This window comes from Falco rusticolus, chromosome 3, assembly GCF_015220075.1.
Source record: "Falco rusticolus isolate bFalRus1 chromosome 3, bFalRus1.pri, whole genome shotgun sequence".
In the NCBI taxonomy this organism is placed as follows: domain Eukaryota; kingdom Metazoa; phylum Chordata; class Aves; order Falconiformes; family Falconidae; genus Falco; species Falco rusticolus.
The window spans coordinates 111,720,751-111,790,586 of NC_051189.1; the positions used below are offsets into that span (position 1 = coordinate 111,720,751).

The 69,836-nt window shown below is 44.3% G+C and overlaps 3 protein-coding genes and 2 long non-coding RNA genes across 15 annotated transcripts; 4 read left to right on the forward strand and 1 right to left on the reverse strand.

Moving 5' to 3' along the window:
* The first annotated feature begins 393 nt into the window (after positions 1–393).
* On the forward strand, positions 394–4,113 carry LOC119145568 (somatostatin-2-like). 2 transcript variants are annotated; one of them, XM_037382171.1, is made up of 2 exons: positions 394–582; positions 3,772–4,113. In XM_037382171.1, the coding sequence occupies exons 1-2, from the start codon at positions 481–483 to the stop codon at positions 3,985–3,987; spliced, it is 318 nt and encodes a 105-aa protein (XP_037238068.1). In that variant the 5' UTR covers positions 394–480; the 3' UTR covers positions 3,988–4,113. The 2 variants fall into 2 exon arrangements, with proteins under 2 accessions (XP_037238068.1, XP_037238069.1); XM_037382172.1 differs by lacking the exon at positions 394–582 and adding an exon at positions 2,208–2,551.
* Positions 4,114–5,508: 1,395 nt separating this feature from the next.
* LOC119144962 lies at positions 5,509–14,341 on the forward strand. The gene is made up of 3 exons (XR_005103259.1): positions 5,509–5,798; positions 6,264–6,427; positions 14,113–14,341. It is a non-coding gene; the product is annotated as an uncharacterized LOC119144962 (long non-coding RNA).
* A 6,603-nt stretch (positions 14,342–20,944) lies between these two features.
* On the forward strand, positions 20,945–27,261 carry MASP2 (mannan binding lectin serine peptidase 2). Of its 8 annotated transcripts, XM_037381158.1 has the most exons (7): positions 20,945–21,054; positions 21,347–21,566; positions 22,921–23,028; positions 23,329–23,460; positions 26,213–26,293; positions 26,770–26,936; positions 27,168–27,258. In XM_037381158.1, the coding sequence occupies exons 1-6, from the start codon at positions 21,050–21,052 to the stop codon at positions 26,893–26,895; spliced, it is 672 nt and encodes a 223-aa protein (XP_037237055.1). In that variant the 5' UTR covers positions 20,945–21,049; the 3' UTR covers positions 26,896–26,936; positions 27,168–27,258. The 8 variants fall into 8 exon arrangements, with proteins under 8 accessions (XP_037237055.1, XP_037237054.1, XP_037237059.1 ...); XM_037381157.1 differs by having other exon boundaries at positions 26,770–27,261; XM_037381162.1 differs by lacking the exon at positions 26,770–26,936 and having other exon boundaries at positions 22,921–23,098; positions 27,168–27,251.
* An 8,888-nt stretch (positions 27,262–36,149) lies between these two features.
* Positions 36,150–43,329, reverse strand: LOC119145073 (TAR DNA binding protein). Its single transcript, XM_037381155.1, has 6 exons — positions 43,107–43,329; positions 42,470–42,722; positions 41,551–41,714; positions 40,785–40,925; positions 39,915–40,085; positions 36,150–39,538 (listed from the first exon to the last, which is right to left on the reverse strand). Exons 2-6 carry the CDS (start codon positions 42,705–42,707, stop codon positions 39,008–39,010), a joined length of 1,245 nt encoding a protein of 414 aa, XP_037237052.1. The 5' UTR covers positions 42,708–42,722; positions 43,107–43,329; the 3' UTR covers positions 36,150–39,007.
* A 122-nt stretch (positions 43,330–43,451) lies between these two features.
* LOC119145076 lies at positions 43,452–53,797 on the forward strand. 3 transcript variants are annotated; one of them, XR_005103287.1, is made up of 4 exons: positions 43,452–43,698; positions 48,566–48,705; positions 49,602–49,770; positions 52,852–53,797. It is a non-coding gene; the product is annotated as an uncharacterized LOC119145076 (long non-coding RNA). The 3 variants fall into 3 exon arrangements; XR_005103286.1 differs by lacking the exon at positions 49,602–49,770 and having other exon boundaries at positions 43,471–43,698; XR_005103288.1 differs by lacking the exons at positions 43,452–43,698; positions 49,602–49,770 and adding an exon at positions 43,712–43,876.
* The last annotated feature ends 16,039 nt before the right edge of the window (positions 53,798–69,836 follow it).

Here is a 69,836-nt window from a genome sequence, read left to right on the forward strand (position 1 = left end):
ACACACAGGCTGAGAGTCCAAGCCCATACCTAACTACTGATGGCCAGAAGTTTTACCTCTTCCCTCTGAATCATCCAGCGTTGGCCAGAGGTTTGTGCAAGCTGGTGGCCTATTCTGTCCAACATTATATTCCCAAACAGAATTCAGCTAACTAGGAGAGACGCAAATAGTGCCTACAATTTCTCCGAGTGAAGAAACAGCATGTTACTGGAGAGTCCCAAACCTTTGCTTCCTTAGTCTCTATAGGTCTGGCACATGGAAAGCCCAGAGGCACTGAAGTATCCCACTCAAGCAGCCAAGTGTTAACAACCTCTCCAAAGTCTAATTTGCCTTTGATATAGACTTAATTGTTTGCGTCACCCACTGGGCTAGGGGGAGGGCTATAAAAGGGGCTGCAGCCATTGTCTGAGGCAGAAGAGAGCCCAGGAACAGCTCTCTCTCCCAGTCTTCCTCATTCAGCATAGTCACAGCCTGTACATCATGCAGCTGGTGGCCAGCCTGGCGTCTGTTCTGCTGCTGGTGTGGAGCGTGAGAGCCACTGCACTGCCTGGAGAAGAGAGACTCGCAATACAGAACACTAGGGTGAGTATAATGCACCCTGTGCAGGAGCTGGGTGAGGTGGGAGCATGCAGAAGCAGGCTGGAGCCAGGGGAGGGGGTAATAGGGGCAATTCGGTGTTACCTGATGCAAACGACTCTGTCACCCCCCTATATTCCAAGGCTTCACACACTGCTGAAGCACAGGATATTACTACATCTTACTAGCCAGTTTATTTCGGAAAGGTACCAGGGCAGATGCCAGAGACCTGCAAAAGTGGAGTCTGTGCTAAGCAAAAACTGCTAAAAAGAACAGAGCAGAGGGAAAAGGAGAAAAAAATACTGCTGAAAGGGTACAGCATGAGAGAATAAAGCAGAGTACTAGGGAGGGAAAGAAAAGATACGTAATTGGTAAAATGATCAAGGGAGATGATATTTTAAATAGGACTCATGGGAAGGACAACTGTTTAAAAGATGGGTTCAGTAGGAAAGTAACAGAGGAATAATAAATGAAGTAATTATATCAGAATAAAATTGCTTTTTCCAGAGTAGTATTCACAAGGGGAGTTATACTGACATAGTTCTGCTAGAATAATTACACTCCGAACCAGCACAGCTCTGTGCAGTGGCAGAACTTATTATAGCAATATAATTATCCTACCAACTGGCAAAACTCTAGTATTATAATGGCTATAGCACTATAATAACTTTGTTTTGCTGGAATGTTTCCCTAAGAGGCCAAAGGGGTAGGAAGCAATAGCATAACATAATCACAAGCAAGCGTTCTGTTCTGCTTGTTCTCACCGTGCAGTTTTCTCACCTTCATGTTCCTTGCCATCCCTGATGTTCCTCTGAGCCGTGGTTAGTCGCCCCACACTACCAGTCCGGGTCACACTGTATCTGTACGGCTGCTGTTGTTTCAGTCCTGCAGAGGAGCTACCCAGAGAAGTGAAGGATCCCAGTGTTGGTTTCAAAGGCACTAACTTCTCCTTTGTGCGTATTCGCATTATTTTTTCTGTCTGAGCATTGGCTCCAGCTCATCCATCAGTGTCTTGCTGCTTCAGTAGTGGGCTCACATCCCATTAACAACTGGCTGCAAGAAAGAAGCATACACAGTGTGAGGTGCTAGGGCTGGCATTCTGTTAGAGATCAGGGCTTCTGCAGCTGGCTGGGGTTAACCCTTCTGGGGATAACTAAACTTTCAGCTGTACATTCTTACGGTAACAAATCCAGTACCTAAAAAGTAAACTCTTTCTGGTGCAATTCCTAGCTGCTGGGGAAAAAAAGAAACAAGTTGTAGGGAATAAATTGGTAAACAAAGCCTTGGTAAACATTAATTCAAGTGTAATGACTCTTAGTCTTCTACATGCTGTTGCTTACTAAATAATGGTATAATTATAGTAGATAGGATTCTCTTTAGACCATTCTACAAACTGAAAAATTCTTAGATACTGATGAACCAATCGCTGTAGTCACCACTGCTATAACTCAGACAAATGTTTTAAGTACAAAGAATATAAGGATTTTAGAGATAAACCACCATAAAATGCATAACAATGCCAAGGAAAGCTGTGCGCATTCTGACGCACTGGTGGATGTAGCACAGGGAATTGAGCAGCTCCGGAGAGGTGTGCCGCAGCCCACCCCTGCTAAGATCTCTAGCTGCTGCCAAAGAGTCTGGATCTCTTGCAGCTCAGGAACAGCTAAGAGCAGAGGGGATGTTAGCAATGGATTAGTGCAGGGGAAGAGCTGCCTGGTTTCACTAACAGCCACAGCTGATGATGCATAAGGAATATCCTCTAACAGCAGGCTGAATTTTGCCTTTCCCACCCCTGGGTCTGAAGCTGCCGGTTCTGCTTGGAGCAGGTTATTTCAAAGCATAGCACTTACAGCCAGGAAAGAAGCTTACGAGGAAGACGTGACCCAGAGACATGCTTAGCTGGGTTCCCCAGTCCCAGTCCGTCTCCCAGAGGCTTAAGACACTTCTGTACTTGCAGCACAGGAGCAGGAATCAGGTCAGGCACAAACTGGCTTTTATCTTCTGCTACAAACACAGCATGTAATTTTTCTATGCCCGAGTTTCTCTTGTGTGGAAGCAGGGTTAGTTACTACTAACTAGAGCTTAGTAGAGCTAAGAAAGTGATTTAAAAATATCCATAAACATTCTGTAACTTAAACTCAAGGTACTTGCTGCTGCCTGGATTTATCCATTTTTTGAGATGCTTACCAAGTGGTCCTTAGCAAATGCTGGTGCTGACAGGGCCATTGGTCAAGCGCAGCAGTCCCAGCAGTTAACAGGGCATTTGTGAGAAGTGACATGCAAATGCACTTCCAAGATTCCCATCCGCGTGGGAAACGGGATCTGTCCCTGTCAAACCATCTATCCCAGCTTGCCCAGTACCAGCTGCCTCTGTTAGCACCAGTCACAGAGACCAGGAATTCTCGGGCAAGAGGTAATTCCTCAGATTTACTGCATGTTAAGTTAAGAGAAACAAGGTCATTCACAGCTTGTAACTGACGGAACCCCCCAAACCACAGGCTGTGCTCCTTTGTGGGCTGCCGTGGCAGAGGGACGGAGCTCAGCAACTCCTCTTCCATTCTACCTCCCCCCAAGGTCAAGCTGCTGAAATACAGGTTCTTGTGCTTGAAATACAATCTGCCTGTCTCCGTCAATTAAATATTTTGCTCCAGACACTTCGTGCATCCCTCTCACCTCCCACCCAGCCCTCTCCTTTGTTAGATTTCATTCTCTGCATATTATGGTGGGTTGCAGCCGCCAGTGTGCTGAATCTGACATCGCCCAGGACTCCGTGCCTCCTCCTGGCCTTCATGTGGCGGGCGCTGGGCAGGCAGAGCCGAGGAGGGAGCACTAGGAGGGAAGGCAGCTTGGCATTCATGGAAATTTAATTAGTGCAGGCAGCAAGGGATTTTACAGCCAATTCATGCCTATTTGTTAGCAGCTCTTTTGCAGTTAGCACATGGCATGCATGCCTGTCCGCCGCTGGCCGGCTGCGCTGGGCAGGGTGCGAGAAGGGAGGAGGGGTCCCTTGCAGCCCAGACCCCTCAGCCCTGGCACAGCTCTGCTGCAGGCAGGCACCGGCCCTGGGGAGGGGGTACGGGGGAGGCAGGGACACGGGAAGGGGCTGCATGGGGGGGTTGCACCATGCAGCATCCGCTGCCTTGACCGTGGGGGCCAGGCCTCTGTCCGTCACCTTCCCCTGCTGTGTGCCCGCAGGAACAGAGCACAGCCCGGCGAGACGCCATCCTGAAGATGCTGGCGGGCCTGCTGGACAGCGTGGATGTGGGGCGCGAGGCGGCGTCCCCTGACGTTGAAGAGGAGGGCAAGCTGGAGGAGGAGCGGGCGGTGCTGGGGAGGCTCACCCAGCTATCACAGCGGGACCGCAAGGCCCCCTGCAAGAACTTCTTCTGGAAAACCTTCACCTCCTGCTAGTGCCACCCGGCCTGACCCCGCCGGGCCGCCTGCCCACCAACACCCTCCCCTTCCCTCAGCTGCCCGGCCCGTGAGCTCCCTCCCTTTTTTTCCTCACCCCTGACAATAAAGCATGGCGCCTCGGGACTGGTCTCCGCCTCTCTGTGCCCCGCTGGGCTGGTGCAGGCCGAGTGTGGCCACACTGGGGATGGTGGGTGGGCTGAGCCGCTGGCTACTGGCGGCAGCCATTTTGTGGGGCTGCCATCTGGTGGGGCGCCCATGGTGGGCAGTGGCCATTTTGGAAAGGGCTTCGCGTCGGCGAGGCGTGCCTGTGGGTCTAAGGCTCTCTCCCCTGTCGGGAAGAGCTCCCTGGGGGCTGTCAGGGGCGCAGCCATCCTTAAGGCAGCTGCAGTTGCCCCCTCGGCCTCTGAGGAACCAGGTGGGTGTGCACATCCCCGCTGGGGGTGAGGCGAGGCCCAGGCCCTGGGCAGCAGGCGTGGTGCCGGGTGAGGAGGGCCCTCGGCGCCAGCCCCTGGCCAGGGTAAGGTAACGTGGCCACAGTTTGGAGAGGGCGGTTTGGTCCTGGGCATGTGGGAGAGCAGCTCCCTCTGCTCCTTTCCACACTGGCTGTGGCTTGGGGGTGGCTGAGCGAAGCACCCAGACAGTGCTCCGTGGGTGGGGGTGCAGGGGCATTGCTGGGGGGAGGGGAGGGGACATGTGCCCACAGCCCGGCCTTGGCCACTTCTGGTTTACCAGCAGGTATCTCCAGAGCAGGTACTGGGGTGCTCGGGCGCTGCAGGAACTGGCTGAAATAAGCTGGCTGTGATCCCGGGCCAACAGCTCAGACTCTGCTCTGGTTCTCTCATGGTTTCTCGGTGTCTTCTCATCTTGTTTAAGAAACAAAGAAAAATTAAACACCTCATATCTGTTACTTACCTTATTGTGTGCCATTTGCTGGAGTCATAGGGCCTGTTGGATTTCTTATTTTGTTTTCTTTTTGTTGCTGAAGGGCTTTTTGAACCTTATTTTTAGAGGTGACAGGGCTTTTTTGAACCTTATTTTTAGAGGTGGCAGGGCTTTTTGAACCTTATTTTTAGAGGTGACAGGTAATGTAGAGATAGGAATGGTAGACATGCTTGAGTTCACCATGGGTATTTCTAAAGGAGACTGCTGAGGCTTTGGTCTCTCATGCTGGCAAGAAAAAAAAAGGTATGAAATTCAGTTGCTCTATTTGCTTTAATTCTTAGTATTAACAGGTTGAGTTTTGGAGCTGTATTACATTGCTGGGAATGACCACACAAAATAGCAACTTCAGCTGTGTGTTGCTGAGCCTGTCTCAAAGGCCTGGCTGGCCACTGGTGAGAAGGTAGTTATTTGCAGTGGCTTACTTTTGAACCTTTACATTCTGTTTTTGGAGGTCAGTGACCATGAGGTTGCTCATCTCAACAGCAGCGTTTTGGATTAATCATCAGCCAGCCTGTTTTCTTACAGTTGAAGTAGCACTTCCAACTCCCCCGCTCTCCCTGAATAATGAGTGATACAACCTCTCCGGCACCTAGACGGGCTGGCTTGCCACTGCCACTTAGCTCTGTGTCAGGCTGTGTTTTCGCTGTGTCGTTTGCCATGGAAATTTCTGGCTGTGTGTCTCTGGCTTGCTGGAGGAGTTAGAGCCCTGTGGCTTGTTTTATTTTTCACTCCATAATGAAAAAAGATCCTTGCTGGGGGAACTCAGCGATTCAGTATATGGGTAATGTGATGTGGAGCTTTCCAACTGTGTTGCCTGGAGTACCCAGCTAGGACGCAGGAGACCTGGTTTTATGCCTCATTTTGCTGTTGGTATTCACATTTTATCATTACCTCCCTTTCAATACCTCAGTTTCCCTGTCTATGAATTGTGGTAATAACTCTTGTCTCTTTTTATCATTTTTTGTAAGATACGTGGGTGACAAGTGCTGTATAAGAGCTAACTATAGCCATTATTGTTACTAAGACCTGTGTAGCAGTATGAGACCAACCAGGATGCTAGTACCTGAAGTGTTCTCATAAGAGTTGCCTTATTATCCACCATTAGAACTTGTCTGTGATAATGACGTTCAAGACAATGTGTAGTGAAAATGAGAAACCCATTGTGAGAAATCCTTGTCCACACGGATATAGAGATTGCCCCTAACAGAGACTGCTTGTTCAGCAGACTGTGTATGCTGTATTATTTAGTGGTTCCTGGAGGAGAGAGTAGTCTGTCTGCTTTCAAGGTTGGAAGTAAATTTGGAAGTTGAACTCTTCTTTCATCCCTACAGATGGTTCCTGCTAATGTAGGCTGAGGCACACTGGCTGAGCACCAAGCGGGAAGTCTGCATCGCCAGTGCACATGCTGTGGATAGGGGCCAACACAGTTGAAGCAGCTTCTTTCATCAGTGCTGAAATCGGTGTTTGAGTTGGATTTAATTTTGCAGTTTCCTTGGTAAGCCAATGTGCTGATGCTGAAGCAATGTGAGATCTTGCCTAATGATGGCATTTAATATTAGGGAGTGTAGCGTGATAGATCAGATTCAATGGGAGGGGCTTAACGAAGGGTTATAAATAACATCATATATGGGCATTTTCTATTCAAATTTTCACAGAAAAATTGTAAGTCATATATGTCAAGCAAAAAGGAGTAAGGTTATATTATTTGTTAGATGTAATAGCCAATTAATTTTAAAATCATGTCACAGCTCAAAATAATTGTGTGTTGTGTATGAGCAAGTGAATAATACCTATGAGCTATCTCCAGATTTTTAAACAAGTGAAGAAGACACATTAAAAAGTAAAAATTATGCCAGAAAGCAAACTTTTAAAGTCAGCTAGCACACACAGTGCTGACCTCACCTCAATGTATGGTCCACTGATATTCACTGTATTATTTTTTTTATTTTATTTTTTTAACCTCAAGCTAGCTCATGCTTATGCATCAAGTTGCAGGCAAGTTGAAGAAATTATCATGGGGACAAGTTCAGCTGTGAGCCTATAGCGTGTTCAGTACCCAGGGGTAACTCCATGTGTGCATATCCTATCCCATGATAAAAGTGAAGTAGTCCAAAGTAGCTTATTCCTTGGTGAAAACAGCGTAAATCTCATTTATTCTGAGATCAAAGCATCCGCATATGTGGACAGATACAGCAGAGGAACTGGGGAGGTATTAATTTGGAATTTAGTACCCTCTGTGGTGACTTGTTTGTATGTTCTTTTAGTAGTGAAGATCTTGTTTTAATATATACTGTCAGGCAAGCTAGCAGGGAATCAATACTTCACTGTGTGCGTTTTCAGCCTCGGACAAAGGAGAGTTGCAATCTGACCAGACTTCACAAAGATCCTGTCTGTCTGCAGGTAGCTGGTGAAGGGAGTTATATTTAGTGGGAGCACAACAGTACTGCCTAGTTTGGTGGTCCTATGCCTGTCATCCTCAAACAATGCATGGCATGTGAGGCACCTTTAGCGCTGCTTACAGCTACAGAAAATCAAGGTTAAACCTTGTATCACAGGGAGAATGAAACCTAATGTTGCACAGGGTGTCTTTTGTCTTATGTTGTTACCATATTTGGCTCTGCTCGGAAACAAGAAACCTGTGTTTGAAAAGCAGTGAGTCCATTTATTTATAAAAATCCTGGTTTGAGCTTGATGGCCTATAAGCAATCAGATACAAACTGGGAAAAGAGTAGCTGGGTTTGCAGTAAAGGGGAATCTCTTCTCCACTGAGTTGAGTGAAATAAAAGTGCTGCTTTTATTTATTTACCTATCTATCTTGGCAGTATGGGCTACGAGATTTGCCTTATGCCTTAGGCTTGGTGGTGGGACATACCGACCCAAGAGACATTGCTCTTGTGTCTTGTTCTAACTATGATGCCACACGTACCTCTGCCTGTGGCTCTGCTGACTTTCTTGCCACACTAGGTTTTTTTGCATGGAAGAATAACAGGTCAAACATGGCATTTGTTCACTCAATGTAAATGGTTTGTTTGGCGACCTTGTTCTCTGAGCTCTGAAAGCATCTCTTAACTTGTGAAGTGGGCTTTGAATATTTAACTTCAGTTACCTCTCTGAGCTCCTGTATTCACAAAACCCTCAGCAACAGCAGACTGTAAATGCATTTTATATTCCATAAAGACTGCTTGGTGAAAGAAGCTATTACCTTGCCCATTCAGAATGTACAGTAGCTTCATGTAGGACATGTGCAACATAGCAAATCCTGAGTACAAATGACCTCTTGGTGAATTGGGAGGATGTTTTATGCAGAGGATTTTTCCTGTCTTTGCTGAACCTTGATAGAACTTACAGGGATTTGAGAGGAGGATGCCAGGAGCGAGAGGGAGTTACCAGCGCAGTGTAGGTTTTGTAGACTAGGTCAGAAGGACGGAGAGTGTTAACGTGTTACGCTTTTGGGTGAAACTGTAATGTGAAGTCTGTATGCTGTAAATGCCTGAGAGATGGGAAATCAGAAGGTGCTCTCTACTGTTCCGGTAATGATTTAAGAGGTGGAGCTTTTCTTCAGAGGTTCATAAGGAGTACAGTCAGAGTTACTACTAAGGCAGTAGATGATGAAGTGCAGGTAGGTAAAAATCAGTTATCCAGAGACACACAGCAATCTGGGACTTCTCAGCACAGGGGAAACTTTTAGAATGAAGATTCTGACGGTGTGTTACTGCAGAATATCTACTGTGGTTAAAGTTGCTTTTTATTTCATAATAATCACGGAGCCCTTAAAGCAGGAAATATTTGAGTCAGGGCCTGTGTCATGTGAGCAAGGCAGGAGCTAATGGAGAACAGCACGCAGTTAAGCAGCTTCTGTGAATAAGCCCTTTGCAGAAGCCTGGGAATACAAGCAGAGACTCTAGAAGCTACCAGCCTGTAACCCAGGCTCCTGAGGAGCAGCTGTACCCCCTGCAAAGGGAAATCAGCTCAACTACCTGTGCTGAGCCAGTGAGCCTTCTTGTAACAAGCTTGTCTGATCTGCGTATTCCTCTGCTAACTCCAGCACCTTTGGAGCTGACTGAGCTCTCACTCATTAGATTTGTGTCTTGTTTTGCAGCCTTGGGAGGGAGGTACCAGATGAAAAAAAGCCAGCATTTCAATCCCTTAAGATAGGAGCTTTGGAGAGAGAAAAGGCAGCATTTCAGTCCCTTAAGATACAAGCTTCAGAGAGAGCTGTTTCAATCTAGATTCAAACTTTCCAGCATGTCTGCTTCCAACTTGTTAAAATTATGTAGGGCTCACAGAAAGTCTCAGAGGAGGCATTTGGGAGGTGTAGGAAATCTAAAAATTCAAATCCATGTCTTCCACCTCCCCAGAGAATGACCACAGTGCACAAGGGAGTAAGTAGCTGCGCCGGAGGAGAGAGCATAGTGTTTCCCTGGGCTCAGGGCATTCAGCTGGGAACGAGGAATTTATGTCGTAGCAGTACCTTGGGGACCTGGAGGACTCTTGTTTTAAACCAATTAATGTTTAGTGTAAAAAAAAGAAAAAAAGAAAAAAAGCAATCTTTACAGCTGAGACCTTGTTGAATTTGGCTTGAGGTAGGGCCTATTTCCTATTGTAAGATTGTTTGCTGCTTAGGTAAGTCTGCTGCTAAAAATTGTCGATTTCACTGGCCTGCACTTGGATGGTGTATCTTAGTCTCTTGACAGAGAGGAAGAAGCCAAGGATTTATGGTTGTGGAAAGCTGCCCACTCCTGGCTTGTACATTCCAGAAATTGTCCAGGACACTTTCGGTCCCTTCGGTGATGGTTTTAGAGTCCATAGTTTTAGACACATTGTGTGTGTATATATATGTGTGTCATTGTTGCATAGAAGGAGGAGTCTTCAAATCTGCTTGATTTTGCTGTGACTATGTATTTGAACAAGAGCAGATTGTCTAGATTGCACTGGATGTATTGATCTGCATTAGCTAGTGAACCCAGCACAGGCAGCAGCTTAACAGAGAAAAGGAAAAGAGAATATTTCTGTGACAATGTAAGAGCTTTTAACTCTTCCAGTTGGGACAGGAGTCTGTGCAGCGAGTCTCCTGCTCAGAGTGATTCCCAGAGGTCAGGACACATCTACACACAAGCCTTTTTTGCTTCGAGAGCTCTGCCTCTGTTCTTGGCCTTGTGCTGCTAATCTAGTCAGAGGCAAATCAGTCCCATGGTGTGAGGTGCCTTGACAGAAGTTTGGGTGCAGGTGTACAGGCAGGGAACTGCAGCTGCCTAAAAATCCATGGATTTACACTTCAGGAGTCCAGAACCATGGGGAGCAAACAGCAGTCTTTGTGCTCTAAAATATTGGCTTGCAAGCAATGCTCATCTTCACCTGTGAACTGATGAATTTACCCACTGCTGGGAGCCAGCGGGCTGGAAAGTGCCTTATGATTGCTCTTCCAAAAAGGATAACTGAACCCTGTTCAGTGCTGGAAGGCAGCTTGTCATGCCGTGGGACAGAGTGGGCTAGAAGCAGAACGACTGAGAAAAAATGCCACTGCTGGCCTTTTGCTCTGTTCCAGAATAAAAATGGGAACGTCTCCATATTGCAAAGCTGTCTAAATAGTGTGTGACTCAGAAGCTGCATGAGAGGGTACGTAAATGCAGTAGAGTGAGGTAAGGGGATGTCCTCCCACCCTTTAACCATTTAGTCACAGGCAGGCTTGCATTTTTTCAATCTTCTCATGTTGTTGCTGTGGTATAAAATATGAAATTAGTGTTGCTGCTGTGAGGAGAAAGTGGCTGTGCATGTCTGTATTTGCATGTTCTTTTCAGATAAGTAGTTGCTTCCATTTTCATTTAACTAGCAGTTTTCATGAAGGAGTCTCTGTGAGATGATCCATCTTTGCCAACATTCTCGTGCATCAACCAAGAATAACCATTCCTATTTAACAGGAGACAAAGCGAAGTACCAGTTAATGTACCAGAGATCTTGCAGGAAGCAAGCAGGAAAGTGGGGACCACAACCCGGGAAGCCTCTGTCTTGGGCACAAGAGACAGCTATGTCCAAATTACTGCCCCTGGGCAATCTTCACTTGGTTCTGGGTGGCTCCACCTTCAGTCACAGCCCCAGGCAATGCTCTCGGTGGAAGTAACATGCCAAGAACTAACTCTGTCAGCTCCTCTATCAGTTGCGGGATCTAGACAGGGGGGATAGACAGGTTAATATGTTTCCTGTTTCTGTAAGCCCTGTTCTGACAGCTGGTCAGTTGTAGCTGCAGGCCTTCAGAGCCTTTGAACGGCAGATCATAAATTAGAGCTGGCACTTAAAAGAAGAATTGTAATGAAGGCTGAGAGATTCGAGAAGAACTGTTATCCTGAGTCCCATCCCGTTTTCACACGTACACATGCAGACACCTGGCCTGTCCCTCAGAAACACTTAACTAGACTTCCCCTCTCCGGGAAGATAGACTGCTTGGTAAATGAGATGTCATGGGCAGACACTGCCCTAGCATTAAGACTGTTATTTCCAGATTATTTGAAAAGACTTAGCATGAGGGCAGAAACCACAAATAACAAGGAGCACTGTGGGAAGCTGGAGACTAGTGAGCTGTTGGGAACTTCCCAGTGCAGAGTACAGATGCAGAACATGAGGGAACTCCATCTCCTAGAGCGTGTACCACAGTGCAAGTGGCTCACCAAAGCAGTCAGCAAGGGGCAGTTTGTTCTGTGTGGCTTCCCAGATCACTGTGGCAATGCAGGCTGCAGCTGCATCCTGTCTAGTCTGCATGGAACTAAGTATGAGATGCCCCAGGCTGGCCACCAAGAGCAAGTTAGCGTAAGAAGTGTGTGAAATGCTGTTTGCAGAACACCACTGGGTTATAGGCCTGCAGTGGCGACTTATGGCACAGGACAGTTGGCCCAAGATACAGGTGGCTCCCTGTATTTTTACAGCATTTTACATTTTACAGCAGGTGTTTGCCTACTGCATACCTCAGCTCTGCACTTCCGTTGGCGGGTGTATGGTACCACACTGGTGTCATCTGAAAGATGAGCTTTGTTTTCCCACAAATTGTGTGGAAGTGTTGGACTCTTCTCTGGCATTTGGACTCTGCTTGTGTCTGTTTGTTCTTGGAATACCGTTATTAACAAGAAGAGTAACTTTAACTTTAAGAATGAGGAGTCCTACTGGGAAATGACCCTTGATTGCCATGCCCATTACACAGTCCCCTCAGTCATGTGTTCTCATGTGTAGCTGTGGAGGCCTCTTTTGCTGTGTCTACACAAAGCTTTCATAATAATACAACAGCTGTTTAATTTATCATTACTATCTTTATTGAAGGAGGCAGTACAGTTCCTCAGCTGAAGCTGATTCAACAGCCTGTCAGGCCTTCTTTTAACAGATCTGCCAAAAAAAAGTGCTGCTTCTCATGCTGAAGATCTTTCAGTATGAGCAGAAGAGGTGAGGTAGGAGAGGAGGAAAGTGAGAGAACATGTAAGTGACTGCCGAGGGCATCAACAGAACAGCAGTTCTAGAACAGGACATTGGTCTGTAGACTTCTAGATCCAGTTAAACTGAAAGTTTGCAACTTTGAATTCCTCACCTGTCTGAAGATTGCAGTGTATTAGGGGGGAATATTACAGTGATACAAGAATAAAAACCTCACAGTCTTTGGAGACTTGCTTAAATGAAAATATGTTTCAAAGCAAAAAATCATTTGGTCCATCTGTGTCCCATTACTAAGCTGGGGCCATCATCCATTTTCATTAGACAGGGCCTGAGCATGTGGGTGGGGACAGAGGCCCAGGCAGCTGCCCTGGACACCAGGCTAAGAAACACCATATGGAAAAGCCTAATGTATGTTAACAGGCATCAGAGACCAAAATTGGAAGAATAATGGCCCATCCACATGCAGTAGCCTCAATGAGACAAACTCTCAGCACCAATCTGTCAGCTGCAATTTTGGGTCATTACAGTGCTGCTAAGCAGAAGCTAATGGACAAGTTAGAGTAATCTGACTTCAGCAAGAATAATTCTTCCAGCCGTTGCTAGTGCTCTGGCTTAGTTTCTTCCTTGCTAATATACATCAAACAAAATATCTTCCTTTCCTCAGAGATTCTTCCCACTGGGCCTCAGGGGATCCCAGCTGAACATTTAAATTACATGCAATGATCTTTTAATTTGCTGGCTGCTCGGTGGCTCTATATTGCTCTTGCCACTTTAGATAAACACAAGCTATAACAAGACTGTTTCCCCTTTGCCTGCCCCACAGACATGTACCTGAAGTATTTTCATGTTGACCATCCAGAATTTCTTCTTTTAGGCTTACATTGTTAGCTAAGGAGGCTCAGAGCTTGACTAAAACCGTTAAGTACTCTGTGCAGTGAGTGCCTTGGCATTCAGGTGAGAAGCTGGGTTAGATCCAAAATCCTTGTATGAAATTTACTCTGCTTATAGCCAAATGATTTTGTTTGGCTTTCCAGTGAAGCTGAGCATTGCTAGAGCAAAGTAAGCGCTGGCTAGCAGAAGGTGGCCCTGGAACCGGGCTCCTGTGGGCATCTCAGCCACGTTCATACCCAAGGACTTGACCACTTCTATGCTAAGATCCTGCTCAGCTGCAAATTTGCTTCTCAAGTCTAGAGGTGTAAATATGGGCTAATTTAACAGACCTATTTCCCTAGCAAGTCTTCAGGTCTTTGTTAATGGCGTTATGCCTTAGGAAGTCACTGGCAGATACTATGGCTGTGGCAATTTAGGATGTACTTTCATAGACTCTGTGCCTGATTTTAAATTAGAGGCTATAGCATCCGTCAAGCCTCCCTCTGCTTGCCAGCAGGCCCAGTGCCTCCAGGGTACGTCAACACTTTCTAGTGGACTTTTTCTGCATATAGCTTTGAGGTTCCAGAAGTGGTAGGCCTGCTGTTAGTAGGTAAAAACAGGTGGCAATATGTCCAGCAGCTGTGAAGAAGTCACATATGTAATCACTTACACTCAGCAGTCAGGTAACCTCTTAATCCAGGGAGTATTTGAGTACCAACACCTGAGCATTTGGTTTTGTGCAGTCAGGTTATAGCTCTCCCTATCTCTGAAATGCAGATGTTTCTGAGACAGAATATGGTGCTGTGTTGGCACAAGCTCACTCCTCCTTTGTAATGCTTCTATTTAATTGTGTTTTGTTGAAAACTGTATTTAAAAGCTGTTGTTTTCTTTTTGCAGATTCCCTCTGTTATTCAAGCTTTGTTCAGGATTCCTGCTGGAACTTCGCTGTTACGGATTTCACTAACTGTGTTGAAAAGTGAGGAGAAGGAAGCCCAGGTAAGTGTCCCACTCATTTAAAAGACAAAGTTAAATTTCTCTATGAAACAATAGTAATCTCACCTCAAATCCAAATGTTTGACATTGCCCAAAGCAAAAGCACACAGGAGCAAAGGATGTTTTGCTGGTCATGCTTTGTGAAGATTTCTGCGAGAGAAGCAAAAATGAGCAAAGCAGCTGAGCGTCCATGCAGCACAGAACTCCTGCCTGGCATTTTGGTGGGCTTCTTGTTCTGGTTTTTTTTTTTTTGGTTTTTTTTCCCTAGGGCAAGAAACAAGAACTTCAGGGTGGAATTCTGGAAAAAAATGAGTTTATATCTAGACTGGTGGACACTGTCCAGTTAGAACACTTACAGTTCTTTTGGGCAGAAAGATTTGACATTAAAGATGAGATAGATGAGGCCAGCCTTTGTAAAAGGCAGTGCATCTAGACATTACTTTATTTTCTTCTCCAAAGAGAGGAGAACAATCAGGGATCTCAGACTTCTTTGAAGGGGGGTTGATTTGAAATAGTTGGGAAAAGCATATTATTCCACTGAGATGGTAAGCAAAAGTTTAGCACAGGTGGCTGCTTGGTGGATTGGTTTCTTTTTCCCTGGAGTGCTACAGGCATTTTAATGTACAGGTTCTGACTGATGCAACTGTTGACTCTTGACAGGGCCTTCAATCTGTTTTCTCTAAGGCAGGAATGAGGTTGTCTGTATTCAGTGAGAATTTAGCCAGAGCGAATATTTGTCTGTTTCCATGTATTGTACTAACTCTTTAATGTCTGAGCAGTAGCTCTTCCTGTGGGCTGACTTTACTGTTTATCTAGATTAGTGGGGTAATAGCCTCTTTGTTAGAAAAAAACCTGAGGTTGTGGACAATTGCAGAGGAAGAGAAATGATGAAAAATGTTTTTGAGTTGAACAGGGGTGAATAGAAAATGCATTTGGATGTATATATGGACAAGGAGCCTGTTGCAAGTGAGTTTAATGAATTTGCCAGTCCTAATGCTGTTGAAACCTGTTCTTTAGCATGTTTCCCAGCTTCTCCCTCTTCCTGAGCAGAGACAGAGCCTCAGGAATTTATTGTCTCCTCCAGTCTCAGCAAGTCATACATTTGGGAGGTGAATACAGTTCTTCACAGTGTTAATCATTTCATGTAGAGGAAGAGCAGTCATGAAAGGAGGAAGAAATGAAAGGGGGATGGAAATAGAGACAAGCAGCCAAGCTCTGACTTCCAAAGGCAGACCTTGTGCTCTCAGCTGAGAGCAACTTGCCTGCTGTAGTTTTGTTGTGGAAGATGAGGTCTGGGTTCCCCTTCTCTGAAAAACTGGGACTTCATCCCAAACTTGTTGGTGGTCGCTGTACTCTGCAGAGTCTGGTTCTGCAGACGGGGAAGGGTTTGAGCTTTGTTTAAGAAAGGGTGTAACAGTGGGGGATTATATGGAAGCTCCAGCAGGAGATGGATATAGTTCTTCTGCCAAGCTTGCTTTTCAGTTCTCCCTTGACAGAGAATGATTTTGGAGACAGGCTACTGCTCAAGTGGATCCTCTTGTTGGAGCCTGTGCACTGGAGGAAATGGCACATGCTAATAGCCTTTTCTAAGCTGGCAAGTGACTTTCCAGGCCTTCCAGTCATTGTGACACGTGTGTAAACCACAAGCAACTCTCTCTAAATGAGATTGTCATACCTGGGTACTGTTCTGGGAGCTGAAAAGTCTCTTACTTGCTTTGCAGGGCCAAGCTGCTTGCTGAATGAGGCTGCGATAGGTGCAGGGGAGGATTTTGGTTAGCCTCACTCTATTCACAATAGGGAGCTCTTGATGGGCTCATTCTTGGTTGGTCTTTGGGTCACCTAGTACAGAGATTTGATGCATTTTTCTTGCTTTTCTTTGTTGTTGCCCCCAGTCTGCCTTCCCTGCGTGAGACTTAATGTTGGACAAGAGATACATGTTAGACATGTGTTATACACCCATCCCCTTTGTTCCTCTTAGTAGTTCGGAGGCAGGCTTACTGAAGGAAAGTATGTTGGCTGTGCCTGTAATGTGCATAGCATCTTTGCTTGGAGAGAAGACAGCGGTGGATTTCATAGCTTTGGCTCTAGCTCTATCTGAATTGTAACCAAATTCACATCCCAGCACAAACAGCTGCTCCGGTGAAGTCACAGACTTGGAGCCAGCCCAGCAGACATGCTGCAGCTACCAAGGATGTGGGCGGGAGCAAGACGGTAGCTTTGAGACTCAGGTTAATGGCACTGGGGAGATGGGGAGGGGAAGAGAACCTGACCTGTGCAGTTCTTACGCTGCCTTCCCCATGGTAGAGTTGGAGCTCTTCCAGGAGAAGGCAGAGCAATGTGACCAGCATCTCTTACTTGCGTGCTGTCATATTCCCTTCCCAAGGGGATGAGTGTGTAGAGTGCAGGGGTTTGCCCTGGAATTTGCATAGTCAGGTGCGTGAATACATACACATCCATCCATGCGGTGGCTGAAGTGGGCTGGCATACATGAAAATTACCTGCCTTTGGATTCTGCAGCTGTGTAGTTGAACAGAAGTTGTACAGGTATTTAAACATTACCATTTTGAGTGTGTATACATACATAATGTATAAATTGTGTATGCATAGTTTCTAATACATGCATGTGCACACACAGAGACACATTCACAGACATGTACTTTGCACTCTGAGCTTTGTGGTGCTCCTGGAGAGGTCGTGTTTCACAGTCTGAGACCAGCCCCATGCAGATGATAGTTACCCTTGGTTTTGAGAGCTCTGTTCATGCCAAAGAAGCAAAACTGTCAACCAGTATCTTTACCCCAGATTTTTTGTTGATCTTTCTAGACAATCTGAGCTCAGATCAGAGTGCTTTCAGATGAGGACGACACTATAGAATTGCGTTGGCTGTCCTTTGGAAGTCAGTTAGTGCAAGAGAGGACAAGTCCAGTAATTTTTTTTGCTCCTGGAGAAATCTGCTTTAGCACTCTGTAGCAGCTGGACTCCATCTTTGCAAACAATATAAAACAATGAGGTAGCAGTAGACAGCATGGGAAGGAGGGAAGCATGCCCCAGAAGAAAGTGTCTTGCCCCGTTGCATGAGCCTTCTCTGTCTGCTTTTTTTCTCCTAGAAAGATTTTTTTTTCCTGTTTCACAGCAGCCAGGCTCTTCCCCATGCCCCACTCCATGCTCTGCTTGTTCCGTCTGTGTGCTTGTCTTTTGATGTCAGTCATGCTATTTGATTTGTAATAGGGAAACAGAACGCCTTTTCTGCTGTTGCATTTACTCCCCCCAGTCCTCTGAACCCCTCAATGCAGGAGGACTGGATTTAGCCATGGAACAACAAGCATCCAAGAAATCTCTTAGGGCTCTGCAGAGGCAGCTGGCATTTGAGAAATAAGGGGCAGTGGGGAGCAATGTCTTCAGGGATCACAGCAAGCAACTATTATGCTCATTTGCTCTCCTGGTTTGTGACACAAGGATACCCACTGCTATGTAAGGTGACTGCACTGTCTCAGAAGCCAGGAAAGCCTGTCCGTGCTTTTCCTCCATTCATTAATCAGCCTCTTGCTTTGGCACTGAACCTGTGTTTTGGATCTGGAGGCACACTCAGATGCTTGCTGTCCTGTTCATTGCACCTGAAACATCTGGTCCTGACTGTGATCAGTCATTGCAGTGCTTTTCATGGAATTGCTGTCAGAATGCAGGAGCTGCCTTTCAAAGACCCAGGATGGTTTTCTCCCCTGGCACAAGACGATTTTCTGAGGCAGTGTGTGGTTTTGCATGGTCCATTTGAGAATAGAGCTGTCCAGAATTTTTTTGATTAAGTGGATATGGGGCTGGGTTGACTTCATTTTTACAAGTCTGTCACAGCTGAAGCTCTTTCTGTAGGAGCGTAGTTTTAACAGAATTTACCTCAGGTGACTTTTTTGCAATTTCAAAACTTGGGGTCAGAGGGAAATCTGAACTGAAGAGCTACCCTGGGACCTAGCCTGGATCTCACACAAGTTTGATGAAGGCCCTAGCTGCACAGCTGGTTTCCAGCCTTCTCATCTTTTCAGCTGGTTCCTGCTGCTGTCTGGTTTTGCAGGGAAAGTGGAGATCAGGTCTCTAGATCTTAGCGGTACCAGCCTGAGGGGCACTGTGTTGGCTGAGCAGCTCTACTCTTGCTGTTTTATTCATGTGCCTGGCTTAGCTGTCTGCACTTGCTGTTGCTACAGGAGGGATTTGAAACCTTTCCTTGAGAGACCTCAGTGTCGAGTAGTAAAAGCATATTTTGAGAGACTACACAGTCTGAGGAAGAACATGAGGGCTCTCTAGTATCTCTGCGTCATTCCATATTCCTCCATTCCACAAAAGATTTTTTAAATTTCTTTTCAAGGGGAAATACTTTCTCTGAACTTGGCTTTAACACATGTTGGTGTTTCTCTTGAAAATGAGGGTTTGCCTTTATGCTACCCCAGCCCTCAAGCATGGAAAGAGACAGGGGCACAAGAAGACAGCTGGGCAGACTTCTCAAGAGGCATCTGTCATTTCAGATAACACCCAAGCTTCCTAAACTGGGTCAGTAACTTGGCAATTTAAAGAGCACTGGAAACTGCAGTGACATGGATGAAGTCCACTCAGTCTTCAGGCTGACTTAGTGCTGTGCAGAGGGAAGGGAAACTGTGGGCAAGAGGAGCATCTGTGGGGCCTGAGCTGAGCTGTCACACTGTTCTCAAGATACTGCTGCACCTGGCTAGCTGATGCCCAGCAGCCTTTTTGGATGTGGAAGGTTTCTGGGCAAAGAAACAGGGACAATGTTTTTGGTCTTCGTATCAGGTTGCTAAGGACTAAAATCACAGCAGTTTTTACTCTCCACAGACCATGCCAGAGGAAAGCCAATATGTGCGCCTAGCATTCAGTTTCTCAGTCTCCAGGATTACAATTTATTAAGCCAGCTTTTGTACTTCAGTGCTAAGCAGGAACCATCAGCTTCAGGGGACTCATCAAATTCTGGAGCTGTGAGAAACTTTTCAGACCTAGGATTAGAATTGACTCTCCATGCCTTTGCTACTAAACTGAGCAGGAAGCCTGATGTGGGATGCTTCTGGAAGTATTTGTGTCTGTGGGAACCAGGCACCAGCTCAGTTAGGCACAGGTTGATTTTAATTATTTTTTTTGCAAAATTTTCTTTCTCTTTTCTCTTTTCTAACCAGTGTAAAGTCCACATCTTGCATGTGTTGATAGGATCTTTTTAGCAGCTAGTGGGCCATGGGAAAAGCTAGTCCCCTCTGGGTTCTTCTCCATTAACAATGCTTGTAGGTGCTGCTGCTATGCAAGTAATTATTACTGCTGCTGGTTTCTCCTTCACTTTTATTAAATGGTGTTTTCTGTTTGCAGCCTGCTGCTGGATGGTTTATTGGCTTTAGTTTTGTTCATATAATAACTCCTGCTTTCCTGCCAGCACCAGCTTTACTGCCTGGGGTAATGATTTTTTGGCTGTTCAAAAATGAGTATCAAAAGGTGTCCATTTAATTACAGGATATCTCGGTATAGATTTCCTGTATGTGCAGTGCAGTAGTCTGTTCCCTGCTGCAAATCAGGTTCCCTGCCCTCTGTCCATTTTTGTCAGGGAAAAGGTGGGACCTAGGTTCAGCGTTAAGATAGCTGGCTTTTCGCTCTCTGTAAATTTAGGCCTGTCTCTGTATGCACTGGAATAGGAGTTTTGTGGGAAACCTAAAGGCTGACTTGGAAAGAAGCAGTCTGCAAGCAGTGGAATTAATAAAGCTTTATGTCCTGTAGCATTGGCTTTCTCAGGTGGATTCCCTGGGGTCTGACAGCAGAGTGAAACCCCTGTGTGGATCCACGAATGTTTAAAAGAAATTTGAGTTAATTTTTCCGGCTTTTCCTCAAGAGAATCCCTGGTAATAGGAGTTCATTTTCATTCAACTGTCTGTCTCCGTTGCACTGATACCCTTGGAACTGCTTCTTTTCTGCCAGATTTGGTAGAAATTGACTGTTGGGCTTTTAAAGTTAGTAAGCTAGGTTACACAGGCAGATGTGAGCACAGAGGATTTTTGTCTTGTTTCTGTAGCAAGCCAGGTTCAAAAGACAGAAATTTATTAAGTATCGTTTCACCTTGTGGGTGTTCCAGGATGGACAGAATAAAAAGCAATCTATACGTATGAACAAGGTATGGAGCAGGTTTTGGTCAACACAAGCTTGTACTGGATTAAACTATGCAGCTGGGAACTGGGAGACTTTGCATCTCTGGAACTTCTGTGCTGTGGTGTTGTGTTGCCTGAGTATTCCTGCCCCATTACACAGAACCATCTAGCCAGACTCACTTGCTGCTCTGAAATCCTGTAATGTGCCCCATTATTTTGTTTTCATCACCTTCCTGCTCTGACAATGGAAAAAACTGTACTTCCAGTAATATGTCATTTGCATTAATAGCAATTGTAGATCAGTTGGTTAGAGAGAAAGAGCATTGCCCAGCCTCCCTCACTCCCCCATGCAGACACTGTCTGGAGCCACTCTGTACCTCCTCCCACTGCCTGCCTTCCTGCAGAGCTATGATACTACGGCTCCCTCCAAGAGCCTGCAGCATTCCTAATCCATCCACTCCATCTCTGTCTGCCTCTCCTTGTCATTGACTGAGGCCTCATGGGCTGAAAACAAGCCTGGTTTCTAGTGATTGCTGTTCCCAGAACTCGGGAGGCTGAAGGGGGTGGAAGGGAGATAAACATCAGAGTTCAACATCCAGACAAACACAGCAGAGCGCACACAATAAATACATCCACCCCCAAATGCAAATACATCAGAAGAGATTCCTTCCCCAGGGCTCAGAGCTGAGCAGGCTCAGACAGGAGAGCAAGACGATATGAGGTGAGTGCAGTCGCAGGGACCTCCCCAGCTCCTCTGGCCACTTGGTTTTCTGCAGGCCTGAGAAGGCACGAGGGTGATCCTCATCTTGTTTAGCTGTTACTACAGTATGACTCCACTGATACCTCCCGATTTCTTCTGGTTTTGAATGAGAAGGGTGTTGGACATGAGGATTTCCTCTAGCGCTGAGATAACTGATTTGTGTCGAGAATAGCAACTGGGACGTGTGGGTTTTGGGATATGATCTGAGTTGGTGCTCACTCTTTCTCCATTAATCTCTGTTCCTTTGACACAGGCTGTTTGTCTTGCTATCTGTGCTTTACAGTGGAGTAAGCAGTAGCATTGTGCTGCAGAAAATGTATGGGAGGATCACATCCCCCAACTTCCCAAATGTCTACCCAAATCACAAGGAGAGGATCTGGAATATTACTGTCCCCAAGGGATATTCTGTCCGTATCTACTTCACCCATTTCAATCTGGAGCTGTCCTACCTGTGTGAATACGATTATGTGAAGGTATGTGTAGGGCAGGGCAATGTGTAGCAGGCTAGGTTGTTAAAAACTGTGTATATGTGATTCTGGACACACGCAGGGCCCAACGTAACTGTGATTGCACTTGATTCTAGTCTGCTAGTAAAGTTCAGGCTCAGCTGATTTCTAAATTATGTGTTTATTGAGGCCCACGGGACCAGGAAATAGAACTGGTTGTTGGGTTGGAACATCTGAAACTGGAGTTGTTTCTGCTCAGAAAATTCTGATTCCCCTCTTGTGAAGCAAAAGGCTTGAAATTTTGCCCAAAACATTTGAGCTTCGTTTTGCTGAAGTTACAGTATGTGTTTTAAATTGACAAGTACTGCTTTACACAGAGTATGAGAGACCTTAAAGTGTAACCGATAGTCTAAACAAGATACTGTCAGCTTGTCTAAACATGCACTTGCAACACTTGCAATGGTGTGTTTGCTGGCTAATGTGAGAAGCAACCTCAGGAAAAGAAACAAAGATACTGGAAGCCTTTGAGTGATAAGTGGTGTCCCTGAAAGATTTGTACTCCATGTGCTGCTGGCATGTGCTCTAATCCGGGCAGCCCTGTCACGGTTTGAGGCCATGCTGCCTCTGCCCTCTTTCTGTCGTTTGCATGGACCTGACACACGTTAAAGAGGAAGCTGTGTTACAGGGAGTATGCAGAACCAGTGCATCAGCAGTACTTAGATCGGGCAGCCTCGTTGCCATTTAGGAAGATCTCATTTCCATTCTTTTATAGGGCAAGTTGCTCCCATTCCCCAAATCCATGTTGTTCCTCATGTAATTTCCCTTTGGGCAGGACAGAGTACTCATTTCTGGTAGGTCTGTAGTACACGGTACTATCACTACCATGTACAACATGAACCTCATGTATGAGAACATTTCTCTTGTATTAAAAACATGAGATAAATGAGGAGCCAGAAGTGGAATAAATTAATCACAGAGCGAGTCACTAGTTTAAAGAGATCTCTTACTATACCTTTGGATTTGTCAGTGTATGAAACGTTTTTACCCCAGTTGTCTCTGGTTTTACCAAGATCTGACTGTCGCTGAAAGCACCAAGTTAACAAGAGCATTATAAAGAAAGCATTGTGCTGGTAGCCCAGGCTGGTATCACAGCTTTATATGGGCCTCTGAAAGGAAAAAGGGAGACAAAATTATGGGCTTAAGTCACACAAAATAAGGGAAATCTTATCTGGATCTGGATTTGGACTGACCTCCAGAAGCACCTTTTGAGAGCATGCAAGCCTCCTTTCTCACACCGTTAAACACATGCTTTCCAAGCTGTGGCAGCAGGTTGGGAAGAGCAAAGCCCTGTGCTCATCTGGTACATTTGCCCATTTCACAGCTGAGCTCTGGTGGGAGGACCTTGGCTACGCTGTGTGGAAAGGATAGTACGGACACGGAGGAGGCTCCGGGCAACAAGACATACGTCTCCGTTGACAACAACCTCATGGTAGTGTTTCGGTCTGATTACTCCAATGAGAAACTATTCACAGGCTTTGAGGCCTTTTATGCTGCTGAAGGTAAGAGACCAGTCCTTCTTGTAGGTAGAAGAGATGCAGCCGTGGTGGCGTTGGTGCTTCCCTCCGCTCTCATACGCTGTGGCTGCTGGCGTTAGGTGGGAGAAGGCAGTCTCATCGTACGGAGGCAGATGCCAAAGGGCACAGCAGGCAAAGGCAAACATAGAGTGGCTCAGACTGAGACAATGTTGTTGAAGGGTGTTGGTTGCCTAATTCTGTGCTTCACCCATTAGATATTGATGAGTGCAAACAGCTGTTTGACGGTGAACCCCTCTGCAATCATCACTGTCACAACTATGTGGGGGGCTACTATTGCAGCTGTCGGACTGACTACACACTGCATGAAAACAAGAGGACATGCACAGGTGAGTTCTTGCTAGACCAGGAGATACTTCCCTACCTACAACATCTGCTTAAACCCAGTCTTGATACTAGCATTGAGGTGAAAGCTGTGGGTTTTCCATCGTTGTTTTCAGTATTCCCTACGTGCCTGGTACAGCTGGAAGAAGGTACCGGGGGTTAGTCAGGGCTGTGAGCAGACTGTGCTCTACACAAACCAGGGTTTGCAGAGGGGCTGTGGGCTAATTGCTGCTGTTAGGGACAGCAGTACTGTGTGCAGTAAAGTGGTACGTTGCCAGTTGGTTTTGGTTACTTCTTAGGCACAGCACGCACCTGGGTTCAGCTTTAGACGGGCTGCACAGAGAAGCAAGAAACTGGGCTTGAACTTCCACAGACACTTCCAGTCTTCATGGCTGCCAGTGCAGCCAGCCTTGCAAAACTGTATCTTGCTTCCAGGGTACTGAGATACAGGGTATTCCGGACCCAAGTTAGTAGATACATTGGAAAAACTAACAATAGAGTGTGAAGTCTCACGGAGAAACAGTTTGCTTACCGTCCCTAGAAGGACACAGGCCAAGAAGCAGCATGGTCCACATATTGCTGACACCAGATACAGTGATCCACTCGTTACATGGGAGACAAGGCCAGGCACAGATCTTTTGTTCAGAAGGGCATACAGCGTGAGGTTTACCTAGTTGGCTTCTGCTCAGCTCTGCTTCTCACTTCACAGCTAGGGAAAGCTTATTTCAGGCAGCAAAGCGTCTGTCTGAATCAGCACACTGATCAGCACCTCAGGATTCGCTTTGGAGTGAAACATGTGCCCACACGTGGTGTCAGATTCATCCTTGGTGGGTGCAACTTTGCCCACCTGGAGCTGAATCCTGTCTGAAAAAAAACAGCACACACACTGCTCACTAAGTGTTTTGTCATAGGTGGGAAGATAGTTGGTTTGATCTCCCTGGTGCTGAAATGCAGGATTGGATCTAACTTACCGTGCTTAAGGCTGCCTTGGCATTTAGCTTCCCAACTCCATTCTGTTAAAAATTCTCTCCAGCCACGGCTGCCTGGGTCTAATTCAGGATTCCTCATATCTCCAGTGTATTGGAACAGACCTATTCTTTCAGCCTCCCCTTCCAAAAGCAATGGCTTTTAGCACAAGCATATGGATTTACTTATGCTATAAAGCTTGTCCCTGGTCTTAATGTGAAGGTGCAAAATGAATAGCTGTGCAGACTAGCAGCTTTGCATTGACCATTCATGTGTGCACAGTTATGCTCCCCTCCTTGAACATAACTCTAGCAGAGGGAGCTTATCAGCAATATTGAAGGGCTGGGCTACCCTGATGGCTGGAGATGTGGGCACTGGGGATTACTGTGGTGCAGCTGTTCACATTTCAGAGGCCTTTAGATTCAGGCACTGAAGATGCTCCAGCCACTGGGCTGGGCTGCAAAGCAAAGGTCTCTGCAGGTCGCCTCCATGAGATGAGGGCAAAAGCTGCCCCTTTGATTTTTGTGCTTCTGTCTGAGCAGGCTGATACTGACAGGCTCTTTTTTTCTCTATTTTCCAGCGTGAGATAATTAAGCTTCTGCTCGCTTAGGCAGAGATGGAGACAGATGTGCTGGGAAGAGCTGGTTTGCCCTCCCTCCTGACCTGCCTGTTGCAGTCCACCCAAGGGCTGCAGGCTTTTCTTGCTTGGTGACTTGTATGTCTTGGTTCCTTGCCTTTCAGATCTGCCTCCTGCAGACAATAAAGAGGCTGTTCCTTGTTGAAAGCTGATGACAGCCTCTGGGGCATTCATTTTCTTGCAGTTCCCATGTGTTACTAGGCAAAAAAGAAGGTAGATCAGGCAGGAGCTGGTAAAAGAGAAGCCATTGTGAAAGGCCTCTGAGCATCGCAGCTACCTGAAGACTTGAATTTCTTGTCCAGCTCTTGTTGCAGTTTTCAGAACTATGGGAGGTCAGGCAACAAGACCAGAACCACCCATTTGTTCCCTGATATTCCTTTCAGATTTGCTCTTGACTGCACCCAGACTTGTAGATTGAAACTATTTATATTCAAAGCTCATTCACTCTTTGAAAAGGTTTGAATTTTTTTTGACCCAAATTTTGTGACTCTGGCTGTATCTCCCATTGGGAACTTAGCATTATAGCTGCAGTGCATTCTGGTGAGCAAAGCTTCAGAGTTCCAGGGGTTTGGTAAAGTAATATGAATGTCGCCAGGGCAGTTTAGGTGTCTTGCTTTCATACAAAGGACGGCAGCGGTGCCTTCAACGTGACAGATGCAACACAAGGAATGCTGTTCTTCAGCACAGTGGCTTGTGGCTTAATTGACACTCTCAGTCCCTTACAGTGCCTCTCGCTGCTCCACATTATATCCATTTGTTGTCCTTTAGACTGTACCCTCTTTAGGCAGGGACTATCTTCTTAAAACATATGGAGAAATACTGTGCTCCGTACTTGTCAGTGACTAGAGCTCCCCAACATGATGATTATTGCAAGAGGTTAACAAGTCAGAGCTGAGCAGCTGTAGGTGAACTGCTGAAGATAAAACAGGTCTTTATTTAAAAAGTTTGAGGGATTAAGGGAGCATTAGTCGACCAGCATTTCCTTGTTTCTGCAATTTAGCAGGAGTTGCTTTTAATGGTAATTTACGAGGCTCAGTTTCTCCAACCCCATGTCCACTCTTTAGTGCCTGGAGTAAATGGAGGAGGGACCCTTTTCCACGTAACCATGGGAGGGGATGGAGAGTCTTTTAGATGAGCCACTTGACTCCTTTCAGGTCAATGCATTTGCAGACTTCTGTGTTACCTTGGGCAAGTCACTTCATACCAGCTTTGAACATCCATCTGCAAAACAAGAGGTAACATCACTGCCTTGACTTACTGGGAAGATGCTTAGTAAGTGTCATAGAAGGTGGATGCTGCGGAGAACTGATCTGGGGGTAGAGTGGCTGGGCAAGCAGTTACCAAGGCTTACTTCTGCTGTATTTAATCCTGTTCAGAAGCTGTTCCGTGGTCAGAGTGAACTATGAGCAAAAGCACTTGAAATTTTTTCATGGCTAGGTGATAGCATTTATGACCCACCTTTCATTGGAGGCCTAATGAGCCACTGACAATGGGCTTGCAAGTTTTGAGGGGGTCATTTTTCAGAGTTCAATCCCCTGGCAAAGAGCTTGCTATGATTCTAATAAAAGTACAGCCTAAGCATAATTGAGCACTCTCTGGACAGCTCTAAAGCTTGGACTGAGAAGTCAAGGGACAGCATTTCTGATGACAGATGTTAAAAAATTATTTGATCTTTTTTGTGCTGGCTAGTTTATGACTTTCTTGCTTGCAGACTTATGGAAAAAAATACTGTCCTGACAAAGGGAGCTCCCAGTGGCCACGTCCAGGAGATATGAGGAAAAAAGCAAGGTCCAGTGTAAGCTTTTTAATCTTCAAGCTGCAAATTCCTTTGGACTAGCAGAGTATCTTCTGTTGAGTCAGCTAGTTTCAGCTACTCAGGTGAGCACAAGTCAAGAAAGTTTATTGGTGCTGACTCACATTTTTCCAAACTGTGTTATGAAAATCTCACATCAAAATTAGGAAACTCACTTTAAAGGAGACAGATGTAATGAAGTATGAAGAACTGTTAGTCTCTGTCTTCCTCCTTTAGTCCTTCAAAACAAGGTGAAGGCCAGTTTTCTGAATTTCTGGGATATTAATGGGGCACTGTTCTTATTTGTACTGTAACAGCATGTGGGGATCCCAGCTCTGTGCAGAGGCGAGATGCTTTTTGGCTACAAGAACACAGAGAATTCCCTACCCTGAAAGAGCTTCTGGACCAGCATCTGGGCAGCTCAGAACAATTCTAGAAGAGCATTGCTAGAATGTATCCGGGCTGAGGAGCCATCGGTGGAGTCTCCTGCCTTTGGTACTGGCCAGCATCTTGTGCTTCAGTGGACGATACAGTTCAGTAAGTGATTTTTAAAGTATACTCCCATGCAGAAGCATAATCCTGGGCAATAGATCTGGGGTTGTCTGTATGCTACTTAGCTTAAGCTGAACTTAGGGCACAAGCATATATAAGTTTGCCTTAAATTCCACGTGACAGCATGTTGCATAGATTAATTATATGGTATTTCTTAATGCTGTTTTTGTATCAGGTTTGTGTTTTTCAGCCTTTAATTTCATCATGTGTCCCTTTACCCTTTTATTACAAATGGCCTTCAGAAACTACAGTGTTTGGTCATAAGCAGTTGGCTGTCTCCGCGTGTGTATATGCGTTGTGTGCATGTGTTACTGCACAGTGGTCTTTTCTCCACCTTTTCTCTCTTACATGTTTTTATGCTGAGCTTTAGTCTAATAACATTCCTTTAAACATACTTTAAGGAAGGAAAGGAGATAATGTGATCATTACAGTAAATAGAAGCCAAAGTGTTGCTGTCTTCTAACTCTGAGGCTCCTGTAAGAGAGGATGTAACCTTACCAACCTGAGTATCCCTTGTTTACACAGTAGATCCCATAGAGTCAAAGAGCCATTTGTTTGGAAAGACCTTTAAGATCATGAGCCCAGCCGTAACCTAACACTGCCAATCCACCACTAAACCGTGTCCCTAAGCGCCATTTACAGATAGGGGCGTTAAGGCTTCCATTCAGTATCTAAGACAAAACCAAGCTGCTAATTTGACAGAGAGCACATTTTAGCTTGTAAGACTGAAAGCGCAGACTTGTGATATCCTGAAGGAGGGGCTGAGCCCAGGGAAAAATGGTTTTGTAGGTAATACGAAAGGATTCTGATGCAGAGCTAGCAGAAGATTTGAGATTCTAACTTCCTAATGATTTCATCAGGGAGTTAGAGGTGTAAAGATAGTACTCATTATATTGTGGCTTGTATGCTTAGTAAGACTTCCTGCTGAGTCTTTTTCACACCCAAGGATTTCATGTTTTCATTCCTCTCTTCCTATAATTGCCTCCAGACTACTCCTGTAGGGGCTGTAGAGCTGGGACAGATAACTAGCAGTGTAAGGAAATTTCAGTTTTTAAGAGAAGCAGATTTTTTTTTTTTCACTTATATAGCAGTGAGTAGTATATTGCTGCCTGTGAAGTAGGTTTTGGGGTGTTTCCTAGCCTGGCTTGCAGCAGGTGGAGGGAAGCATTATAGTGGGACCTTAAAGCCTGGGGAGAGGCAGTGAACTCTGTGTCACTGGCAGTATTTTAAGCAGCACCTGCAGCAGCTCAGGAGAGCGTGCTGGAAGACATTTTATTCCTACATAGCCATCAAATGTTTCTGTAGTTTGAGGCACAATCAGTGGAATTACAGAAACGTGCACTTAGCTGGGAAGAATGAGGTAATAACAATTAAGGAAAAAACATGCTTGCTGATCATCCTCTGCAACTATAGCATGAAAGGAAAAGATCTAATTCCTGTTGTAGCTCAGCTGATTTCTGTTGGTGCAAAGTGGTGTGCTGTTAGGCTGGATTCAGAGGCAGACAGAACCTCCAGGTGAATTAGTCGAGCTTTCTCAGCTTCTTTGGACCAAGAGGGGCATTCCAGACAGCATTTGAAAATTAGGAGAGTGCTCAGTTTTAACAGAATAGGCATTTCTAGGTGTTTATTAACTGTTCTACTCTGTGTATTTGTCAGCTATGTTTGAAAACCTAGGACAATGAATTCAGAGTGGAACAAACAGAGATGCTCAGTCACTGGGGTGATGGATAGGTTTGCATCAAATAAAAGCAGCTGCTCATAACTTTCTGGGGAGACGGACAGAGAAAGATTGTTCTGAAATTACAGCTTGTGCTAAAAGAAACACTTGGTACCCAAGTGCATCATTCCTTGTGTTGTGGTATTGCAGTTGTGCTAAGAGCCACACAAACATGAAATAAAAATATTATCCTTTTACCGGTTCCTGCTTTCCTTTCCAAGTAAACACCTGTATCCAAATACCTCCTGTAGCAGCAAGTGGGGCTATTGCATAGGTGTAAGGTGGAAGCAAGTTTCATTCTCTGAAGTAAAAGGAGCCTAGAATCTTGGCTTATGAAATCCATGGTTAGTTAAGGGATAATAATGTTCATTTTCTCATTCACAACTTCCATTCCATTAAAATGGCAATCTTAAACTATGTGGTCTGTTTTAGGTGATAATCTGGAATTAGTGACTGGATGATGGCATTTTTGTTGGTGGAGGTTAGCATGGTGTGTTTGAGGATATAATTCAAAGTCAAACAATTTCCCTCTTACAATTAATTCAGTGTCGCAGTGGTGCAAAAATATGCTGGTGTTATCAGCCAGTCCAGCATTCCTCATCAATTAAAGGATTGCTCATACAGCTTTTGCAGCACATCATAAAGCCTTTGTTCCCAGCTGATCAAAGCACCACTTCACAGTGATCAGATGCTGTCAACAAGCAGAGATCCTCGGGGCACTTGTGGCTGTTCCTTCTTGCTTCTCTTCAGCAGGGAGCATTTGTGGCTCCAATTGTGTCGGCAAGAGGCACAGCTGGTTTTGCTCAGAGAATACAATTACATTCTAAATGTCTGGCAACAGAGGCATTAAAAAGAAAGCTGCATTCAGAGGCTTCTGGAATTGAGGAGCTGATAGCTATCCTGCCACTATGCACTCTGGTGCAGCAAACAAGCTGCAAATTTAACACCTCAGAATGTTTCTGATGAGCTTCCAGCTATCACACTTATTTCTGACCTCCAGGCTTGTGACCATCTTAAGTGGCGTTTCCCAGTGTCCTTCCCTGCGCCACTTCTGAGGCAGGAGGGCTGGGTAACATCGTGCCCTGGTCCCACCGCCACAGAGAGAAGGAGGGCAATTTTCTCAGCAGTGACAAATGTCCCCTAGTGAAACGTGTGAGACTAGCTTCATGGCATAGGTGGGTAGATACTGTGGCTCTGAAACTTTCTCAAAGGGATAGACTAGTGTAGAAAAAGATCTGCTACGCTTACCTAGTATGGGTGAACTGAGTTCATATAATTATGATCATCATTTTCTGTTGTGGTGTGTTTTTTGCTAGCCCACTGTCTGAGCCAGGTTGTTACAGAAAGAACTGAAGAAATCACCAGTGCTGACTATCCAGTGCTTCACCCCTCCACCTGTCCGGGTAGAGAATGCCTTCCTGATCATGCTGGAATTCATGGAGACCTTTAATGTGGACACGCAGCCAGGAGTGTTGTGCTCTTGTGATGTCCTCGCCTTAAGGTAGAGATGAGGTTTATTGCATTTTATCACAGCTTTTGCGAGACAGGCCCTGTTCTTTTACTGCATCTTCCTCAGCCTGTATTTTGCCATGTTAATTTACAGTTTTGTCTCCCTATATCTTTCCTCCTTTATTTCTTCTTCTTGTCCCTTCAGTTTTGCTTTTTTTTTTCCTTTTTTTCTTTCTTCCAACACCTTCCTCGTTTGGGAAGTTCACCAAAAACAAAGCCGAGCACACACATGTGTAATGACTTCATAGATTTCATCACAACCTCTGCCCTTATCATAGATCAGTGATGCCAGGGGAGTCAGTTAAATCTTTTGCTTTCAGTTTACTTATCTATAAAATGGACCCAGTGATTGCTTCCCAGGAATTCCGTAGCACTTAGGATGCTTGGAGAGAAGGTCCACTGTGAGTTACTGGAGTGATGAACCATCACTCTAACCACCTGCCTCTGTTTTTAAATATTGTAAAAAAGGATCATTGAAATTCAGGGAGCCATTGTATTAAAATCAGTTTGTTCTTCCATAAACCTCATGGGGGAAGCAGTAAAGACAGACTGACTGCCTTCTCTCATTTTTTTTCAGGTTAGAACACCCAAAAAGCGATTTGGCCCATTCTGTGGAAAGACTGCCTGCAAAAACCGAGACACAGGCTGGTGTTGTGGGTCCTGCTTTCATAACGGGTACTCAGGAGCACACACTGGGGTGGAAGATGAAGTATATGGCACCAGGTGGGTAGGAGATGGTGGTTCAGTTCCCAGGTCCCGACTGTTCCCAGAACTTCATGCTGACAGGCCTGAATAGCAACCAGATAGCAGCGCTTTGGAACAGTGGTTTCATGCTTGGTTTTCAGTAGCATACCTGTTAAACAATGTAGCTACTAGTTAGCCTACTTCTGAAGTAAACGTTTTAGAGAGCTCCAGAATTCCAGCTGATCTTACAGTTCAGCCCACGTCCAGGCATATGATCTTGTTTTAGGGAACAATTTTCCCAACTTGTCAAGAGTTATGAGATGCGTGTTTGGGCAACAGACACGCTGGGTTGTCTTGTCAGCATAGCCTGGCTGTGTGCAAGCAGCTGCACACCTTCGATGTGACAGCTTACCTTGGCCAGTTTTTTCTTTTGTTCCCAGTAATTGTAGATCTGTGTCCATGTGAGTGAAACAGTGTAGGGAAAGGGCAGAGAAAGGGCAGCTTTTCCCTAAGAGCCTTTAGCAGTAAGTAACAACCAGCCCCTAAGGGGAATGTGCGGTTCCCCGATCCGCTGCGGGTTTGCCATGTCCCAGTCCTGAAGCACCACCCCATGGTTACCGCGCACCAGTGCAAGCGTGGTACGTTCTGGGGCACCGCTGTGCGGCTCCTGTGACATTGGATAGAGGCTCCTTGACGCGGGCGAGCCAGGGCGCTGTCAGCCTAGCCCTGTTGGACTTCATTTCTCAGGGATTAAGCATGTAGGTGCCTTTTCTCGTCAACAATTTCTGTTGCTCGCGGACGGTGGCTGAGTTGTATTCAGTACACTGAATTTGTTAGCAGCTGTCCTTTCTCTGATGTCCTCCCCAAAGAATTACATTTCTGTGTAAGCCTGTGTGCATGTATGGCCATACTGATGCTCTCTGAACACTGCTGCTTAAGATTTGCTTGTAATTATGTTGGAAGAAAGGAATTATTTTATGAAAGATTTCACAAGGTCGGTGTAGCAAGAATTTTTAATGTTCTTTCATTTGTTACTACATCTCTACAGGGAAGTTAAAACTGGAATACTTGGTCATTCCTGCTGAATGCCACATTTCACAGTTTCTTAGTGACATCCTGCTTCCCAGCAGGCAGTTTCAGAAGATACTCTTGTCTGTGTATGCTTACAATAAAATTTTAAAATCGGGGTTAGGAAGGCACAGGCTCACCTCAGCGGTTATTTTATAGGCTGACTGGAGAGCTGCACGTTTGCTGTTTGTGTGAAACCCAGAATAACTGAGCTGATGTGTGGGTCGGTGTTCAGTGCCAGTAGCGGGAAGGCTGGCTGTGTACGGAGGGAGAAAGGCTGCGATCTGTGGTGGTCCTGGAATGCACTGCCCAGCACTGTGCGCCATCATCGCTGGTGACAAGGCGGGTGTGAGTGCTGGAACTGCTACACCGCACATACAAATTAGCCTCCAGATTGTGGAACTCTCCCTCACGTTCACAGCCACACACCATGGCCTTTATTAGCACCCAATTTTAGATAGATATGATGATGGTGTAAGAGGTTTTTTTACACACTCTGAAAGTAGTGCAGAAAAGCAGTACACTTTAAGCAAATAAAAATCTGGTTATTGTTTTTCCCTTATGAATGAGCAAATAAAGATGTAACTCATGTTTTTTTTCTGTAATTAACCCTGTTTGATGTGGAATTAATTTGACCTTTTGTTCCTGTTCATGTGTCTTGCAGAATTAAAATGTTGTAAAGTCTTTGGTAGCGGAATGCCAGAAGGATGCCTCTTGGAACAAACCAATGGCAAAGTGCATCAATAAAAGTCAGTATTTAGATTTGCAAATTTTAAAATGTCTGTGTAAATCTTTTTATTTAAAACATTGGTTTTATAAAGACAATGATAAAAGTTGCAGTATGGGAAACATTTTCTTCTGTTTGGTAACTATTCCATTTCTTGTCAAAGTGCATTTTGTATTTGTAAGTTGGAAGATGTTTCAATTTCTGCCATTATTTTAAAATCTATAAAAACTGATTTGTTATTTTAAAAGAAAAAAGTTTTTTTAAAAAGTGGTAGCATCCTTAGAAATAGTGTACAATCTCCCAGCAGATTTGCTTAACGTTATTGTAGGAGAAAAATGTAGTACCTGTCCTCTTAAAGTACCGGTACAATTTATCCATAATTAGTCCGTTAGTAGTCTAGAATTAGAATTATTAAAGTTAGAATTGGTGGTTCTGCATTCTGATGGCATGCAGAGCGAATACCCCTGCCTTACACAGCCTTGCCTGTGAAGGGCAGCAGGACCTCTGGAAGCACACCACCAGGCTGTTAACTCGGGGAAGCAGCATTTGCTGTGCAGGTAAGCACACAGAAGGGTACCCCAGCTGTCACGCAGTAATGGCTGGGAGCTTAACACATTCTTGTAGTAGCAGTAGATCCTGTGAAGAGCCAGAATGGGGCAAGTCATGCAGAGTCACCTTCCCACAAGCCTGCAGTAAATGCAAAGGAGACCTAAAACAGCACCTGTAGGCTGTCACTTGTGTGTTGCTTTAAATGATGCCCTGTTCACTTACTTTCTTATTTTTGTGGTTGCTGTGAGATGCAGGTAAATATATATGCAGTGGATGGATATGACGGGTACTGGAAAAGCTCCAAAGGAGAAACGACCCTTTCCCGTCTGTGAACCAGGTAATGCATGGACGTACAAACAGCTGGAATTAGCGGTTATTGCAAAATCATGAGCAAGCTCGCAGCTGGTGCTGGCAGTTGTTGGTCCGTGGTCACGCTTTGTTAGGAGCGAGTGAGGCAGACTGTACGTAGTGCAGCACTGAAGGACACCGCTTGCTTTGAAGTAACGTGCTTAACGTGCACCCGAGTTAGAACTCCGGCACGTGTCCTGCACTGAAGGGAACAAGGCTCCATTCTGTGACGCTTCTGCCTAAATACCAGCCTGCTGCAAGCCACAGCTGCAGGCTCTGAACAGAGCTGCTCAGCTGCACTATTCCACTGTTCACGTAAAGCAGCAGCTGTGATAGCACGGCGCATTCAGATTTTCTTTTAGTACCTTTAAGCTGATGAGGGAGAACCACTTCACTGTAGAATGTTCATTTACAAAATCAGATTACCACCTTTATGTTACTCTGATTTTCAAAATGGCAAGTGCGGCACCTGCTGTTTAACAGGGAAGAACACCAACACCACCGAAAAGGTTCCGGTAACCATAACCATACAGTGTCACTGGCGCTCCCTGGAGCTGTTAAGATGGCCTCAGTCTTGCCCAAGGCTCCCTGTTGCAGATGAACGCCAGAAACTTGGTTCAGTTCCCCTTGAAGAGTAAAAAGCTGAACCTTCCATTTACTCCAGCTCTCTCTTGGAGAACGCAGTCTCATAAATAACTAAATCATTGCTGCTTTTAAATTGCTTGGCATTGTTTCTGACAGGAAGTATTTGTGAGGGGAGAAAGCCACTGAACACCCTTATTGCAGAGTACTGGCTTGGGCATTTTTTAATTTTTTATTTTTAATGCTTGGACTGCTTAATTAGTCACGCTGCAAAATTACTCAAGATCCAAGGCTGAGTTTTGGGAGAAACATCTTACACTGTAAAAACATAATTGTTCCTCTTATTTTCTAGATTAGAATATCCATATATTCCAGTTACCTTAATCTACATTCAGAACAAATACACTTACTTCTCCATGCCCAAATTCCAAAGCAAAACTGTCTTTCTTGATTACAGAACTTTTCCAAAGGATGTACGTAGTACTAATGAAAATTGTACTCTAAATCAAATACTCATTTGCAAGTGATTTTGCCACTCCAAAACAATCTAGGAATTACATTTAGAATAATTAATTTAATCCATACAAGCATAATAATCCAGTGTCCAAATCTTAAAATGTGTAACAGTTATTGCTGCCTTGTTTTGCAGTTTGTGGAAGGCAGCGAAGCGGAACTGTGGAGCACATATATGGAGGAAGGCGAGCCAGGCCTGGAGAATTTCCTGGCAAGTAACGTTAATTACAGAGCTCGTAGGAGGTGGTTCACTTTCATGTGAAACCCGGGTTCTAACAGCTGCTCATGGTGTAGTTGATCAAAGAAACCCCTCAGCTTCGAGGATTAAATTAGAGATTTTGAATAAATGCTCATTTAGCTATGAAGCAGCCCAGGCAGAAAAAAATTTTATTCATGAAGGTTACAAAAATGGTCTTGTCAACTTAGACAATGATACTGCGTTGGTAAGACTTAGTACCAACATCACAGCTATTTGTTTAGCAGGGAAAGAAGAGAGATTTCCAGTGAAAGCAAGTGAGGGGGTAGTTGTGTTGGGGTGGGAAGAACTGTCCCAGCAGCTGTTAAAAGACCTTTAGATTTACAAAATTGCATTAATAAAGTATATTGTTTTCTTTTAAGTAGAGCTACGTGGATTCTTGTAAGACCCACAGCTTTTGGATGAACACACAACCAGCAAAAGCGTGCAGAGCATCCAGGTACCTCACACTGTGCCCTCGCGTACACTCGCTGATGAACCCCCACAGCACCAGCTGTACAGCCCTTGCCGTGAAATTCCTGCTGTCAGCTGCAAAAAGTTTTTTCTAAAACACAGTTTTACAGTATATAATAAGCTTTCACAGTCAGATTTTTATGTACATGGTCAGCTGACAACAGATTCTCAAAACAAATTAGAAACCATGTTATAAAAATTTGTTTTGACTATGACATGTATCCCCTTACGGCTTACGTAAACTTCCTCTTTCTCGCATCTCACATTCTTTCACGAGTATTGCACTTTCTACAATATAACTGAAGGGTCTTAACAAAAAAACAAGACTCCAAACACTTCAGCACATTTTCAATAGTTTATTTACTCACTTATAAACACTAGAGTACACAAAGCAGAATATATTGCTAATACTTGAGAATTATTCTAAAATTTTCACCGATTCTGTCTGAGGGTGAAGGAAGGCCAAAATTACTAGCAAAGACCACTCAGTGCTGCCAACCAGCCTTAAGGTTAACCTTTAGGTTAAAACCTATACCTGGACAATTTAAACAAAATTAAAGCCATGCTAATTACAAAAACTTACCATGAAGTTCCTTGCAGGGGGGGTCACAGTTAGTCTTTGGAGGTCCAAGAATACCATTTTTAAGTGTTACTCAGCAGAAGTAGCTGGTAATAGTGCAAGTGCTAAAATGCAAAATTCACAGATGGTACAGAGTTTGGAGATTATTCTGACTTAGGTGCAGAAATAGTAATAATAAAAAAATCTAAGCAACTTTTTGCAGTGGGATAGGAACAAAGGTGTGGGAATTACTTTTCAGCCTGAGTGTTCAGAACCCCTCCTTAAACCCTTTAAGATGTACACTGAGACCCAGCTGCTTTTTTAATACTGCAAGTGGAAAATCTTAACAGTAGTGCAGTTCTGTCCACTATTTAGATGGTCTTCTAGTCACAAGCCTCAACACAATATGCAGCAATGAAGATACAACTTTAAAAGTTACATAGGTTAATAACTGTCTAAATATCGATATTCAGAACTTCCCTACCTATACCACAGTAGTATGGCATCTAAAAAATTTGGATTGAGCTTCAGAGGGTTTTAGCACAAGTAGATTAAACAGTTCCTCAAGCTCTTACTGCCAGCAGAAATCTTGCACTGGTTTCTGCTGAAACATCCTGCCCTTTGTTAACAAGCTGCCTCTTGACACTTCTGCACCTGCAATAAACTTAAGTTTTTCAGATTAAGACTTCTGTCAAAGTCTGTACATTTACTAATGCTTTGTTCAGCCTCCCCTGTGGCTAGTTTTAAACACGAGTACAGCTTGCTTCTGGGCCCAGAGTGTTGCAGAACCCTACTGCCCGTGAGTGGACTGGTCAAGAAACAAGTTAAAAACCTGCAGCCCCAGAGGCGATGCTCTGGGTAGGACAGAAACACATCTTGACAGTCAGTGTCTGTCTCCCCCAACCCACTTCTGATGAGGAACTCCAACTCCTAAACGAATAAGCAACGTTCCTTGGTACAGATGCAATCCGGAGGGAACTGCTTACCATTCTAGGTGCGGGCACCCAACCGTGTGGGAACTGGATTTTAGATATATACGTATCACTGAACAGTGCAAAAATACAGTGGCTTAGAGTTGGGTGTCAGGTACCGATACATGATGAGCGGTGGCTCCGTTTGACTTGCCAACTTTTAGAGCATGCTTATCTGAAACAAATTGCATTACTGCAAAAAAGCTTTACAGAAGTTCATCTCAAAAGGGTAAAATTAATTAACTGCTATGAATTCTTTGCATTCAGGGCTGCAAAACAAAGACACATATTACTTAAATCAGTTTTATTTAAGAATTTCCTACAGTGACAAATCTTATAAAAAGCATCCAAACACGAAACTGCAGCAAACAGCATTCTTATGGATATCTTACAGACAGTGGAGCTTCCACCCTGAAGAGGCACACTGAGCTCGCTAGTGATCTCTGCTGCAAGAGCTACTGCAAAGCACACCACAAGCTCAATGTTCTCCTCACGAACCCCATCATCTTCAATTCACATTACCACACTTACAGATCATTAACAGAAAAAAAAAAAAACCACACACCATACAGCATTCACAGCAGTTGACATAAGGGAAAAAAATACAAATATTCATTTCACGTAACACATTCAACTAATTGATTAACTAGGTATAGAACCCACTTAAAGTCTTCCACATGTGGATGTCCTTTGAATGCAGTAAACACTCGTACTTTATTTGCTATCATTGCTCTCCGCACACTCTCTCACCAAAGCCACAGGATTGAGAGACATCTCGCCCAGTAAAATAAAATCCCATAATGCACCACCAGGTCTCTGCATGCGCTCTCTCCTTTATCTCGCACATACCAGCCCTCTCATGCCTCGGCACCACCACCAATCCCACACAAGGTTTCAAAAGTTCAAACAGCCTTCTGGTTCCATCTCACAGCCTTGCGTTCATAGCGTTGATACGACTCCATGAAATAAAGAGTAGCGGATAAAAATGGAACACCCACCGTCTAAGACGCAGCATGTGCAGTGTGATGAAGTATTCTTGGATGAGAAAGCATGTAGACAGAAGTATTCCTAAGGCAGAATATTTACAGCACTGCTTTCAATGAAGTGCTTCTTCCATACACATTTGAAATGAGATGAACTGCAGAGATTAAATGAAGCCTTCATATCGTACTTTAGTATGGAGGGGAGACAGTGTTAAAAAAAAAACAACACAAAACAAAAACGACACTGTGTTCTCCAACTGGGGTACTTGGAGAGTCTTATGGTGGGATCAAATTAAAAACAAGAGGGAGAGAATGCTGTTTCTGACCAATGGTTTCCATTTTGAACATGCAAAGAATTCAGGTAGCCAGGAAGTAAGGGATAAAGTATTACAGGAGAAACCTTTCCTATCAACTGTAGTGTTAGTTCACCTATCGGGCAAACAGCAGTCCACTTCCAAACATTCAGTATTCCAACAAGATATGTAACAAAACTTATAAAATTCCTTTTACCTTTCTTTTCTTTTTTTTTTTTAAAAAAGAAAAATGTCAAAAATACTGCTGAATATACTGCACACTGAACAAACTGATCTGGAAAAATTTAGTATATATGTAATTTACAGTATACTTACCATGAGTTAGAAAAATTTGATTTCCCACCATAGAGTCAGTATCAGAGCCCACTGCGTCTACATTCCCCAGCCTGACGACTTGGAATCCATGCTTGAACCAAAGCCTCCATTAAACCCACTGCTGGAGCCCGTGTTCGAGGCCGAACCCCAGCCTATCGCTGCCCCCGAGTTGGAGCCACCGTACGAGTTATTTCCTGAACTAAAGCCCTGGTTCTGCTCCCGCTGCATGTTGCCTTGGGGCTGGTTGTTTCCCGACGGCCCAGACTGGTTCTGCTGACTAGCCAACATGCCCATCATTCCCCAGCTGCTCTGCAGCGCTGCCTGTGCTGCCGCCATCATGGCAGGGTTGATGCTGAAGGCTCCGAAGTTCATCCCTCCGCCCATGTTACTGCCCTGGTTGTTACCCAGTCCTCCCCCACCTCCTCTGCTGTTGCCAAACCCCCCCTGATTCCCAAAGCCTCCCGGATTACCACCAAATCTTCCACCTCTCTCTAACTGTCTATTGCTATTATGCTTAGGTTCAGCATTGGATATATGTACGCTGATTCCTTTAATGATCAAGTCCTCTCCACAAAGAGACTGGGCAACCTATAAGAAATAAGGGATTGATTAAATGTGTGTCAGACTTCTTTGTTTTAAACGTTTGTAGTACAAGACAAAAAAATAATCCCATATGATTCTGAGCAGATAGTTAACCTGCAAAGGAAGCATATGCATATACTTAATCCTGTTTGAAGTGGTTTATCTTTGCATTCACTACGCTAACTGCAGTATAAAAACCATCTCTACAACAGCATCTGAAAAGTGTAACCTTAGATAATCCAACAGACCAAATCAAGCTAATACCACTGGAATTCTCAAGACAGTGGACAAGCATTCCATGCGTAGTTCCAGAAATAATGCTTTATCAAGCTACTGAAACGTAGGTTGTCTAAATACAAAGTTAAAATATGTGAAGACGTACCTGATCATCTGCAAATGTAACAAAAGCAAAAGCTCGGAAGGGTTTAGGAATGAAGACATCTAACACTTCTCCGTACTGGGCAAAGAACTGTTGGAGTTCCTCTGCCGTCATGTCCTCGGTGCAGCGCCCAACAAACACTTTTCTGCTGCGCAAAGGTTCGTCAGGACTTTGCTGGAGAGAATTGAACAGGGTGGGGAGAAAAAAATAGATCACAACTATCCTGGGGAACCCAGGTGCATTATGTTAAAGGGCCCTTTTTAATCTAGCTTGTTCTGAGGACTGAAGACCAAGAAATTTTGTCATTATAAATCAAAGACTTAAAATAACGAAAGTTCTGTTCAGAGAACATGCCTGCACCTTGGTACAGGTGGAGCAGAGTCACAAGAAAATGAAGATGCGAGTGATACAGTGACAAGGCCACTCCAGGAGACTTTTTGTGTTGGTAATAATGGCATATATACACACAGGAAAACCAGAAGCTACAGGATCAGTTTTGAATTGAAACAAACACTCATTCTGATCTTCTCTAGGTTAGTTATTCCATTTGCTTTATTCTCCATTTAGTCACAGAGCAGACAAGTTAAGCAGGTACTGCTGGAACCTAAAACACGTTAATTTTCAGATGTCAATCAGCACGTAATTCCCCCCCCTCCCCAGGAGTTATTTCCCCAACACATCTTGCTGACTTCCTGCTCACCCACCTGCCTGTTCTCCGTCCTTGCTCTAGCCTGTCCTGTCCATTTTGCAGACTGAAAAGCCACATCCAAGATAGGATTATTAATCTGTTCATCTGCTCACCTAACACAGCTGCTGAAGAAGCGCACTTCAAGCATTTTGTAAAAATAAAACTAGCAATAAATATGAAAGTACCTTAGAATTGGGAAGTTTACAGTCACACCATCTTCCATCTATCATGTGCCGCTGAGACATTACTTTCACCTGGGTTTCATAATCCGTAAACCGAACAAAACCAAAACCTTTTGAGTGGCCAGTTTTAATATCCTTCTTAACCTAAGACATGCAACATAAAAAAAAAAACAAACAACAAACTTTTAAAAAAGTTTTTATTATCTCACCACATATGCCTACCTTTTCTGACAAAAATTACTCTAATATTGTACAGACAAAGCAGGGGCCTGTGATACCTACAGATTAAAATTATTAGCTTGCCTTGAGCCCAGGCATAACCTGATACAGTGTATCAGGACCAGGGGAGATCCCCCTTCTGGGAGGATAAAAACCTCATGTGCAAAGACAGAAGAAAACTGAGGCAGGTTTGTCTTCTGACTTTTGCCATCAAAGAGTTCTGTTGGAGAGTTTATCAGTCTTGTAAACACTCCCATCACAGCAACCTCTAATTCCTTAGCACGCACACACAGAGAACATACGTATACTCAGCTACAACAATTAATAACTAATATAAATGACAAAGCTCTTAAAAAGGCTGTGCCCATTAAGCTGATCTGCATAAACTGCCACTCCCAAACACTCCTGACCATCTGCACCTATACAGCTCATGGAACAAAATGCAACCCAGGAAGAGAGACAAAGGTTCAGATCTTCTCTGAGTTTATAAGGCTCTGTTTCTACTCAATTTCTACCTCATATCCCTCCTTGAGCTGCAAAAGGATTTTACCTGCACCATCAGAACTTCTCCAAACGTACTGAAATATTCCTTTAAGTCTTGTTCAGTGGTTTTCCAGGGAAGACCCAAGACTATTAAATCCGAAGTCTTCTGTACTGCTCGTTTCACTTTCACAGCTGATGATGCATCTGTTTCATCCATTTTTCTCTTATTATCTGAATATAAAGCAGTACATTAGACATCATCCTCAACTCTGCGAATTGCTTCCACTGATTATGAACCGCATGTTATAAAACCATAGACTACGATGAGAAAAAGGACAGACTACAAAGGACAAATGCCAGCTGCTGGGAGCTTATTACAATAATACATACCCAACTGCCTAACAGTACACAGAGAAGAAAGAACAGTCTGCACTTAAGCACTCCTCCAAACTGCAATCTGACTGAGCTAGTTCTGTGTTAGTTTACTACTAAAGTATTACCCAGTAAATTCACAATCCTATAAGGATGTGGAGAAGACAGGAATTTTAAACAAGAATACTTCATTAGCAATTTACTGCCATCCCCTCTTTTTCTGGGCAGGGGGGAGCGGGGACCAGGCGGTCAGGCTCCTCTTTTCCTGAGCAATTTTTCAGTGGTACTTCACACCAAACCACGGCTTGAGGAGAAGCATCTGTGAGTACACAGAGATCCCATTACTCCACAGTCTTCAAAGATCTACACAGGGCTGTAAACCCTCCAAGGCTAACGCAAGACTTTGCCATTACAGCGCTTGTATGGATAGAGAGTTAAAAATCTTACTGCACACCTGAATACTCAGTGGGGTCAAATCTACTGTGCAGGACAGATACCTGAATAAAATCGCTGATCTTCCGTAAATGAGAATGTTCAGTTAGCAGTGACTCACGCAGACCTCCTGACTGAAAAAGCAAGCTTGCACAAAAAAAGCCGAAGGAACGAAGACAAACCTTTGGGATAATTAACAACATAGACCAGGTTGCCCCATCCGGCTTCTGGCGCGTGCAGAATGCCCTCCACCAGCCGGACCCCCCGCATGCACTGCGACACCGGGTTCCTGTAGCGCAGCCCACACGCCCCGGGGAACTGGGCGGTCACTGTGGACAGCAGCACGGTGCCGTCGTCCTCCGAGGGGATCTCGATGGGCTCATCGTTCTCGTCCTCCGTCACCCGGATATACTCCGACATCTTTGCTGGAAGTTGCTAAAGTACAGGAGAGGGGGAAAGCCGGGCATAAGCACCCGCCGTGCTGCCCTCCATTTGCTTTTCGTCCTTGCGGCCCTAGGGTGCGCGCCTGGCGGTATTTATCTCGCAGCGGGGGCCCGCGGGACGCGCCCGTCCTCGGCCTTAAAGCCTCGGGCCCTGCCGCAGCGGCACACGGCCGTCCCAGGGCCCGCGAGCCAGGACGCGGCACGGCGGCACTGCCCGTGCCGCCGCCTGCACAGCGGGCTCGGGGCGGGTGACGGGCCGGGGGGAGCCGCCTGCCAGGGCCCACCCCTGCCTACGACCTCCGGGCGCGGCCCCCCAGCACCCGCCGGCGACCCCAGCCCGAGCGGGCCCCACGCGCGTCCGCCGCGCTCCGCTCACCGGCCAGGGAAGGGAGCGGCGTCTCCGGGAGCCCCTCAGCGCCGCCGCGCCCCGGCCCGCCGCCCTCCGCTAGCACCGCACAAAATGGCGTCCGCGGCCCCCCTCAGAGGCCGGCCCGGGCTGCGGGGCGAACCATTCCCGGCGACGGGGAGGGTCTGCAGCGGAGCGCGCTCGGCCGCCGGCAGCGCCGCGGGCCCCAGCCGCGCTCCAGCGCCGCGCCGCCCGCGGCTGGTCGAGGCCGCAGGCTGTGCTCTCGGGGCGGCGGCGGCAGACGGAGGGGCGGCCCCGGGTCCGCTCCCCCCCCCAGCGGCGCGGCCGGTGGTGCGGCCCAGGCACGCCTGCGCACAGCGCGCCGCGAGCGCGGGAGCTGCCGGGAAGGGGCGGTGGGATCGCCCCCTCCGCGGGCGGGGACGGGAGGGCCCGGCCGCACCCGGGCCGAGACCCCGGTAGCGCCGCCCCGCCGGCCGGCCGTTCCCGGTGAACGGCGGCGATGCTGGCAGAGCCGCCCCAGCGGCCCGGGCCGAGGCGGGTCCCGGCAGCGCCAGCCTGGCGGCGTGAGGAGCCGCTGGCCTGGCAGCGGCCGCCGCCCGAGGTAAACGCCGCAGGGGTGTCATGGGGCGCCCTGCGAAGGCCGTCGCGACCCCGGCTCCGCCGCACGGAGCAGCCCCTCCGGCGCCCGGCGCAGGCCTGCGGGCAACAGGGACCGCCCGCCACGGGGAAAGGGTCATCAGGGCGCGGCGACCCTCCCACCTCCGCTAGCAGAAAGACAAGTACGGGCGCACTTAATTTGTAACCAGAACCCCCCCAACTTAAGGTTAAAACCAGCCCCCGCCCTTTCTGACAAGCCCGACCCCATGAAGCAGTTTGTTCGGGGAAGGTGAGTGGTCTCTATCGCTAGGGAGAAGCCTGCGGTGAGCGGCCGCAGGCGTAGGAGAGCTCTCGGTCAGGCAGGAGACACCGCACACACGTCTAAGATGCCTTTTCCCCAGAAGGTGACGGTAACAGATGCCGAGTAGAGGCCGCAGAAGTACCTGAGCATCAGCCTGGAAGCGCCCTCGTTGCAGGTTGTCTGTAATGCTTGGCAGGAGGGTTTGCCTCCTGCGCTGAAGCCATGAACGTGCAATGCCGGCTGTGGCATGTTACCGCTTGAATAGCATCTTTCAGTGCTTGGTAGGAAAGGTTGATCTCGCATGCCTCCACCTGTAGCTCTCCTGCCGGCATTCCCCAGGCATCCTGGGAAGAACTAGATGAACCAGGCTAATGCCGACAGTTTCATAGCAGCTCTGTTCTGTATGTCATATTTAGTGTCTGACACCCCCACACCTGGTTCATCACTCAGAACTGATGTTTTCATTAAGCCTTCCAGATGTTTGGGGTGGGGCCCCCCACCCACCCCCTTCACTGCCCTGCTCTCTGACCTTCTATAAAACCATTTTGTAGGATAGCTAGAAGTTAAAAAAAGCTAGTAGTTCTAGCCCAGCCCTTTAATACCTAGTAAGTGTTTGCTATACCATGGTTTAATCCCCTCTAGACCCAATCTCCCCTTACTTAATGGAAGGATTTAATGGTTATATCTCATTATAGAGTATGATAAACTTCTGAAATCCAAAGCCATTATGGCTAAGGAACACTCATGTTCTTGCTGCCAGTTTCCTGATATTTTTTTTTTTTTGGGGGGGGGGGGTGTGGTGTGTGTGTGTGTGTGGAGGGGAAGAGAGATAAATGTGCAGAAGAGCCCATCTACATATGTTTTCCCTAAGCTGCAATCACAGGAGGGACTGCTAGTTAGGCTACTGTGCCAAGTCTTCTCTGCTCATGTAGCTTACCAAAGTTTGTGTGCAAAAGAACCACACAGAGGACAAAAACAGTGGCAAGAAAATGGTATTTTCCTCCTGGTCTGGTTCCTTTTGTAAGGTTAATCATCTGCTTTCAGTAGTATAACCCTCTAGATAAAAAAAAAAACAAAAACCAACACAAAAAAACCAAAGCAACAAACCCAAATCTGGAGTGTTTGGGTTTTTTACTTCACAGTGGTAATACTGTAAAGCTATAAATGAGTAACTGTTCTACAGTTTTAAGCAGTCATTTTGTATCCAGATAATTGCCATTCCACATCTGCAAGTTATTTTATTCTGACGCTTTAATAATAAGCTTATCTGGTTCATCAGTCACAGTCACATTAGTTGCAAGTCACACCAGAGACATCTCAGCTTTCATTGCAAGATACATATGAACAGGCAGCCACACAGGGTTGCCATTAGCAGAGCTGTAAAGTCCTGCCAGCCACCACCACAGAGGTGGTAAGTGCACTGCAGAGCTTTCTCTAACCAGCTCAGCTCTGTCACTTAACCAATAGACTGTACCTACCACACTAAGGAAAATTATTCTACTACTTTCTTCCCTCTCCTTCTCATCTGTTCCTTTGTGACACACATCCAGGCCACATGCGGGCCATGTTCTCAGTGCACACCTAGCTTGGCCCTCCTTGCACAGGTCTCCTAAAAAGAAGTAAAAATAAGTCTTTTAGTAAGGAAAGAGGACTCTATGGCTAGGAAAGGCTAATCCAGTCCTTTACATTAATGTCTTCTGCCAAGTATTTAAGACTTCTCCTTAAGATTTCTGCAGTTGCAAAAACTGGCTCCCAGCACCACTGAAACCTAGCCCATCTATACCCATGTAACTTTAGGCTCAGCCTTATCGTTTAATTACCATTTTTCAACAGAGTTCTGAGAGGACCTGACTAGACACAGGCTAACGAGATAAGCCGTGTAGGCGTTCTCCTGACATTCCTACGTTTTCTAGTCATCCACAATATACATCCCAAATCCAGTTCTGTTGTTGCCAAGTCAGCGCTGAGGTACTCAGCATCGTTTGAACATGCTGTGAGGACTGAGTGGTAATTGTAGCATGTAAACATTACCTACTGCACCATTTCAAGTCAAAGCTATAGTTTAGCAATCATGCTATTTGAAGAGGTTGTCGTGGCATTCAGCCAGAATGACCTCTATCTAACAAAGCATCTGGTGGTAATTTCACTAATGAGCAAAGTAAGCAGCAACCCTGAACTAGATTTCATGCAGGTAAAAGCTCAGAGAGAGCAACAAGCTCAATGCAGCTTGCTGGCTGTAAAACAGCCAGGGAAAGAAGGGCAATTATTCACAACAGACTTCTGCCCCAAGAGCTTGTTCCTCAGTTTTGTCAACAAACACGCTTAGAATGAAACAAATGTTACTAACCGTTTTCTGTGAGAACTGGGATCCTTGCAGCACTTTCCTTCTGTTATTTTGCATTGTGATTAGATTTAAGGTAAGCAATTAACAGTAGTATTGCTCTTGAAGTAACTACACCAGTGGGGATACAGCTAGTTAATTCACTAGTTCCCTCACACCAGCAAGTCTGAGTGCCCATGGGTGTAGACAAATGCAATACCGTGGTACTAGCCATCATGTATATTGACTTAAGCGTGCCTACAGGCACAAAACAAAATGCAATATAATAACTATTTGCTGCTCTAGGTTAAGTGTGCTCATGGGTACAAGCAAACTCATCATAACGATCAGCTGTTCACCCTCCCAAAAGCATTTGGGATGAAAAACAACATCAATGGGCATCTAAATATAACCTCACGATAAAAAAAAAAACAACCAAACATCACACAGCTGTGGGTACTGAAAAATATGGAGTGCTTGGGCCTATATCTAATCATAGAGCAGTAAGAAGCAGGAGGATTTAATGAATGATGGCATGTCAGCGTAGTCAGAATCTGGCCTGATTTTGCCAATAGTTAATAAATCCTACCTCTCACCCTTAGTGGAAGTCTTTTTTTCCACATCAAGTTTCTCCTGCTTTATTTTGAGTAAGGAGGATGAACACAGTTTCCCCTCTCTGGACATGAAACAAGTGTTCTCTGCAGTAGTCTGAGCAAATACAAACATCAGATTCTCTGGTTGGTTCTCATTCTAAACACACTTAGAAAAGGGGAAAAAAACCCCCAAATTCCCCATGCTATCACTGTATTGCTAGGACCATGCCATTAAGTAGCCTGCATCCATTCAATCAGCCTTTCTCTGCTCTTTATACCTAAGCACAATCTTGTCTACCATATGCATCAAATAAAGCCCACCTTGAATGCAGTTGCCTGAAGGAAGAGAACACCTGTTGGTTTATTTATTTCTCCTTGTAATTTAAAGAGATTTAAGCCTCTAATTAAACAGATGCTATATTATAGAAAAAGAAGCACTATTCTCTTGAAGGAACAAGATTGGTAATATTTGTTTTTTCCTAGCTACAATTGAAAATCCATTCACACACAATAAAAATAGCATTCTACAATGCTTACTTCCCCCCCCCCCCCTTTTTTTTTTTCTTTGAAGGAGCTTTCACCACAACCACTGGGATATTTGCAATAATTACTTCTTTCCCTCCCCAGAAATACTTACCATAAATAGACCTGTCCATAAAACAAGCAACCTACCAACATAAAATTTTACTAATACCTGTCAGTCTAGAAAAAGCTTCTAGAGAAAAGCTTCCCTTAAACAAAATAAGCAGTTTCTACTCAGGTAAAGTACCTGAAAGATCATTTAGTCTACGGTTCTCATAGTAATACTCCTCCTAATCCCCTTAGTTGAAACAGCATCTAAGACTTCATTATAGTCCCTGAAATTTTTCAGATAATTTTCCGATGATCCTATAGAGCCATGATTTCAATTACTTAATTCTTAATCCACCTGAGATGGTTTAGTCCTGTTTCTTAAAGGGACAGTTTCCACATTCATTTTGGTTCATGTCCTTATTTACTTAACTCTTCCAAAACTGATTAGAACAGGTGATGTGCTTTTTAATCTCTCAGCAAAACACAACCAAAGTCAGATCTTTTACATGCTTGACTCTTGTAAAGACCCAGAAGGACTTGGCATCCATCAGCCTGGGTCCTTTCAGCCCTAGTAGCTGTTTTGAAGAAAAAAAACAACTTTGGCCATATTTCCCTAACTGACACATTACAAAGAGTTGTTGTTGCTTCTTGTTTTACTACCAGACAGATGTTGACTGTTAACGGGACAAGAAACAATCAGAACAGGCAATCAACTAATCTGAGAGTGAGGCTGATTAGATTGCAGGTCTTCAAAACAGCTGGTGTCAGCCATCCAGGTGTGGCTGCTCAACAAACCCAGCCCCATGGCCCCGGTGGGAGCTGTTAGGAACTGAAAGTGTTATGTAATAATTGGAAACCCAACAATGGTGACAAAAGGCCCCTGCAAGCCCCATAGCTACTGCTGGCAATCAGATGCTGACTGCTACCTTTGTTTTGGAGCTGTGACCCAGGGTTCAAAGCACAACAATGTATAGTATCTGATATCTCCACCCTCTTGTTTGATTGGTACCTGTGGGAACTGTCAAATGTTTGCATCTTGTACACAGAGCATGTAAAATTAACTTCATTCTGTTTTGTTTGGCAGAGTCTCAGCAAACCATCTGCAAGTCACCTTCCTTGCCTTTCTAGACCATCCACAGCAGAGCCTGGGAAGAATTTCTGCCTGTGATTCTCAGAGATATCTAGTCAGTTCCCAGAGCTAAGTTCCTGGTGAAGATGTGCCAGGTATCTTCCAAAGGAATTTGTTGCCTCTCACAGTGTACTGGAGCTGGGATTCAGAGTGGGTTTTTTGATAGATTGCATAGTAACTTCAGCATAAAAGAGCATGAACTTGTCAGCACAGATTACCTACCATATACCAAAGGATAAAATCCACAGACTGGAAACTGTGCTACACAGCCAGCTTCAAGTCTATAAAATCACAAGTTGTTGGTGTGTGACAGATTCTAAATATTCAGTACAAACATTGGTATTTATATGGGAGGTTGGAAGTAGCTTCCTTCAAAGGCAAAGCCGCAGGTGGCTTGGGTGAAATGTAGCTACTATTACTGTAAGACCTGGAATAGTGTAAAAGACAACTTAGGCAGATTCTGTTCAAAAGCTGGTTTGTCTTGTTTTTCCTTCTTTATTTTGGTTGTTGTCCCCTTAGTCCCCCACCCCCCCCTACCCTTCTTTCAAGGAGTGGGCAGACAGCCTGTGGTAGTTTTTTTGCTGTTTTTGAATGATGCATGCTGAAGCAGGAGCTCAAGTATAAGGCAAAGACTGTTTTTAAAATGGTTAGGTTTTACTGCCTGGTGATATTTTTTCGAAGTACATTTAGTGAAGATTTATGTAAAATCTATCTTTTGTCTACTTAAAATATGTCAAATGGATGTACAGGGCAAAATTTAATGCATATGGGTTTTCATTATTTTAAATCATTTGCAATATAAATGATTTACTATGACATCAGACATTTGTTCTTTGGCTGTCCACCATAAATTGAGGCCCACCCAAATTTTCAGTCTTAACTATATTTCTGCATTCCCTCCCCCAGTATCTATAATCTCAGTTCTGTGATTCTTCATGTAAATGACTTTCAACAAGGAAAGGAAGAGAACACATAATTTGCCTTAATACAGGTAATTTTGAAAGAGGAGCAAGACCTTTACATGAGAAATTGTTGACAGCCACAGGAAGGGGAGAACTAATGCTCATAGAACAGAAAGTCATTTTCGATGAGAGTGGTGAGAGCTACTGATCAACCAGATGTGACCAAATGGACTTTTTGTGCAGTTGAAACTGCCAAAGGTGATAGACTTCTATCTTTCTCTTTCTGAATTTTTTCATGTCTTTTTAGTGTCCTTACATTTATAATGCAATTAATTCAACTCTGGCCAGTTAATGTTGTAGGCAGCCATTTGGAAAACTGAGGTATTGGGGTAAGCCAGGTTTGCCAAGGTCATTCTGAAAGTGCATAGTGAAAAACTGGTGACACCTGACACCCAGAATTGTGTTTTCATGACAGGCTTTTGCCTAACAGCTATAAAAATTTTAAACACTCAGACTTTTTGAAAGACCTTGTGGAAAACTGTATTCATTATCATGTTTGATGGTTGTCTTACGACAGTTAATGGGATACAGACCTTTGGACCCATCAATAGCCTATATCTGAAGCCTTCCCAGCTCAGTATTTACTGAAAATTGCTGCTACCTGTCCTGGTTTCAGCTGGGATAGAGTTAATTTTCTTCTCAGTAGCTGGTACAGTGCTGTGGTTTGGATTTAGTATGAGAATAATGTTGATAAAACTGATGTTTTTAGTTGTTGCTAAGTAATGTTTATACTAAGTCAAGGACTCCTCAGTTTCTTAGGCTCTGCCAGCAAGAAGGCTGGAGAGGCACAAGAAATTGGGAGGGGACACTGCCAGGACAGCTGACCTGAGCTAGCCAAAGGGATATGCTATATCACAGAACGTTGTGCTGAGTATACAAACTGGGTGGGGGTTGGCCAGGGCCAGGGATTGCTGCTCAGGGACCTGCTGGGCATTGCTCAGCAGGTGGTGAGCAAGTGCATTGTGCATCACTTGTTTGGTTTTTTTTTTCCTTTTGGATTTTGTTCCTCTACCCCTCTCCTTTTCATTACAATTCTCATTATTAATATTATTTTTAAATTTTATTTATTTTATTTCAATTATTAAATCATTCTTATCTCAACCCCCAAGTTTTACCTGATTCTCCTGCCCATTCCTCTGGGTTGGGGGACAGAGCAGGCGGCTGTGTGGTACTTTGCTGCTGGCTGGGGTTAAACCGTGACACTAACCGATGGCTCTTCAGTGGCCTACACTGCAAGAATTAAACACCTGAACTCAGCCTGGTTTCTCACATGTGGATGTTGTCTTAAAACCTACTAGGCCCACAGATTCTACTGCAACTCTTAATTCCTACTCCTGAGAAGGAAAGGCAGTTAAGTCTGAACTATAGATTGCATTTTTGCAAAGTCCACCCACCCATACCACATTATCTCGGTCTTGACACAACTCCCCACTCTGTAAGAGGATTTCACTGTTGTTACAATTTCATGCATTATTGCTCATGCATGTAGTTTTAGGAATACATCTCAAATTGGACCTGCCTAAAGATGTGTAGCAATTCTGAGCAATATCATAAACTAGAGCAGCATCCTAAGGGGAGTTTTATTTCTGACATCCAGGCTGTCTGTCCAATCCTATGGCTACAAGTGTGTCTGACAATGCCCATTTGTCTTTATTTGCTGTCTTTCCCACAGATCTAGTTCTAAACCAAACAGCAGCACTGCCAACAATCTTAACCCTAAAATCAGAGCAGGGTTAGATGATGTGGTGGGCCTGCATGTGCTTGCCTTTGTTCTTAGCTTCCAGTAGCTCTACCAATGATGAGATCCAATCGAGAAAATCTCAGTGTAGTTCTGATTTATGCACAAAAGTGCAGAGGAGAGCAAAAGCTTTTAGTATTGTTGGAAGTAGTTAGGAATTAAGGCCAAAGAAAGGACAGTCATAGCAATTACAGCCTAAAAAAAGAAAACTTAAGTGAAAGTCCTGGCTCCTGAACTGTTTCTGGGCTGGCAGATGTTCACAGTTCTCTTGGCTGATACTGTAGAAAGATAATGGGCCTGTTTAGATCCCTTCCCTTACACAATGGCATTGGTTTTACAATTTTGAGGGAGGCCTGGTGGGACTGTGATATTTCAGCATTTTTCCTGAAATGAGATTAGGGAATGCATTTAATATTTTAAGATCCCTGATGGTCTCTTGTCTAGAACCTCCACTGAACCCAGCACATTCATGCCAGATGTGGCTGAGGGAAGAAAACCTCATGCGAAGTGCAAGGCTGACACCTGGAGGGGACTCCTCAGATGCAGCTTGGAGAGTCAGGAGTTAGAATGGAATTCTGCAACACACAGCTTGGGCCGGGAAAGCTCAGAGTGGGTGGCAAGATCCCAGGTTTTGGAACTGCTTTTTTCTAATGAAGGAGTGCTTTCGATATTCTTCCCTCTCCCCTTTTCTAATAATAAAGAAAAATTCAGATTTCTATTTCAGATTTTCCATCTCTATTTATAGGAGTGGAGAAAAACACAGAAGCAAACTCTGTGTCATCTAGTTATTCGCTTCTTCCATGTTGAGGAATATTTGGATCAAAACTAGTCTTGCTCAATAAGCAGCTACAAGTAATATAAGGTTATTTTTTCAGTTGGTTAGTCTAACGTATTTGAATTGTTGTGTATCAGACTTTCAGCTGCTTTACCATTTGTGTAGTTCCATGCTCTGAGTTTTTGGAGTACAGACTTGCAGGGCTGAAAGATTTGGCATTAGGTAGAGCTTGTTCTTTTCACGTCTGGCTCTGCCAGTACCCACGGAAAGGCTTTTCTTGAAGCTGATCCTAATCAAGGAATGCAAGGCAGCTTGTGGGACAAAGTCTTCATGCTTTTGGAAGTTTGCTTTCCAGCCTGGCAATCACCCATCCATAGCACTTACTCAAACCTTTTCAGTAATCTCTCTTCTCTGCCAGGAATTGCCTCAGTATTTGTGAATGCTGGTTTTGCTTGATCTAATTTTAGAATGTGTTAATAACAGAGATATTTACTGTGCTGGCATTACCATACACTTACTATCTCACAAACCCAAAATTATATGTCCATTACATCTTAATTCTCTGTCATTGCCAGTATGGTTCCAATCATCGTAAACTTTGCTAGCAGTGAATAGTTGTTTATGAAAAAAAAATCCAAACAAAATAACAAAATCCCCAACCATTATGTTCAGAACTCTCATCCACCTGCAGTACACCTCCCCACGTCACCATATGTCTTCACTGGTGTACCTCAATACTGATTGACTGTGTATCTTTCCCTTCCAGCCTTCAGACTCCTAAAACGTCACCAATACTCTGTTCATCCTAAGGAGCACACTCCATACATTCCCCATCCAGACCAGCTTAATGGACGAGCCATTGAAATATTTGTTCCAGTCAGGGGAGTAGGAAAGGGGCATGGTGCCAGCTGCAGTAGCAGCACAAAACATTCGGTGTGCTGGAAGTGCTTCTTTTCAGCCCAGAGACCTGGGAAAGCTAATGACATCGCTGTGGCTACTGTTTCTTCAGTGCTTCTCATTAACTATGGCATGACTTTAACCAAAGAGGCAGTAACATCTTTACCCCTGCTCCACCCCAACAATGTTGCCGACGCTGGATTGTCAATTATGCTGAATTATACTGGGTCAGTTGTGGTTATTCAGTGATGTAGACAAATACCAATTCAAGATCAAGGGTGAACCCTGGCCACTAAACTTGTTTCACTTGTGACTCATTCCAGACTTAAAACTGGGCTCTTGCTGACATTTTGTTAACCCAATTTGTCATCCTCCTAACCTCCATTATCCAGCCCAGGCAGATTATTTACTTTGAAAAGACGTGTAGATAGCTTCCATGCGAATCGTAAGTTGATCCAGGTGCCATAGCTAGATTCCAGAGGGAGCTATAGTCATGAGGTACATGTGCTGGTAAAATAACTTCTATCCTAGATGCTTTGAAACTCAGTGATATTCTCTGTTTAAATATTGTCTGGACTGTCATTCCTGCAAAGCAGCCTGGCATCAATATGGTAAAGTACCCAAGTCCTTACCTTCAGGCCTGTGTGTGGTCCCAAAGAGATCAGCAAAGGTAAATTCAAGCATATACTTCAAGTTAAGCACATGCTAAAATATACTTTTGCTTTGGAATCAGAATCAGTGACTACACCCTCCTAAGAAATTCCCTTTGTATCTTTGCATTTATCCCAAAATAAAGCATTTCAGTCAAGAATTAGCTTATTGCCTTCCAGAGTTGTTCATTTCCAGTTTGCAAGCTTGGGGAGAGAAATCCAGGAAGCATCAATAAATCCACTTTGACAGCAGAGTAAAGATCTGCAAAAGGAGTAACCTGGCAGGGTGGTGTGACTTAATTTCTCTGAGAAAGATCCTTTTTATAAATGAAATAAAAAATGCCAGCAAAGTCAAATAGCAGTGTCACATTTGATTGTTTCTCAGTAGGACAAAAAATAAATAAAAAGGCAAGGTAAATGACATGGTTTTACATTTAGCAAGGGAAGTAATAACATAAACTGAGAATAATAACATATACTGAGAATCTATGCACAGAAACCTGAGTATGACAATTACACATTTTTACTTGGACAAAACTTACGTGCCAGGCAGTGTAACGATTTGGTGAGATTCACAGATTGGACATCAGGGGGCAGTCTTACCTGCAGTTTATTGATGGAAAAACTGCTGTGTAATACCGAGGCAGGGTCATTACAGGCAGTTTGGTTTGGCCTCCCAAGTTGCAATGTCAAGATCTGGAGCTTTGAGCCTTTCTGTACAAGGGACCCATCCAGGTTTTTCAGATTTCTTTATTCAAAGGGTGAGCACTGTCCCTTTAAACAAGCACAGAGATCCCAGTCCAAATGGGGAATGAAGCCCAGGCTACCAACAGTTATGAAACCTTCCTTTTAGAGCTTGCAGGCTTAGGGGCCGCCGCTACACTCCGAGGTTAATAATCAGTTTTAATATTCACTTAGGGGGCTGTAAAAAAAGAATGAAAATTTCCTAATTTGAAAATGGACTTGATTGGCAGCTTTATTATCTCTGTAAGGTGCGTGGCATTCCACACAATCAAGTTGTTTTTTTAAATAATCTCACTGCTTAAGTCGTACACGCTGCTAATTGCATTTTAATAAGTCTCTTTAAAATCTTTCCATATTTTTTAATATCCTAATATTAGATAAGTGATTGCTGGGGACACTGGAGGGCACTGAAGTTTATAGAAAGAGGAACACCGTAATGAAGCTTTATTGGGATGGCATCACCAAACAATTGCTGTGATAGCAACACTCCCAAGCTTGGAAAACTGCCAGACATTCCCCCCCTGGAACTGACTCAGACACTAGCCTCTCTGGCTCAGGACTGATGCAGAAAATGGATGCTTTCTGGCTCATAAAATGGCCTCTTTCTGGCTTGGAAATGACTGAGGAACTGTCCACTTTTGATTTGGAAAGGATTTGGGAACTGGTCTTTCTCCATGGAACAATGACTTTGAAATGCACCTTTTTTTTTAGCTTGATTCTGGCTTGAAATAATGGAAAAGCTTTTTTAAATTTGGCCAGGACTAAACAGAAAGAAGAAAGATTTTTTTATCAGCTCTATACAATAGCAGAGGTTGTGAAAGGCTTCAATGGGAATTATAAAACCAAGGCTGCAAGTAGAATAGATGAACTTTCCATCTCAAAGATCAAACCCAGTTAAGATGAGAAAGTATTTGGAAAAAAACGTACTATGGTGTTGGGGTTATTGGTGCCTATATCTCACACAGGGGACACAAGGCATTTTCCAAGAATACCAATAGCAATCCAGACTTAATCACTCTAAAATTAAAAACCAAGTAAACAAAAAACCCCACCAAAAACCTCAAACAACAGTGGGACTGAATTGACAAAGTCCAGACTTAAGCATCCCAAACTACAGAGAATTTCAAACTCAATTCATGCTGGATCCTGCATGTGTATCCACAGGGTCAGCTATTACAGCAGTTACAAGCCAGTGGTGCAAGAAGGTGCCCCACAACATTTCATGTGCAGAGTCCAACGTTTTCTGTTAGAAGTCTGCTTTAGATAAAGTGCTGAGCTCCCTATATATTTGAGTTTTGTTTCTCCAAATTATGACTGCTGGGCAGCTAATGTCACTTTCAGTGTAATTTGACAGCATCATCCAAGGGGGAAGATGAAAAATATAATCCCAAATTAGTGTGTAACTGGCTTCTAGGGAACTTAACTGGGTTAAAGGGACTTTTTTTGCCAAAACAGAATGCTAATGCCAAATTTTACATTATATTGCATTTTGTCCTCTGCAGTTCGTGTATTGGGACCTGAAATCATAAAGTTATTTTGAGAACGATAGTGACTTCAATGTATTACCTGCTCTTATATGTTTTTTCCCTAAGTCTCATCTTCTGAAATCATACTATAATAAGTCACAATGTCAGCTTTGGTTTTAAAAAAATCAAGCTTCTAGCAGTTCACTATTAATAAAGAAAACCAGAAAAAAATGTTATATCTTCTTAAAGATTCAAAATCTAGGAGACAAATACATAGACTCCATAACTGATTTTTTTTTTTCCTTTCAAGTCTCATAATATTTAAGTAAAGTTGTTTTTTGGAACCCAACTATGAGTTTTAATACTTGAAATGGGCAATACTGATATAAACATCTTGCATTAGTTCATTTGAAAGTGAGCCATTTTCTGACTAACTGAAGATCTGTTTGTCTATCCATGTGTTACTTCTGTACATCATCAGAGAATCCTTGGACTCAGTCCATCATATCTTTAGATCTGATCTTATTCCCACTGAAATCCAAAGGAGCTCTGCCACTGACTCCCAGTTAAAAATGGATCAAGCCCAATTTTACCATATAGTATGGATAAGAATGGTTTGCCTATTAATGCTGGATTTCTTATTATTAGTTGTGTATTTTTCTGATTTTAAGGTGTATGAGATGCCACTGTACAGAAACCAACATCTCTGACATTAGCCATGAGATAGAAAAGAGTTGTCAGTTTACCAAATTTCCTGTCTTCCTCTCTTTTTTTTTTTTTTTTTCTTCCCCCTCCCTTCTGAAAATAAGAGCAGAAAGTCTTGTTTTGCACTGACAGGCTGGGAGGCACATGTTCAGCGAACTTCTGCACAGGAAGTAAATGTCCAGGTCATATTTATCCCTTTTCATGTGGTTCTTTTAATCCCCCAGATTGGGTTTCAGAAGAGTTTTACAGTTTCAGTTTTACAAAGCAAACCTTCCTTTAATGTTGGCATTTTAAAGAAAAAGCTTCAGTCAAAACATGTGTGTTTTACATCAGCCAGATGTGACGTTTGGGGGAGCAGGCCACAATGTGGCAGCCAGCTCTGCTGGAAGAGCTGGCTTGTTGGTGTTGGACATCAAATAGGAGCTACTGGTTCCAGGTTGGGGATCAGCCTCCTGGCTCTCTCACCCAGTGCAAAAAACTGTAATAATAATAATAATTTTATAAAATAAGTCCCTGAGCAAATTAAAGATCAAAGCATGGCCAGCACTGCTATGACTTGCATCCCAGTAGTCCATGTGGCCACATTAGAGAGCATAGTCCTGCTCTGCACAGACCTGTACACCTAAAAATAAGTTCTTGCATAAAAATGGTTAAGTTAAAGTGAAGTAAGAGGTGTTAAAGGCAGCAGAGGTACACCAACACATCCAGCACTTTACCAGCAGTCAGTGGCTACTCTAAAAATAAAATGTCTCTGCATAACTACCGTTGAATATCGCCATCCTTGTAACCTGCTGTTTTCAGGACCTTATTTTTGTCATGTTAATTGAAAAATAAACAAACAAACAACAAAACATTCAGAAATCTGTTACCTTTTTCCAAGGCTTACTAGAGGGCCATGCCAGGTGGAGCCGATCCTGTTATGAGCTGTCCTCTCTAAACTGGGCCCAGCTGTGACAGGGTGAGGGGTTTTCTTCTACCTTCCAAAGCCTTTCCTGGCAGCGGTGCCTTAGTATGGCTGGAGTTTACACCAGAGAGATGGTTTTTAGTGGCTGGTGTTGTGGCTGGGCTGCCCTTAGGGCCTGGGCTGGCATGAGGTGGAGGTGCAGGTGCCTGTCCGGGGCTGTCAGGCAGCTGCCGTTTCCCGCCTTTTTTGCAAGTCTGGCAGGTGGCTGCTGGTGCCTCAGCACAAGCAAGCTGGTCTCCCACCATGGGCGCCTCACCTCAGCCTCACTTTCTTGTCCATGTAGAAGTACCTGGTGTTGTCATCTATGTGGTGCCACATTGGTATCTCAGTAAGTTGGGAATGGGGCACCCTCTTCCCCCAGCTCTGGCTACCGTTTTGTGACTGTTGGAGCTTCCTGAGTGGGTCGTCGGGGACTGTTGCTGTGCTGAGCTGGGGCAGCTGAGGAAGAGCTGAGGTGTAACTGAGAAATTATAGGCCTGAAAATTCATCTTACTGGTGTGTGTGGCCTCCAGAGCCCTTGGACAATGGATGTCTTGCCCCCTGCGCTGCCTTTTCACGCATCTCCTCTTCACTTTCTCTTGGGTGGAAGGCTCCTGAAGGAGTACCTTCTGGAAACAGCCCATGGAAAGCTCACCACAGTATCACCTCAGGACAGCCTGAGGAGAGACTTCTTCCAGAAATGCCACTTCTAGAGTTGTACCACACCTGGTGCTATCTGGGACAGAACTGGAGAGGTTTGGCTGCCACCAAGGATCTGCCTGTGAGGCACGGGCAGCCATTTGCATGTCCCGGGGAAGCAGCTCTGCAACTACATCAGCAACAGGTGAGTATTTGCTCTATTTACAAAAAAATGCATCCCGATTTAAGCACCTTTTCTCGATCAGGAAGCTGCAGGGCTGGACTTTGAATCCTCTGAAATAACAGCTGTGATATCTTGAGTTGACACCATTAATTTTTTCCTTTAAGTTTTGTGTCAATCCAAGGTCACTGGCCTCCAGACCTGGGTTCTCCATTGATTTCCTTGAGTGATATAAATAGGTTTTCAAGAGTTGTCTGCTTTCCTGACTGTAGCTAGGTATAGATTTTGTCTTTACCGTGGCTAAATGGTATGGTCAGATGGCTTGCAGTAAATTTGGTAGGGGGTTAATTTAATGTCCTAGAGTCTGTGTGACTAGATGGAGTTGGGCTGGAGTATGTTGTTTCTCTGGAGTGAACCTGTAGTAGGTATATATTATAAGCTATCCTGTATAATATATCTCCTTATAATATGCTTGAGAAGAGCCTATAAGACCGGTTTATTCCTTTATGAGGAGCTGGATGGGGCACTGGGCTGTAACAATGGTCTGCCCCTTTTTCCTGGGAGCGAGTGAAATGCCATAAAGGCAAGGAAACATGGGTAAATTATATGTTTTGACTGGATTACTGTAAGCTTTTTGACTGACTACACCAAGGCTGAAGTGTCTCTTAGAGGGTTTAGCAGGTACTTATTTGGTGGAAATATATTTTACTCTCAGTTGGCTGGATTTGTGTAAGCATGCTGCGATTCTTATTACTCAGCCCATGTGCCCCCGCTTCTCTTTAGCTGGTAAACATCTTGATAGATAACACAAAGAAATAAATATAAAAATATGTAGTTGTGTGTTTTCTTTTGAAGTACATGAGTATAGAGGACCTGATTGTTATTTATCCTTGGCTGTTCCTTTTACCCCCACTCCAGGTTTTTCCATCTTGTAATTGGCACTGTTGCTATCAGGTTCTGCCTAGCATTTAAGGCCCTCTGACAGATGTTGAACATGAACTGATACAAGCAGCAGGGCTCTGTGAAGCTATTTTTTGGAAGTACCAATTACCTGCAGTTTCCTCTGATATTAGTTGTATGTTTAGCAGTTTACCACCTCTGCAAATTGGTCCTGAAAATAAGGGACAGCAGACTAAACTTTTTCCTGACTTTATCCTGTTAAAGTTAGAGCATTCCCTGTGGTTAACTGGATTAACATCTGACCAAATTCTTGGCTGAAAACTACTCTGTCAGGGGAAAGAAACAAAACTAAAAATGTTATTATAGGAAATACCCTAGTGCACAATGAACACAGACTCCTTTTTCAGACCACTTGATCCTGGTGCAGCAGGAAGACAGTCACAGTGTGACTGGTTACTGAAGGAAGAAGGGAAGATGCCTTTCCCTCATGCCTTCAGATCACACAATTCGCATGACTAGGAGGAGAGTCTAATGGATGTGGCAGAGCTTTAGGAAATAAAAGATTAGTCCTGACTTTACCACACATTCTCTGTGTGACTGGGTCCATTTTGTTCAATTTGCCATTTGCCTTGCTTTCCTGTGCAACAATCCTACAATGAAGCGAGGTAATAGGAGGGAAAAAAATTAGAATCCATCAGCAGCTGTGAGGCACTTGGCTGCTGTGGTCAGATAAGTACCACAGTCAAGGAAACTCCTCTAAGTATCTATTAAGGACAGCACTTCACAGGGCTATTGCCCCTTCTATCCAAGGTGCATGAAGCATTCCATCAATGCTACTCATACTCCTTCAATACCCCTGAGAAGCAACGCATTATAAATCCCATTTTACAGATGGGCGAACTGACTTTTCCCCAAGTCCCAAAGTGGTTCAGTGACAGAGCTGGGAATTGAACCATTAGACATTTTCCTCTTCATGACAGCTCTGTACAATCCCAGGACTCATTTATTTTCCCTATTAAAAAAGAAGTAAACAAGTATTTTCTTTCTGAGACCCGCTGAGGATGGGGGATTGGGGAAAAAATGGAAGTAAAATTAAAAATAAAATGACATAATTCCCCACTGGCCTGGAGTTGTCCAGTCTCCTTTACATTCACACTTCTCTTTGTTATGTTTCCTTGAAGTTGAACCTCCCTAGAGAAGGGAACCTCAGAGTTTCTGGTGCTGGGGAAGAAATGCTTCAAGAAAAAGAAGAATAATCGCAGCTGCAATGTTAAAAATAAGAAGCTAATCAAAGGCAGCCCATGTGGGCGCCACTTTCATCTCTCATCTTCAAAGAGGTGCAAACAAACATTGTCGGCGTGCCAAGCAGCAGCCTCAGCGGCTGATGATCCCATTACTCCTCCAGCGTCCACCCTCCCCTTCCATGCTGCTGAGCCTGTAGGCATGGGACTCCAGGATCACTGCCAAGGTGGGAACCTCTAGTCACTAGAGGGGAAGCCACATATGGAATTCCTCTGTGGATCCAAACTATTTCATAACAAACATACTTGCGCCCTATAGATCATTCCTTGTGCTGTTGCCTTTAGAGCCTTTCTAGTAACAATAATAGCATCTCTCTTTCCCTAAAATGCTGAAAAGCTTCTAGATCAGAGGTTTTGTTCTGTTGTTTTGGGGTGTCTGTTTTCCAAAATATGGATATTTTTAATAATAATATCCAGGCTCTGGTAAAATCCAGATGTGCTTAGTGCAATAGAAGTGTGGGTTAGTAGTTAAAGTCATGCTTGGGGAATTTGAAGTACTGGTTCTCCTCCCAATGCTGTTGAGAATTTGCCTGGAAGTCGATGCAGCTAATGTACTTGTGCCTCAGTTTACCTGAGTTTACTTGCCTTTATATAAGCCTGGCTGTTCCTGCACGCCCTAGTGTGGTCCACATAATAAGTTAACTAGCTTTGAACAAGCTAGTTAAAGTACCAAAACCAACATATAGTGTGCTGCTCTGTCTGGGCTAATGCAACTTAATTCATGGTGGAGTCATCTTGAGTGTGGCAATACTGCTACATTGCTCCTACTTCCAGAATGAGAGCATTCAAAGAAATCTTGGATCTCTGGATGTATCATATGGTTCAACGTAGGGTCGTTTGTCTCAGATTGAGATGCCAAAGGATAAATAAAGTAAGGGTACTGAATGCTTTTCCCCAGTACTGAGATTTTCAGTGAAGGAGTGAAAGTGGAAAAAAAAAGATAGTTTGTTCTGCTTATATTGCCCGGTATTATTCAGAGCATGAGTGAAACATTGCTCACGAATACTGACTTCCTACAGAGATAATCCTATGAGATGAGAATGTAAGAGACTCACTCAAGTCCTGGGCTCTGCCACTGCTCTTCTGAGAACACTTAGGCTGCTTCACCAGCTGCAAAACCCTGATATTTTTGATAAATGGCTTTAAAAGCCATAGATTAAAAGGACTAGGTATTATTTCTCAGAACTAAACTGCATCTTGATGCTGCCAGAATCTTGGCAGAGAAGATGCCTTTACTACCTTGTACCTGTCTGGGGCTTTCCTGCTCTGTTAACCTCATGAGCAACATCACAGTAGCTGCAAGAACAGTTCACTGGTGCGGTCATCCACCCACAGCAGCTCTGTGGGGCCTGCCCTGTGTTCACAAGGAAAGACTGGGAGATGGAGGGGAGGGACTAGAATTGGATCCAGTTCATTATAATGAGGAAAGCCTGTCCCAGTCAGGGAAGGATTCAATTAGGAGGCCGGAGGAATATGGATGATGCAGGGAGGGCACCAGGACATCTGGGGCTGCCACTGCTAGCAAGAATAAAGGTACTTTGCATAAGAACAGGATGCAATCATAAGGGAAGAGGAATCTGCTCCCAAGTAGCACTGATTCCCCCTCCCCTCTACAGTGCACAACAAGGTACAGATTAGACCATTACACCCAGGGGAAGCCACAGAGTCGCACTCTCTTTTTCATGGACAGTAGCAGGAAATCGGTGGATTGGAACCAAATGAGAAGCCTTACTCAAAACAGATGTGACCCCAGGGAGATCAGAAATGCAGAGATGTTTTTGCTTTGACATATCCGCCAGTGTTGAGGGTGGGGGAAGGCAGAGGGTGGCAGCAGCTGATTAGATGCTGCTGGATTGTATCATACTGGTAACAGGCCGGCTGGGTTTCAACACAAAAAATTATAGGAGACCGTTCTGCTGCTACATAGTCAAAACCATGAGTGTATCCCAAATCTTAGCTGGCTCATCACCTGCTTCAGCAGCAAGACTTTGATCTGGGACCTCAGCTGCATTCCTTGAATTAACCACGTCTGTAGGCTGCAGCCTCTCTTGTGATTGAGCACTGCTGACCAAAGGTACTTTCTATTTCCATTCAGCCCACTTGATAAAATAATTTGAGTCTGTTTGGATGGAGAAATGGGAAAATTAAAGCACAGAACTATGGTGATGTGCTGTGAAGTCAATTTTAGGTACCAACACCAGAAACACCGCGCTCTGTGGCTGGATTTTAGCTTAGCTCTTCTGTGTCTAATTCTGACCCACTGCTTAATGGTAGTTCATTTTCCAACCTCAAGAGACAGTGATGAGAGTAGAATTGAGCTGGGTGGACATTTTGCTTAAAGACCCAGCTGTAGAGTCCTATGATTAGGCAGGAGATGTTTTTTTTTCTTACTTGCATGAGTCAAAGGTGAGTTCTGACATAAATAGTCTCCAATAGAAGTCTAAAATTCTATCACTGTAAAGGCTTTGAAGTCAGGTCAGTACAAAGTAATCCAATGTATTCATTCATTTTCAGATCTCATGATTATAAAAGCCTGATGCGTGAGTTTTTTGCTTATTTGATTCTGGTAATAATGAAATGAAATGACGGGAAATCAGTTTCTCCCCTGGCGCTCTCACTTTGTCTCTTCCTTCATCCTCTCTGTCTAAACAAGGAGTCCAGAATTAAGTTCAGTTAAATTAAATTCTTTCAGAGGCCTTGGAGACAGTGATCAGTGTGTCCTTTATTTTGTGCCTAGCCACAGGACATTTGTAACAAAAATGCAAAAATCCTTTTTCCAGCTGTTTGCTTCCCTGCTGCTAACTGGAACAGTTAGTTGGTGGATTACCCTGAATGAGGAAGAGCCTGCAGGAGATCAGGGTGCTTTACAAGGAACTAAGTCATGGAGGGCTTCTTTTGGCCCAATACCAGCACAGACTTTTTATCCTTATGGGACTGCCTACCCTTATGCAATTACTATTGTCAGATTTCATCTGTTAATTATGAATATTTCTGCAGGTGAGGCTGTTGCTCTTCTACGATTCTTAGGGAGCCTGCACCTAGTCAGTGTCTCCTGAAATACATCACTTTTTCTGCTGACTTTTGTAGACTTTGGGACAGGGTGTTTCTGCTCAGCCTAGCAAATAATTCTGTCCTGTTATTACCCACCAGTTGGAGGGGCTGGCAAATCAAGAAGGGTTTATCAGTAAGAGCAGGAAGAAGCCAAATCCTTTCTTGCTTTGTGCCTTCTAAACATCAAGCATCTGAAGGACAAACGCTCCACCATTCTCACTGGGTAGAGTTTTGCACTCTCTTAGCATGGATGTAAGTGTGAAGTTTAGGGGGAGGAATTGGGCAGACTGGAATTAGGTGAACTGGAAAGAAGCCTGTGTCTGCCTGCAGAATGTCTCTAGTGTCAGAATGAACCTAGGCATCACCCAGGAGGAGTCTGAGGTGCAGTGAATATGGACCTAATGATACAACAGGAGCATGTTGCTGGAGACCCTGTCAGCACTCTCATGCTTTACAACTATATCTGACCCCTCCTGGGGATGGAGGGTGAGTTTCTGGTTTACATTAGCCCAGATGAGATGCAGTGTTGACAGGACTCAGCAAGGTTTGCAGTGGAGTTTTGCTAGCTGGCCACCCCAAGCATTAACAGCCGTGCATGGGAGAGTGTTGCCAGCTAGGTACCTTATAAAGCAGGCTTTATAAAAAGGTATATATAAAAAAAAAGGTGCAGCTTCTCAAATGATGGAGCAGAACTTCCTCTGCTCCCTTTCTCAGACACTTCAATGATCATAGCCCACAAAACCAAAATATCTGTCAAAGGACAAGCTGGATTTAATTTTGCTGATGGTGGTGTCTGCATGGTGTTTAGCAGAGAAGTGTTATTCCTCAGTATGAAGGGCAGAAAGTTCCCGGTTTGTCTCAGTCCTCAAAAGAATGAGGTTATAGGCACAAAAATCACAGAAATTCCTATTTGCAACAGAGGATATTGTCCTGGTGCATCAGTGAGACAGTAAGAAGCACTACAGACTTGTAAAGACTGCTTCCTGGCTGGAAGGTGCAGTTGGGACAGGAGAGGCTGGTCACTGAAAAGGTGTATTCCACATTCTTCACTCACCCTTCCGAATCTGTGATAAGAATTACTCCTGAAGGTAAGCAAGTTTTTCTGTGCTGGCTATTTAACTCCTTGTTAAGTCACAGATGAAAAAAATCTGAACACTGGGATGTGGTATTACCCTTTATGTATTAGGAACATAGTTCCTGGCAGAGTTCGAGCTGCCCTGGAAACAGGAGATGTTTCTGAAATTAGTGTCTTTCAGGCCTAAGGAGGAGCAGGGTCTGAAGTTGAGACACCAGATAATCTGCAAAGCAGTGCACTGAAGAGAGAGAAAACATTTTGCTTTCCTGAGGAAAATGAAAATTGGCTCCTCAGTGAGGCACTTTTCAACCAGCTTGCATAACCCTTGCTTGGAAACTAAACAGGATTGACCAACTTGTGATTTATGACAACTTCCTTTCGTATCTGGTCCAGTCTGTTTGCACCATTGCCATGGCAGCAAAGAGATTATTTATTCGTCCAGTTACCTCACCACATCCTGGCCTTCCATTGGAGATGAAATTGGACCTGATTAAAAATGGCAAGAAAAGCTAGTTATAACTCAGGAAGTTGAAGGTCAATGTCATCTTCTGCCTCTTGCACATTATCATTTCAGACTGAGAAGGAAAAGCTGTGTAGAATCACTACATTTACAAAGCTGCTTTTATCTGAGGGTCTTAAGAACTTCGTGAAGCACAACCTCACACCGTTGTTTATTCACAGATACTGTGCAAAAGTATAAAGTCGTGGACTTGCTCTGAAGAATTTACAGTCTATAAAACCAAATTGTAGGATCTATTAATATGAGATGTTAGTCATCACAGTTATATTAAGAGTAGAAGCCACGTGCTAGGTAGGGTATGGGTTTCTTACTAAATGGGCATGGTAGCCTACTGTGCCTTTTTGGACAAGGACCATGGCAATGCTTAATAGGACCCTTTGTGCTCAACCAGGTTTTGAGATGTTCCTAACAGCTTTCCTGAAGCTCCGTGTCTCTTTTATAGTAGTAAGGGAAGCTTAAGTAAGCACTGCTTTTTCACACCCCTATTCCACCCTCATAGTTCTGCCCCCAGAACATTTGTGGGACTACTGGGTAGGCCAATTCAGTTATCTAAGCTAAAGTAAACCCATTTTGGGGAAAAGGCTTATTTCTGATGAATCTATTGATGCAGTTTACTGTGTGGTCTTGTAAGCATTGTTTTGGCAAAATTGAGGCAACAGTAGAAGGCATTTGATGAGCTACATGAACATTGTGTTGTGGCCACATTACATTCATTAAAACTGCCTTCTTGATGTCAGCAAGCTGTAGACAGCAAGTGCATCTAAGGTAGTGCATGATAACTCAAAGTCAATGAGCAGAATGAACATCTGGACAATGAGATGAGAATCCTCTAAAACAATCAAAAAGGCCAAGACCAGATTTTCAAGAACAGGCAAGTAAATTAATGTATCCTGCATATTGGTTGTATTTACATGCATGGTTATCTAATTAGTGTATAAATGCATCTTATTGATGTGTTCCAGCCAGTGGGTAAGAGTTAGAGATTCTGTGTCTAGTGTTGTGTTGCAATGGGTTGATTATGAAATAATTACCTCAACATATACATATATATATATGTCCTGCTGTTCTTAGAAGCTAGATAGATGCCTCCTAACAGTTTTCACTGAGAATTCAAGTCCTCTTTTTGTCAAATGTAAGCTATGCATTTAGTATAAAGCAATATGTAGATGTTTAGTGAAGGGTCAGTGTGTATAGTGCAACTGTTTCAAAATGAGATCCTAGCAGGTCTGGCAAAAAAAAAAAAGCTTCCCCTTCCAAATCTGTGTTAGCTTGTTTTGCAGCTACATTTATAACTGCAGTAAGCTCCAATAGCAATGTTGGTAGTTTACCTCAGGACTAACATAGTCCTAGCTAGGAAACATCGATGTATATTTGTACAGGACATACACCTTGATCTTCTGTAGACCCCTTCCAACCTTTGCCTTTCTCTCTTGGCCCCTCTCCCTGCAACAGGTACCCCCCCACACACAGTGCCCTTAACAGGACTGTGGGTCATGCTTTCTGGATCTGTAATCCTATCCTGCTCATTGTTTGCTTGGAACTGCATAGATCTTTTTTAATCTCTTCACATAAAGCTGTGGTGAAAGTTTCTGGGTTTCTCTGGCTTGTGTGGTCTGAGCATGATGGATTTTCTGTTTGCGCACATCCAGCCACTGTTAAATGAGCAGCACAAACTCAAAAGAGTGAAAAAGGTTATGAGAAGTTGGAACTGATTTTAAGGGAGTAGATGGAGCAAGCTGCAAAGTCAATGAGTGTTTGTACTCCAAAACAAGGGGTATCTTCCTTTTCTCTAGTGTGGGATTGAAGAAAGACAGAGAGGGATGTGACATGCTAAACGCCAAGACTGAAATCAAGACTTAGCTCTTGAATCCTTGTGTACAAGCACACAATGGCTAATATGTGATAAAAGCAGGGTTTGCATATTTCCAGGAGCTTTAAGTTTATTTTAGGCTTCATCTGTTTTTAAAAACTTCATTCCTTAAAATTAATAGCTTTTATTCAGTAGCTCTCATTTCATCCTTTGGGGTCAAGCCCTTGCTTGGGTGCATGGAATTTATTTACGTGGTCAGGCCTTTTATTATGCTTCTTGACTATTGGCGTGAAGCCTTTAGGATCAAAATGAAGCAGGCTTTCCTTACCAGCTGTGGTCCAAGTTCTCACATGAGCCAGAAACTGCTGTTCAAACAGTGTAATGAGATAGCAGGGTTTTCCCTTCCACAATGTATTAACACTATGAATAGATTACTAGGAGCAACGATTTCAGAGCAAATGGCTCTGTGCTTCCCAGCAGTTATTGCAGGGATGGATTTTAGAGTGGAATGGGTTAACTTGGGGATTTTCAACTGTTTTTGACAGGCAGCCAGGGAATGGGTTAACTTGGGGATTTTCAACTGTTTTTGACAGGCAGCCAGAGTGCAGGGATAATGGTGTCAAAAAGCAAGCTGGGTTGGGATGCTCCTTGAAATAGGCAGACCAGGCATTCTTGGGGAAGAGCTGATGATAGGGTCAGATAATTCACTCTTCATATTAATTCTTCCCTTTAGAGCCAAGGAATAAGTCTGTTAAAATGTTTGCCCAATACTTTGGGGCCAGCAGTTATAATCACACTTATCCTAATACATATCCATACGCTTGGTGACTCACTGATGCAAATCTCTTTGACTACTTCCAGAGGGGTTTGCAGCAGAGGGTGGCAGAGGAGGAGACAATCTAATCTCTGGGTTTGAGCCCAAGGGTGAGATTTCTGCTCCTTTACATACCCTTGCAGTTGTGATGGACTGCACTGGGGAGCCTGGGTTTTGCTTTTGGTTTAGCTGCATCTCTTCAGTGAGACCTGACCAAAGTTCTTCACTGAGACAATGTAATTGGGACATAAGTGAATTCCAGTCAGTTCAGGAAACACATCCTTTCAGTTCCTGAAAACATGCTATTATTAATTAACGAGCACAAATACTAAGGGGGCCGCACGCCTTTCGTTCGTTGGTCTCAGACTTGTGTCTCTCCATTCGTCTCTTCTTGCTAAATTTTTCAGTGTTTTTAACATCAGACTGATGTTACGTATAATTACCAACTTTGCACCAAAATTATATTTGACATGGCTTGTGTGGGAAATTAGAGCATTTCAGAGACTACAAATTCACCTGGGAAGATGAGCCAGGCAAGACAAGGCAGCGCAGAGTGGAAGTAATTTGAATATTACATGTGCCCTCCTGAAAATGCCAAAATCATTTAAATTGCTAGAAAGGATATTTTCCCTAATTAGCTGTGTGTGCTGGAGGGTTCATAATAATGCACTGGATGTGGAAGAATGGACTGGCAGAATTGAGGCTGCCTATGCAACACGGGGCAGCGAAGGGGTAGGAAGAGTTCCCCCTTTCCTCTCTGAAAGCATAAAGATATTTATTATCCCTGCAGCCATTTACAACAATACTTCTCTTTTTAAATGTATTGAGAAGTGCCCAATTACCTGGTCACCCATGGTGCTAGCTGCTGAGGGAAACCAAGAGTGTGCTAGCTGTGAGGCTGTGTGCCAAACTTGGGTCCTTAGCTATTTGCTGTTTCAGGAGGATCTAGGTGCCTTAGCTCTGTTCCACCCTCCAGGCATCACTGTGCTGCTCTCTGACACTTCTTCAGCTTCACAGTGTCCCACAAATACAGTCTCTATTCCCCTCACTTTGCTCTTTACTCCCTGGGGCCCTGCTGGTATGTTCTCACTTCCTTCCACAATTACAGTGATAGCCCCAGTTAAGCCAAGCCAAGTCGGTCTTTTTTTTTTTCTCTCTAAATTACCCTGATGACTGTAGACATTCTGGGGAGATGTATGCAGGGAGAGCAAGAGGCGTACGCGCTCTCACGGATCTTCTCTCTTCCTGACATCGATTGTTTAAGCACTAAACCATTCGCTGACTCTTGTGACTCTAAATGATGTGGGGCTTTTTCGAGGTTTTCCTACCCACAGCTACAGAAACCGCACTGGAGCACTAGTCTCTCTAATGTGAGGGCTTCCACCTGTGACTGTGGAGTGAGGCTGCTGCTGGTTCCATCTCCTTTTCTGCCATCACTGTTCCTGTGGTTTCTGCTTAGTTACATATTCATTTTTATAATGCAATTATCTTGTGGGATAAAGGAGGGGAAGACACCCTAATTAGCTGCTTAAAGCACTTTAAAACTGCATGTGTCCGTGTCTTTAAAGGAGCCAGGACTGCAGAGTGGATGCTCTTGCACTGTGCTGCGTGTTCCCAGGGTTGAGCATTGCAGGTAACAGGATTGTACCCACATTGTCTGATCCACTGCCGTGGCAGTGATTTCCCATTTAACTGTCACAAGGTCTGGATCCCTATTGCTTCCTTGCACCGCAAGGTATCATTTGCACCCTGGCAAAGTGAATGTAAATCATTACCCTGTTGTGCAAGCAGGGAGTTTGGGCTTGGGAGCTTTTCAGAACTGCTTTATATGGAATGAACAATAACACAAATTCCAAGACAGGGTAGAAATGGGCTTTAAATTCTCTCACACCCATTTGCCTGTCAGGGATCCTGAAGCGCTGTAGCCCAGGTTCAAAGATATAGGGACAACTTATTCCCAGTGAAATTAGAACTGGGTGCCTATGTTCCTCTGGGAATCTGGCTCTTAACTGCATGGAAAGGCTGCTTTGTAGCAGCAAGGAGGAACATAAATAC

Excerpts from the sequence above, each read along its gene's own strand:
- LOC119145568 (XM_037382171.1), top strand. The coding sequence starts at position 481 with ATGCAGCTGGTGGCCAGCCTGGCGTCTGTTCTGCTGCTGGTGTGGAGC. Across the intron at positions 583-3,771 it reads TCGCAATACAGAACACTAGG|GAACAGAGCACAGCCCGGCG; the intron begins GTGAGTATAATG and ends GTGTGCCCGCAG.
- MASP2 (XM_037381156.1), top strand. Across the intron at positions 21,567-22,920 it reads GTGAATACGATTATGTGAAG|CTGAGCTCTGGTGGGAGGAC; the intron begins GTATGTGTAGGG and ends CCCATTTCACAG. Across the intron at positions 23,099-23,328 it reads GGCCTTTTATGCTGCTGAAG|ATATTGATGAGTGCAAACAG; the intron begins GTAAGAGACCAG and ends TTCACCCATTAG.
- LOC119145073 (XM_037381155.1), bottom strand. The coding sequence starts at position 42,707 with ATGTCGGAGTATATCCGGGTGACGGAGGACGAGAACGATGAGCCCATC. Across the intron at positions 41,715-42,469 it reads TGTTGTTAATTATCCCAAAG|ATAATAAGAGAAAAATGGAT; the intron begins GTTTGTCTTCGT and ends CTTTATATTCAG. Across the intron at positions 39,539-39,914 it reads TTACATTTGCAGATGATCAG|GTTGCCCAGTCTCTTTGTGG; the intron begins GTACGTCTTCAC and ends TATTTCTTATAG.